Source organism: Triticum aestivum, chromosome 4A (genome assembly GCF_018294505.1).
Source record: "Triticum aestivum cultivar Chinese Spring chromosome 4A, IWGSC CS RefSeq v2.1, whole genome shotgun sequence".
Taxonomy (NCBI): Eukaryota; Viridiplantae; Streptophyta; class Magnoliopsida; order Poales; family Poaceae; genus Triticum; species Triticum aestivum.
Genome location: NC_057803.1, coordinates 478,491,578 through 478,562,411, shown reverse-complemented (window position 1 = coordinate 478,562,411; position 70,834 = coordinate 478,491,578). Strand labels below are relative to the sequence as shown.

Genomic DNA, 70,834 nt, shown 5'->3' with positions numbered 1-70,834 from the left:
TTCAGGACATTTCAGATATTTATTAGAGAACTAAGGGGTTACCGGAACCCCCCGGGGAAGTAATTGGCCTTCATGGGCCACACGGGAGAAAGAGGGGAGCCCGCAAGGGGTGGCGCCCCCCCCCCCAAGGGAGTCTGAATTGGACAAGGGGCGCGGCCCCCTTTCCTCTTTCCCTCTCCTTCCCTTTTCCCCTCTGATAGAAAGGAAAGGGGGGCCGACTAGGATCGGGAGTCCTAGTCGGTTTCCCCCTATGGCGCGCCCCTTGTGGCCGGCCTCCTCCCCTCCTCCTTTATATACGGGGGCGGGGGGCACCCATAGCACAACAGTTATTCTCTTAGCCGTGTGCGGTGCCCTCCTCCACAGTTTACTCCCCCGGTCATACTGTCATAGTGCTTAGGCGAAGCCCTGCGCGGATCACATCACCATCACCGTCACCATGCTGTTTGCTGACGAAACTCTCTGAGGGAGTCTGGGATTACAGGTCTCCGGACGGCCGGACTATATCCTTTGGCCGGACAGTTGGACTATGAAGATACAAGATTGAAGACTTCGCCTCGTGTCCGAATGGGACTCTACTTGGCGTGGAAGGCAATCTAGGCAGTACGGATATGGATATCTCCTCCTTTGTAACTGACCTTGTGTAACCCTAACTGTCGGTGTCAAAACCGGCGGATCTCGGGTAGGGGGTCCCGAACTGTGCATGTAGGCCGGATGGTAACATGAGGCAAGGGACACGAAGTTTTACCCAGGTTCGGGCCCTCTTGATGGAGGTAAAACCCTACGTCCTGCTTGATTAATATTGATGATATGGGTAGTACAAGAGTAGATCTACCACGAGATCGGAGAGGCTAAACCCTAGAAACTAGCCTATGGTATGATTGTTGTTCTGTATGTTGGCCTACGGACTAAAACCCTCCAGCTTATATAGACACCGGATAGGGTTAGGGTTACATAAAGTCGGTTACAATGGTAGGAGATCTACATATCCGTATCGCCAAGCTTGCATTCCACGCCAAGAAAAGTCCCTTCCGGACACAGGACAAAGTCTTCAATCTTGTATCTTCATAGTCCAGGAGTCCGGCTGAAGGTATAGTCCGGCCATCCGGACACCCCCTAACCCAGGACTCCCTTAGTAGCCCCCGAACCAGGCTTCAATGATGATAAGTCCAGCGCGCAGATTGTCTTCGGCATTGCAAGGCGGGTTCTTCTTCAAATTCCGTGTACCTGTCGAATAAAGTCCGGTTTCTTGTAAATGTTGCGCTCCTCGGCTTCCACACCCAATAATGGCCGTCTCCCACGTGTCAAACGAATATGAAAAGTCTGAGTGTTTTTACATCCACACCCCTAGCCGCGTAAATGAGCCGCCCATTTAAGGGGACGAGGATTTAGATCCATACCACACCTTCTCCCCTTCGCGAGTGTTCATCAGAGCGCATCCGACAAAGGTCCATTCCACCATGGCCAGCCGTCGCAATTCCTCCCTTCGCCCTTCCATCCCTAAGCCTGGATTTTGGGAGAGATGCTCCATCCTGCATAGCAAGCTAGTGACGCTCCAGACCAAGGGATTTCTCCCCCCGGCCTATATGGTCCCGGTTTGAGCCAGTCTTGCCATCTATAATGGCGGAGAGCAAGCGGAGAGTGCCCCTAATCCCTCCAAAGGAGAGCGGCTATGCCTTGTCCCTTATTTAATAAGAGGGCTCGGATTTCCAATCCATCCGTTTCTCCGGGGCCTCCTGGAGTTCTATGGCCTCCAGCTACACAATCTTACACCTGCCTCCGTATTGCATATCGCGGGCTTCGTAGCCCTCTACGAGCTATTTTTGGGTGTTGAGGCTCATTTCGGGCTGTGGAAAGAGCTATTCTGCCTCGTGCCTCGTTCTAAGAAGGGGTCAATATATCAAGTGGGCGGAGCCGAAGTGTGGCGCATCGCCGGGACCGGATATCTATCCGGAACCCCAAAGAAGGCGTCCGAGGACTGTCCTTCGGAATGGTTTTACATAGAGGATGTCCCGCTGCCGGATCCTATCTGGATCGGCCTCCCTGAGTTCGACAGTGCCCCACTAAAGAAGCGTGTAAGTTGGCGTCCACGGAGCCCTCAGAGGGAAAGTGACAAGGACATTATTTACCTGATGGGCCGGATAAGATTGTTAGCTCATTCCGGACTGACCATGATCGGGGTCATGGCCGCATGCATCATGCGAGGGGTGCAGCCGCTACAGTATGGAGGCCACCCCATGTGGGACTTCAACGGGGAGGACGACGCCACCCGCTATGGCCGAAAGGGACCGGATTCGGCTGCATCTCTAACAAAGACCTTGTCCGCTTTGTACAAGGGAGAAGAGGAGGATTTTCTCCGCTTTGATCCGAAGGGTGGATTTTCTATGTACAATCCTCCAAGCTGGGTAAGTGGGCGCGTCTTGCCCATCCGTTTTATATCCCCATCGTTAAATATTCAGTCTAGCAACTTCAACGCAGGAACTGCGCCAGGCTGTTAAAGAAATAATCAGCCCTCCTCCACAACCCGAGGACCCAGGACGGTCCCTCAACCCGGCCTCTCAAGAGGATCCGGACGTATCCGTGGAGCTGATTGATGGAGTGTTTCATCAATTGAGCAAGGACAACGCCTTGGTGGCCATCACGGTCAATTACCCAGGGATAATCCCGGCCTCCCAGGTAACTGAGATCGAAGTCCCAGTACCCTGAATAGGGGTCCGCCCTCTCGTGTTTTCAGTTTCCTGATTACAACCGAGTTTTGCAGGGGAGGTTTTTGAGACGGGAGGCCGAACCTGCGGCGACAAGCCAACGAGGGGCCGCAGGGCCCCGTGGGCAGAAAAGAGGTGCAGTCCGGATCGATACGTCAGCGCAAAGGTACGGCGTGCCCCCTTATCCCAGGTGTTATACCTTCAAGGCATGTTAACATTCATGCTCTCTTCAGGACAAAGAGACCTCGCCGGACTATATCCGGAGAGGCTGCCAATCGCACCTCCACCAGCCAGGCTCCAAAGCCTGGTCGGAGGCGGAGGTGAACACAAGGCGCGCACCGGACGCTCCTTCGACGGAGGACGTGGACAGGTTGTCTGCCACCAACTCTGAGGTGGAGAGTGCCATGAACCACAGGCGTCGCTGGACAATTCTTCGCGACGCTTGTTTCTCCCGAGAGGCATTAGATGCCTTCAATTTGGGAGATGCGTACCTCCGTGCCGCTCAAAATGGTCTAGCCAGAGCCACGGAGCAATATGTAAAAGACATACGGGTAAGAAAATTTTGGTAATTATATATATATATATATACCAGTAGCCCCCAAGACTTGAAACAGTTAGAACAACTGATTCAAGGATCATATGTTATGCAGGTTCTTACAGAAAAGAATTCCCTACTGTCCCAGGAGCTGGAAGAGTGCAAAGCCCAACTTGAGGCCGCACTAGCCGCGGCAGGGGAGCCCAAGGAGACCCCCTCTGGTAATATACACTTCGAAAGATAAGTATTTTGCGAAGCACGGCATGGGTGCGAATCTGACAAATGAAATTGCAGATGGCACCGGATTGAATCCGGAAAGGCAACACCTCCTACGCCAGCTGAAGGCTGGTGAGAAGGTGCTGACAAAGGTGAGGCGGGAGAAGAACGATCTCCAAGATGCCAACACCAAGCTGGGCGTCAAACTGAAAGATGTTCGTGCCCAGTTGTCAGACTCCGTTAAGGAGAATCAGCGGCTTCGGCGCAGCATATTTAGTAAGTGCTTGAACGAACCTTTGGGAAAAAAAGTTCGGCGGGGAAGTCGACTAACAGAGTAATGTCTGTAGGTGTGCTAACAGGTCGTCCTGCAGAGGAGATGCCCGGTTCTACGGGTGACCTTCTTCCCGAGCTCTCGCAACTGCTCGAGCGAGTTCGGAAGGCGATGCGAGGCGTCGCCCAGGCCCTGTGGCCATCCATCTCCGTGCCCGAAGGTCTTGGAGAGCTTGTAGAGAAGCTAACGGGAGCATGGCGGCGCTTCCGATTGTGGAAGATATCGGCTTGCCGTCAAGGCGCTAGGGAGGCCTGGGCCATGGTGAAGACGCGGTACACAAAGGCTGACCCCAACCACATGGCCGAGGTCGGTCCTGTGGGGCCCGATGGGAAGGAGATCCGTGTAAGCTTAGTATACGGCCAAGTAGAATTGGCCGCAAAGTATTCCCGGCGGGACTGTAAATTAGACAGCCTGTTAGATGGTATTGAAGAGGAATACAATCAGTCAGAATGACTATGTAATTTAATTGACATTTATAATGCCTTCTAGCCGGATTGTAGATCGTTTGTCATGGCCGACCTTTTCGCTTCAGCCTCGGGACCTGGCGGTCCGGAGTGTGTCCGAATTCCCATGCGGTTATATAAGAACCGGGGAATGCATGGAGACCAGGCGTAGGGGTCATTAGTGCGTGAACAGACAAGTGCCCGACTAGTTATGTTATATTACATGGTTAGTAAGAAACATCTTCCAGGGAGAATAGTTCCGTTAGGGGTTCCTTTCCCTGGGAGGCATGCCCTAAAGTGCATGCCCATTCTGCGAAAAAGATGCAGGAAAAAGCATCTGGGGGCGCATAAATAAATAAGTAAAAAGATCATCTTTTAGGTCACCGACCGAATATTCCCTTAAGAACGCTAGCTTTTGGCTTCACCCAATCTGAGGTACACATCCGGCTGATCCGGCAGTAACAATCGCAGAGGTGCTCCCTTTACCGCCTAGCCAAATAATCGGGAACGTAGGGGTAAGCACAGGAGCCAGGCAACCCAGCTTGGCCAAAACTTAAGTCATATCAATGCATATAATGGTGAAATAAAAGGTACATGCAGAAGTGTCACACATGTGTTGGGCATGAAGCCCGTATAAATAAGCTTCTGGTAAAAGAAGCCCCCAGGTTCAATGAGTGCGAATAGCACGTCATTTGATGAGCCTTTAAAGGATATAAGAGAAAGGAAGGGGAGAAGGAGAGAAATCTAAGACAGAAAGGATATATAAAAAATGGACAGAGGAAGGAGACGAACACAGAGTCCGGCGCTAGGCATAGAATCTTCGGAGATGGGCTGCGTTCCATGGGTTCGGCTCGAGTCGGTTATCCGATGCATCTCGCAGGTGGTACGCTCCACCAGTCAGGACTTGGTCAATTATGAAGGGACCTTCCCACTTTGGCTTGAGTTTGTCCTTTTTCTTGTCCGGCAGGCGTAGAACTAATTCGCCAACATTGTAATTTTTGGCCCGTACTTCTCTGCTTTGGTATCTTCGAGCCTGCTGTTGATAGAATGCGGAACGGGCTTTTGCCACGTCACGCTCCTCCTCCAATGCGTCCAAACTGTCCTGCCGATCGAGCTCGGCTTCTCTTTCTTCGTACATGTGCACTCGAGGTGAGTCATGAATTATGTCGCAAGGCAAAACTGCCTCTGCGCCGTACACCATAAAGAATGGTGTGTATCCGGTGGTGCAATTCGGCGTGGTCCGCAGCCCCCAGAGTACGGAGTCGAGCTCCTCTACCCAGTGTGTGTTAGATTCCTTGAGGGACCGCACTAATCTGGGTTTGATGCCGCTCATGATAAGACCATTTGCACGTTCGACCTGGCCGTTAGTTTGTGGGTGATAGACGAAAGCATAATCAAGCTTGATGCCCATGTTTTTGCACCAGAGTTTTACCTCGTCGGCCGTAAAGTTCGTGCCATTATCAGTGATGATGCTGTGGGGGACGCCGTAATGGTGTACAAGCCCGGATATAAAGTCTATCACCGGTCCGGATTCGGCCGTCTTAACAGGCTTGGCTTCTATCCATTTGGTGAACTTATCCACCATGACCAGTAAGTATTTTTGCTTGTGGGTTCCGCCTTTAAGGGGTCCAACCATGTCAAGCCCCCAAACCACGAAGGGCCAAGTGATGGGGATAGTTTGGAGGGCGGTGGGTGGCATATGGCTTTGGTTTGCAAAGAGCTGGCAACCGATGTATCGCTGGACTAAGTTCTGGGCGTCTGCCCGGGCCGTCGGCCAATAAAAGCCTGTACGGAAGGCCTTGCTTACAAGGGACCGGGCTGCAGCGTGATGACCGCCGAGTCCGGCATGAATTTTAGCCAGGAGGTTCCGCCCTTCCTCTTCGGAGATGCACCTTTGAAGGACTCCGGTGGTGCTTTTCTTATAAAGCTCTCCCTCGTGGACTTTGTAGGCTTTGGATTGCCGCACTATGCAGCATGCCTCATTTTGGTCCTCGGGGAGTTCCTGCCTAGTAAGGTAGGCGAGGAATGGTTCTGTCCACGGGGCGATGACGACCATTATTACGTGGGCTGAAGGTGTTATTTCATTGGCAGAGCCTCCGATTGTGTCAGAATGTTCGGTGTCGGGCAGTGCGGTTGGGTCCGGGCTGTTATTGTTTGGCTCCCCTTCCCATACTACGGATGGCTTGAACAGCCTTTCCAAGAAGATGTTGGGGGGGGACTACATCGCGTTTTGCGCCGATGCGTGCCAGGACATCTGCCGCCTGATTATTTTCCCGGGCTATATGGTGAAATTCAAGCCCTTCGAACCGAGGTGACATTTTTAGGATGGCATTGCGGTAAGCTGCCATTTTTGGATCCTTGGCATCAAAGTCTCCATTTATTTGGGATATTGCGAGGTTCGAGTCCCCGCGCACCTCTAGGCGTTGAATGACCATGGATACTGCCATCCGGAGACCATGTAAAAGGGCCTCATATTCGGCTGCATTGTTGGAGTCTGTGTACATAATCTGGAGTATGTATTGAACAGTGTCTCCTATGGGGGACGTTAAAACGATGCTAGCCCCTAGTCCGGCCAACATCTTGGAGCCGTCGAAATGCATGATCCAATTTGAATATGTGTCATACTCTTTAGGGAGTTCGGCCTCCGTCCATTCTGCGACGAAGTCGGCCAAAACTTGCGACTTGATGGCTCGCCGTGGCTTATAAGTTATGTCGGACGGGAGGAGCTCAATGGCCCATTTTGCAATCCGACCCATTGCGTCGCGGTTGTTTATAATATCGTTAAGTGGTACTTCCGAGGCTACTGTTATTGAACACTCTTGAAAGTAGTGTCGTAGCTTCCAGGATGCCATGAATACCGCGTAAGCGATCTTTTGATAATGCGGGTACGTGATTTGCATGGAGTGAGGACAATGGACACATAATAGACCGGTTTTTGAAGGGGGGATTTGTGTTCGTCCGTTTCTCGTTCGACAACGAGCACTGCGCTTACAACCTGATGTGTTGCTGCAATGTACAATAGCATTGGTTCGCCAATGTTTGGCGCGGCCAGGACTGGGTTTGTTGCCAATATGGCTTTTATTTCGTCGAGTCCGGCCGTGGATGCATCCGTCCATTCGAAGTGTTCGGTGCGCCGAAGGAGGCGGTAAAGGGGTAGGGCCTTTTCTCCCAAGTGGGAGATAAAGCGGCTTAGAGCCGCCACGCATCCGGTTAACTTTTGTATTTGTTTGAGGTCCTTTGGGATATCTAATTGTGACAGAGCTTGGATCTTGGCTGGATTTGCTTCAAATCCTCTACCGGATACAATGAAGCCCAAGAGCTTTCCGGACCTGTAATTATCCGGCGTGCCGAACACCACATCTAGTGTGATTTTTCCTATACAGCGCGCTTCTCGACTGGGGATTATTCCTCTAAAGGTTGTGCTGCTTCGCTCAATGCGGTTCCAGTCTATTTCCATTTTTTGAAGGGTTTCCTCATAAATGAGGTTCAATCCGCTGCCGCCGTCCATGAGTACCTTGGTAAGATGAAAGTCGTCCACTATTGGACTGAGGACCAATGCGGCTGGTGCTCGGGCTGTTCGGAATTTAGGTTCATCACTGGCGTTAAAGGTAATAGCCATGTCACTCCATGGGTTTATTGTTGCTACTTGGTAGACTTCGGCAAGGCTGCGGAGTGTCCTTTTTCGCATATTATTTTATGCGAAAGTCTCGAAGACTGTTAATACCGTATTGGTGTCTCTGGGGTGGCTTTCTGTGGCCTTCGGAATTAGGAGAGCTTCGCCAATTTTGGCCACCTGCCAGAGTATCCAACATGCTCTAAGGCTGTGAGTTGGTGTGGCATCCTATGTACTGTGAATTTTACAGGGTCCATTAAGCCATCCTTCCAGTATGGTTCCATGCCCTGTAGAGGGTTTTTGCTTTTTGGTGTTTGACCTGGGTGTCTGGCGATGATGCACCCTTTTATTTCGGACTGGGTTTGTATTCAGGGTCGGATCGTCCCAAAATTTTATTTTGGTTTTCCAGGCGCTTTCCATCGCACAGTATTTTCGTACAATGGACGCCAAGTCAGCGAAGCGTGTAATATCACGGCGACTTATGGCATTGAGGATTCCATTGTCCGTGCAATTATTGCAGAAGATTGAGATTGCGTCTTCCTCGCGGCAGTCCCTTATCATGTTCCTAACCAGGAGGAATCTGGCCTAGTAATGATGTACTATTTCTTCGGGCTCTTGCCTAATTTGGGATATATCGCTTATGTTCGGGTGGGTGGGTGGAATTAAATCCGAAGCCTCACCCCATCTGAGGCTCAGAGACCGAGGAATTTCCGAACTCAGAAATTTGGATTCCTGGATGTTGTCCAATGAATCCAACCCGTCGCCTGACTCTGAGTTCAGGTCTTGAGTGATATCCTCCCCTCCACGGGTATCCGGCTTGGAGGGATCAGGAATCTGGACGTAGCTAGTCCTTAAGATAGATGAAGGGTCGCCGCACTGTCCCTCTACCACAGCAACGTGATGGGTGACTTGGGGAGAGTTAATCTCTCTCAGATCGGGCTTAGGCCCAATTTGGTCGTAATCCGTAGCGACTCCCAGGGCGGCGATGCGATCCAAGAGCTCGTTTATGGAGGAGAGCTCCATTGGATCTAACTGCTCGGCGAGTTCCGAGCTGACATGAAGATTGTTTCTGATGGCTCGAGAGGTCATCGTCGGCGCAGAAGCCGAACAGGCGGTCATGAGAAAACCACCTAGCCGGAGGGTTTGGCCGACAGCCAGAGCTCCCTTAGGAACGGTGCCGTCTTTAAAGACGGGGCGAGGCATCCTTCCTGATGGCGACGACACAAAGGAACTCTCAATGAAAGCACCAATGTCGGTGGCAAAACCGGCTGATCTCGGGTAGGGGGTCTCGAACTATGCGTCTAGGCCGGATGGTAACAGGAGGCAAGGGACACAAAGTTTTACCCAGGTTCGGGCCCTCTTGATGGAGGTAAAACCCTACGTCCTGCTTGATTAATATTGATGATATGGGTAGTACAAGAGTAGATCTACCACGAGATCGGAGAGGCTAAACCCTAGAAGCTAGCCTATGGTATGATTGTTGTTCTGTATGTTGGCCTATGGACTAAAACCCTCCGGTTTATATAGACACCGGATAGGTTTAGGGTTACACAAAGTCGGTTACAATGGTAGGAGATCTACATATCCGTATCGCCAAGCTTGCCTTCCACGCCAAGGAAAGTCCCTTCCGGATACGGGACGAAGTCTTCAATCTTGTATCTTCATAATCCAGGAGTCCGGCTGAAGGTATAGTCCGGCCATCCGGACACCCCCTAACCCAAGACTCCCTCACTAACCCTCTCCGGTGTCTATATAAACCGGAGGGTTTTAGTCCTTAGGACAATATACAATCATACCATAGGCTAGCTTCTAGGGTTTAGCCTCTCCGATCTCGTGGTAGATCAACTCTTGTAATACTCATATCATCAAGAATAAATCAAGCAGGACGTAGGGTTTTACCTCCATCAAGAGGGCCCGAACCTGGGTAAAACATCGTGTCCCCTGCCTCCTATTACCATCCGCCTTGGACGCACAGTTCGGGACCCCCTACCCGAGATCTGCCGGTTTTGACACCGACATTGGTGCTTTCATTGAGAGTTCCTCTATGTTGTCACCGTTAGGCTTGATGGCTCCTTCTATCATCGATAGCGATGCAGTCTAGGGTGAGACTTTTCTCCCCGGACAGATCTTTGTGTTCGGCGGCTTCGCACTGCGGGCCAACTCGCTTGGCCATCTGGAGCAGATCGAAAGCTACGCCTCTGGCCATCAGGTCAGGTTTGGAAGCTTAAATTACATGGCCGATATCCGCGGAGACTTGATCTTCGACGGATTCGAGCCCCTGCCTTGTGCACCACGCGGTCACGATGAGTATGATTTAGCTCTACCATCGGACTGTATTCAGGAGATCGCACCGGCAGCCGCTCTGAGCCTCAACTCGGAGCCAGTTGCGCCATCCATGGACGGGTGGATAGTCCCCGTCATGGAGGCCGTATCCTCAGCGGCGATCGAGCCGAATATCGACCTTACCCTTCACGAGAGCCGTGTTGCCAAACTGCTGGATCCTTCCCCGGCCACGTACTCCGAACCGCATGCGCCCGTGCCTATCAAATCCGACTGGGCGCCAATCATGGAGTTCACCTCCGTGGATATCTTTCAGCACTCGCCCTTCAGCGACATACTGAATTCATTAAAGTCTCTCTCCTTGTCAGGAGAGTCCTGGCCGAACTATGTCCGGCAGGATTGGGATGCGGATGACGAAGAAATTCGCCGCCCACCCACCACCCACTTAGTAGCCACTATCGATGACTTAACCGACATGCTCGACTTCGACTCCGAAGACATCGACGGTATGGAAGACGATGCAGGAGACGAAGAGGAACCACTGCCCACAGGGCACTCGACGCCCACTTCATCACATGACGTATACATGGTGGACACACCAAAAGAAAACGACGACGAGGAACGGAAGGACACAACGAAGGGTTGTCCCCTCGAGAAGCAGTCAAAGCGGCGGCGTAAGCGCCGCTCCAAATCCTGCCTCGGCAGAAACAACGATCATATAGACCCAGCATTAGAGCAGGGTGAACCATCACCGGACCACAGCAACACGGAGAATTAAACCGAACAACCCGACTCTGTCAAAGATAATAGTCCGGATGACATCACACCGGACAGACACCCGGAGCAACAGAATGCCCGTCAAAGGCTTGTTGCCACCGCGAGGAGTCTAAAAAAGCAGAAGCAAAGGCTCAAGGCTGCGCAAGACACACTCAGAATCAGATGGAGTAAAGTACTCAACACAGCAGCGAAGTACGGCAGTAATTGCCCCACCAAGAGCTACCCGAAGCAGAAGTTGCTACCTGAATTTGATGAGGAGGCCTTAGATCCCCCGCAACCAAAAATTAAAACGGGCATCTGGCCGGATAGACGACCTCACGGCCAACATAGAGCGGCAAACAACACTGCACATAAACCAATACACGATCCACGTGAGGGCTCGCATCAAAAGGACGGCGCAACCAGATCCATCTATGGACCACGCAAGCGCGCTCCAGCATATGGTGCAACACAACAAACATCCGAACAACGCGGTACACCCAGATACAGGGGTGCCGCACACCCCCTATGTTTCACCGACGAGGTGCTGGACCATGAATTTCCAGAGGGATTCAAACCCGTAAACATAGGGGCATACGACGGAACAACAGACCCTGGGGTCTGGATTGAGGACTATATCCTCCATATCCATATGGCTCGAGGAGATGATCTCCATGCCATCAAGTACTTACCCCTCAAGCTCAAAGGGCCAGCTCGGCACTGGCTTAAAAGCCTCCCCGAAAGCTCCATTGGAAGCTGGGAAGAGCTCGAAGACGCTTTTCGGGCAAATTTTCAAGGGACTTATGTCCGACCTCCGGATGCGGACGATTTGAGTCATATAACTCAACAGCCCGGAGAGTCAGCCCGAAAGCTTTGGAACAGGTTTCTTACTAAAAAACCAAATAGTCGACTGTCTGGACACCGAAGCCTTGGCAGCTTTTAAACACAACGTCCGAGACGAATGGCTTGCCAGACACCTCAGCCAAGAAAATCCAAGAACAATGGCAGCATTATCAAGCCTCATGACCCGCTTTTGCGCGGGCGAGGACAGCTGGCTAGCTCGATTCAGCACCAGCGACCCAAGTACATCCAAAGTTAGAGATGGAAACGGGAAATCACGACGCGGCAAAAAAAATAAGTGCCGGAATAAAGAAGACAGCTCGAAGAGCGCGGCAGTAAACGCCGGATTCAGAAGCTCTCGGCCAGGTCAGCAAAAGCCGCCCTCTAAAGGCGCCAGAGATGAACTGTCCAGCCTAAACAAAATTCTGGACCAAATATGTCAGATCCATAGCACCCCCGATAAACCTGGAAATCATACCCACAGAGAATGTTGGGTCTTCAAGCAGTCCGGCAAGCTCAACGCCGAACATAAGGGGCAGGATACACCAAGCGAAGACGAGGATGAGCCTCGCAAGCAAAGCACTGGGGAACAGAAGAAATTTCCACCAGAAGTCAAAACAGTAAATGTGTTACACGTGATAAAGGGGAGAAACAAAGCGGCACTCCCAGATAAATATGCCCAAGGGCCTATCACCGCGGAGTTCTGCCACTGGCCGTCTCAACCGATCACCTTCGACCATCAGGATTACTCGGCAAGTATCCGGCGCGCAGGATGGGCTGCCTTAGTATTAGATCCAATAATTGACGGATACCACTTCACACGAGTCCTGATGGACGGTGGCAGCAGTCTAAACCTGATATATCAGGACACAATCCGCAAAATGGGGATAGATCCAACGAAAATTTGCCACAACAATACTAATGAGGGAGTCCTGGATTAGGGGGTGTCCGGAGGGCCGGACTATACCTTCAGCCGGACTCCTGGACTATGAAGATACAAGATTGAAGACTTCATCCCGTGTCCGGAAGGGACTTCCCTTGGCGTGGAAGGCAAGCTTGGCGATACGGATATGTAGATCTCCTACCATTGTAACCGACTCTGTGTAACCCTAGCCCTCTCCGGTGTCTATAAAACCGGAGGGTTTTAGTCCGTAGGACGAACAACAATCATACCATAGGCTAGCTTCTAGGGTTTAGCCTCCTTGATCTCGTGGTAGATCTACTCTTGTACTACCCATATCATCAATATTAATCAAGCAGGACATAGGGTTTTACCTCCATCAAGAGGGCCCGAACCTGGGTAAAACATCGTGTCCCCTGCCTCCTGTTACCATCCGGCCTAGATGCACAGTTCGGGACCCCCTACCCGAGATCCGCCGGTTTTGACACCGACATTGGTGCTTTCATTGAGAGTTCCTCTGTGTCGTCACTTTTAGGCCCGATGGCTTCTCCGATCATCAACAGCGATGCGATCCAGGGTGAGACTTTTCTCCCCGGACAGATCTTCGTATTCGGCGGCTTTGCACTGTGGGCCAATTTGCTTGGTCATCTAGAGCAGATCGAAAGCTACGCCCCTGGCCATCAGGTCAGATTTGGAAGTTTGAACTACACGGCCAACATCCACGGAGACTTAATCTTCGACGGATTCGAGCCACAGCCGGGCGCGCCGCATTGTCACGATGGGCATGATTTAGCTCAGTCGCCGAACAGTGCCCTGGAGGCCGCACCTATGTCCGCTCTGACCCCTAGCTCGGAGCCGATCACACCAATCGAGGATGGGTGGTTAGACACCGCCTTGTGGGTTGCAATCTCTACGGCGATCGAGCCGAACACCAGCCCTATTCTCTGTGAAGCCTGTGACTCCAAGGAGCCAGACTCCTCTCCAGACTCCGAGCCCTCCGCGCCCCGACCGATCAACCCCGATTGGGCACCGATCATGGAGTTAACCGCCGCAGACATCTTTCAGCACTCGCCCTTCGGCGATATTCTGAATTCACTAAAGTCTCTCTCTTTATCAGGAGTGCCCTGGCCGGACTATGGTCAACAAGGTTGGGATGTGGATGATGAAGAAATTCAAAGCCCACCCACCACCCACTTCGTAGCCACTGTCGATAATTTAAACGACGTGCTCGACTTTGACTCTGAAGACATCGATGGTATGGACGACGATGTAGGAGATGAACATGAACCAACGCCTATAAGGCACTGGACAGCCACCTCATCTCATGATGTATACATGGTGGACACACCCAAAGGAAGCGACGACGAGGAACACAGGGATGCAACGAGGGATCGTTCACTCGAAAAGCAATCAAAGCAGCGACGTAAGCGCCGCTCCGAGCCCCGCCTCGATAGAGACAGCAGCCATACAGACCCAGCCATAGAGCAGGACGAGCCGGCGGACGACGAACATGCCTTCGAGCAAGCATCCGAACAGGGCAACTTGGATAAACAAATCGAACACCCCGTCCCCGGCGAAAACAACAGTCCGGACGACCTTACGCCGGATAAACTCATGGAGCAAAAGAACCTCCACAAAAGGCTCGTCACCACTGCGCATAGCCTGAAAAAGCAGAAGCGGAAGCTCAAAACTACGGAAGATGCACTCGGAATCAGATGGAGCAAAGTACGCAACACCGCAGACAAATATGTCGGCAGTCGCCGCACAAAAAGCTATCCAAAGCGAAAGCTACTGCCTGAATTTGACGAGGAAGCCTTAGAGCCCCCGCAGTCAAAAAATAGGAAAGCCATCCGGTCGGATGGATGACCGCATGGCCAGCATGGAGTGGCAAGCGGCGCCGCACACAAGCCGGCATGCGATCCACCAAAGGATCCGCACCAAAAAGACGGCCCAGCCACATCTATATACGGGCCAAGAAAGCAAGCTCTAGTAAGCAATGCAACACAACAAATATCCGAACATCACGGCACACCCAAATACAGGGGTGCCGCACACCCCCTATGTTTCACCGATGAGGTGCTGGACCATGAATTTCCAGCGGGATTCAAGCCCGTAAACATAGAGGCGTACGACGGAACAATAGACCCTGGGGTCTGGATCGAGGATTATATCCTCCACATACACATGGCCAGAGGAGATGACCTCCACGCCATAAAATACTTACCCCTCAAGCTTAAAGGACCAGCCCGGCATTGGCTCAAAAGTCTTCCCGAAAACACCATTGGAAGTTGGGAAGAGCTTGAGGATGCTTTCCGGGCAAATTTTCAAGGGACCTATGTCCGCCCTCCGGATGCAGACGATCTCAGTCACATACCTCAACAGCCCGGAGAGTCAGCCGGGAAATTCTGGAACAGATTTCTTACTAAAATGAATCAGATAGTCGACTATCCGGGTGCCGAAGCCCTAGCAGCTTTTAAGCACAACATTCGAGACGAATGGCTCGCCAGACACCTCGGCCAAGAAAAGCCAAGAACAATGGCCGCATTAACAAGCCTCATGACCCGCTTTTGCGCAGGAGAGGACAGCTGATTGGCAAGATGTAGCACCAGCGACCCAAGTACATCCGAAGTTAGGGATGGAAACGGAAAACCCCGACGCAGCAAGGACCAGCGCCGGAATAAGGGAAACAGCCCAAAGAGCACAGCGGTCAACGCCGGATTCAAAAGCTCACGGCAGAATCAGAGAAAGCCGCCCCTCAAGGATAACAGGGACGAGCTATCCAACTTAAACAAAATCTTGGACAAGATATGTCAAATACACAGTACTCCCGGGAAGCCTGCGAACCATACCCACAGAGATTGTTGGGTTTTCAAGCAAGCCGACAAACTCAACGCCGAACACAAGGGGCTCGACACACCAAGTGAGGACGACGACGAACCCCACAAGCAGAGCACCAGGAAATAAAAGGATTTCCCACAAGAAGTCAAAACAGTACACTTACTTCACGTGACGAACAGAATGGCGCCACCAGAGATACGCGCCATATGGCCTATCCCAAAGGAGTCTCGCCAATGGTTGTTAAAACCAATCACCTTCGACCATCAGGATTACTCTAGAAGTATCCGGAACGCAGGCTGGACTGCCCCCCTCCACAGTTTACTCCTCCGGTCATAGCGTCGTAGTGCTTAGGCAAAGCCCTGCGCGGATCACATCACCATCACCGTCACCACGCCGTCTGCTGACGAAACTCTCCCTCGACCCTTTGCTGGATAAAGAGTTCGAGGGACGTCATCGAGTTGAATGTGTGCTGAACTCGGAGGTGCCGTACGTTCGGTACTAGATCGGTTGGATTGTGAAGACGTTCGACTACATCAACCGCGTTAACCTAACGCTTCCGCTTTCGGTCTACGAGGGTACGTGGAGACACTCTCCCCTCTCGTTGCTATGCATCTCGTAGATAGATTTTGCGTGATCGTAGGAATTTTTTTGAAATTGCATGCTATGTTCCCCAACAGTCGAAGTATCTCGAGGAGGAAAAAGCAGGATACCGAGTCGAATGCGCAGGGATGTCAAGCCTCAGAAGCATCCTATTAGCTTTAAGATAATGAAGAAGGCGTGCCATTTGTTGCACGAGTAGAAAGTTATCATGAATGCTTCTGCTAGCGATGAACGCGCTTCGGTTGGTGGAAACCATACTGCTGAGATGCGAGGCGAGCCGGAGAGAGAGAGGCTTCACAAAAAGCTTGACTATGAGGTGGATCAAACTGATTAGCCGGTAGTTGAAGAGTGACACAGCGTCCGCCTTCTTGGAAAGTAGAGTAATGAGTGCCTCATTAAGCTTGCGAAAGCCTCGAAAATTGAGCGAATGTAGCTCGCCGAACACGCCGCAAATGTCCTCCTTGATCACCTCTCAAGCACTCTGCATAAACTCAATGGCGAAACCATCCAGGCCCGGTGTTTGACCCATTGGAAAGTGCTTGGTGGCCATCCATATCTCGTCCTCGGAAAAAAGGAGCTTCTAGAAGTGAGAGTTCAAAGGGACCAACGTGCATCGCCGTGAGGTCGATGGTGAACGGTTATGGCTTGGCGGAGTCAAGAATGGGCGTGAAATAGGAGAACACTGCTTTAGTCGTGGTAACATGAAAGGCAAATCTAACGATCACAGAGGCAGTGAACGAAGCGAGATAATCGGTCGGTTGAGTGGAAGCGTTTCTGGAGTTTGTCAGACAGAAAAAAAAATCTACTGAACGGCGCACTCCAATACGATTAAAATGAATCGGTCGCTGGCTCGGAAGTTCTAATAAAAAGAAAAAGGAGAAGGAATCGTTCGCTCGCGCGCAAGTTTTCAAATAAAAAAGAAAATGAAAAAGGAATCGTTCGCTCGCGCGGAGCACACAGTGCTCGGTCGCATAACTGACGGCCTCTCCGCTCACCTCTGCAAAGGCAACCTGCCCCCACAACGCCGCCGCCTGCGACGAAGACGTCGGAGCCAAGCACCTTCTCGCCGCTACCTTCCACTGCTAATCTCACCACCCCTCCTGCATCCCATTTACCGCCGCCGACGAAGCCCAAGCTCGCCGGCGCTACCTTCTGCCTTCTCGCGGATCCTGGGACGGCCGAGCCGTCGGGCTACACTGCGGCGGGCAATCAGTTGGTTTTCCTCTCCCATCGTTGGGGAGCCCTTGCGGTAATTGCTCGGATTCGAATTCCAGATCTTTTCGGAGTTTCTACGGCAACAATCCTCGCTGGATCCGGACTCCCTTCTTCTAATCGGATCACAGGTGAGGCCTCGGCTCGACTGGATATAAAGTGCAGCCAGCCCTCGGTGTGCTTCTTCTCATCAGATTAGATACAAGCCAAGTCCAATTGGTTTGCCGCTGAAGCAACTCTTCTCCAACAAGACCTGCTTTTGCAATTGCTCCAATGGAGGTCTGTAGCGTAGCCAGGATAACGAGCTTTGCTCATTTTGGCCTGAAAGTTTTGCCTAAGCTCCTGGCTCTTTCTCCCTGTTCATTGGGGAAATTCAGAAAGGTCTCACCAGCGATGGAAACTGAAACTGTGTTGAGAAAACTGCCGGAGCTGCTGCAGGATGTATTGAGAAAGGTCTCACCACCCATGGAAACTGAAACTGTGGTGAGAAATTTGCCGGAGCTGCCGCAGGATGTATTGATGGACATATTTTCACTCCTGGAGATACCTGACCTCATGCGTGCGGCCTCTGTCAGCTCCTCCTGGCGCTCCACGTATACCAGCCTCTGCAGCCAGCTTAAGCTGTACAAACGGCCTCAAACGCCTTGCCTCCTCTACACCTCTGAATCTGCTGGTGAGAATGTAGCTTGTCTCTACAGCCTCGCAGAGAAGAGGGTCTACATTTTAACTCTCCCGGATCCACCCATCCGCAGCAGGTATCTTATTGGGTCATCGCATGGTTGGCTAGTTACTGCGGATGACAAGTCTGAGCTACACCTTATCAATCCGGTCACTGGCCAACAGATTGCTCTCCCGTCGGTGGTCACCATTGGTTATGTAGAGCCAATCTTTGACAATGCAGGCACAGTTATTATGTATGAATTGTGGGAGCAACTGTACGATCCGGACTTAGACCCTGAAATGGTTGGTCCCGAAATGATAACCCATGCTCCTGACAAGCTTCGTGACCATGTCTACATCAGGGTATTTATCTTTCCGGATCCGTCCACAGGAAGCTACATTGTGGTTCTCATCCATGGTCCAGGATGTCAGCTTTCGTTTGCAAGGGTAGGAGATTGTAAGTGGACCTTGCTGACGCCGGATTGGGACTATGATCAATGCATCTACATGGATGGTCTATTGTATGCATCCACAAGAGCCGGAAAAATGGATGCTTTTGACCTCACTGGTCCTACCGCCACGAGGAATATAATTGCGGATGAGATTGCCATTCACAGTTCTGAGTACAAGGGGGAATTCTTCCTTCTTCAGGCTCCATGGGGTGATCTGCTGCAAGTTTGCAGGAAGGCTGAACTCATAGATGCGGGCTATGAGGAGCCCATAGTTAAAACAAATAAAATCTTTTTACACAAAGTCGATATGGAAGCACAAGAGCTTGTGGAAATAAATAGCTTGCAGCATAACGTGTTGTTTCTTGGGCGTAACCAGTCTATATGCCTTAGTGCTGAAGAATATCCACAACTGAAGGCAAATTGTGTCTATTTCGCAGATGCTGAGCAATATAATTGGATGTATAAGACGAATCCCCGGGATATAGGTGTTCTCAACCTTGAAGATGGCAGTAGGGAGGAAATTGTGTCCCCACTTTGGTCCAGCTGGCCAAGTCCCATATGGTTAACACCGAGTCTTACAGTGTTGAATCTGTCATTGTACGAATAGGTAGCTTTTCTTAATTATGTACCTTGATTATGGGGTCTGTCGACCAAGTTTGCCATTCTTTTGCGGGCAGATGCTATGACAACGGAAGCATGTTCAGTCTATCTCTTTTTTCGTATATTGTTTGCTGTATCTGATGAAACTATGGCCGAAAAATAAATATTAGGAATGGAAATGGTGCTCTACAACTATTCCGTTTTCTGTTCTTGTTTGTTTGATACCCCCCCCCCCCCCCTAACAAGCCATGTGATAACCATCTGTTAGAATGGTCTATTATTCTCTTCTGTATGAGATATTATGTACTCCCTCTGTAACTTAATATAAGGCGTTTTTTGACACTGTCATAGACTATAAAAACGTTTTATAAAAAGTTACAGAGGTAGTCTTTCTGATGCTTTCATTGTCCTTGAATCATTTATTTAATTGGGATGTTCTGCATTAACTAGCTATTGGACATGACATCATTTTCTAAATATTATCGGCACATGTTGTCAGTGCAATTGCTAATCCCTGACCATGTTTGAAGATAACTTTGAAGATTTTATTTGAACGCTATATGTAATTACACTTTTTGCTCCTGGGCTACTTCATATGGTTCTTTCATGCTTTGGCAAGCATTACGGCGAGTTACATTGAAAAGGAGGAAGATTGTCACTCAAAACAGCTTAGAATCTTTAATTTACACCGAACGCTACTGTGGCCGTCATATTTGTTGGGATGCTCATGCAAACATGTAGTGTTAGCGTTTTTTCTGAGACAGCAATCAAGCCATCTCATGCTCATTGGGGATCCAATACTCCACTACAATTTCAAGTTAGCGCAGTCTGCCAAAAAAATAGGAAACAAAATGTTGGCGACAGATTCCAAGGCGCATAGGCAGCGATGAATCGGATCTCATGTTGAGGTTGAACAAGGGGCCACGACAGTCAAACATGCAGTATCTTGCCCGCCGCATTTTGTCAACCCATGCCTCGCAGTGTAGGTAATCTTCATCTTAAAATTGAAATCTACAGGATCACAACTAATGATTTGAATGATCATTTTCTCGTGAACGGTGGTTTGGTTCGACCTGACTTTTGTATGGGACATCTGAATGTCATAATGTAGGCTAGCGAAAAAAGTTCCCTTGCTTATGAAACATCGTGGTTGCTTTGACGTGGGTTTACACAATTCATATCTTCCGCCATCTTGTAAAACAGCCTCCTTATACTTGGGCTAACAAGAGATTTTCATCACTTACAAAAGATTGGATAGATGTCCAGTAAATATTTGAATGCTGTGCTGTTCATCGAAATAGTTTTCTTTTATCGATTCCCACTTACACACGCTATGGGAGCATTGTGCAAGTTCAAGCCACATATGCGAAGATGGATGAAAACTATGATGGAAACACTCGTCAGCGGGAATTTGCTCTACCAAAACACTTATGCCTTGGTGATACGGGTGCATGAAAGAAGTTGAATTATACAGAGACACGCATACCAACCATCAGCAGAATAACAACCTCTTAGATCTTGATGATGCTGTTGGCGAAATCAAGAGAATACACTCGCATGGCGTGTCGATACCACTACCAGTAATGGCATGTCTTTTCTAACTGCAAGCGTAGTCAGTTGCATGTGCCCAATGCTGTTCGATCGAAGGCTGGCAAGAAGAGGGATTTTATTTGAAGACGGATGCTTTTTAGTTCTTATGATAGGTCAAGTCTAGTTGAGAGACATTATGTAAGGGCCAGATCATTCTGGCTGGTTCTGAATTTACATTCGAACCCTGCATCTGTATTTTGTTTGTCTTGAAAACAGACCAAGTACAATGAAGTTTTTACTAACGCAGATTTTCATCAGTACTTCATCGCACGAACCAGGAAACCATCACAATGACAATGTCCGTAATCTCTTTACGATATTGCGTTGTTGCAGAGGCTGGGTGTTATTTCTATTTCTATTTCTGTTTGTATACCAGCAGCCACTCATTTTCTTTTTGTCTGCGGCTGCTGCATAATATCATTTGTATGATTTGCCACTATTGTTCGTATTCTGAATGTAAAGGATTCAATAGAAGTGGAAACATCAGTACTAAATTCTGCTGTATAAACAGTCTTCGTTAGAATCTAAGACACCAAAGCCTTTCCATCCATCACAAAAGACCATTCACAAGATTTTTGTACAAAATTCTCCAATGAGCACACTAGACCCTAGTGCACACATCTCATGTGAAAGAAACAGAGTAAAAACTAATGCTAGCACTCGCTGCAGAAGCCTCTTGTGAAACAAAGTAAAAACTAATGCTATCAATTGCTACAGAAGAACCAAACAGTGGGCTCATTTGCTCAAACTATGGAGCTAGATGTTCCTCTCCTTTTCTATAACAAGGAAGCCCTTCTTCTTGCAACTTTCAATCCCAACTCCCTTGCGCGCCCTGCTGATATGATGAACAATCTGAAAGGAAAATCGATGGCATTTAGTCTTAAAATTTATTATGAGAGAGTGTTCGCAATATTTGTACAAAATTCTCAAAAGAGATTCCTGCAAATTCTAAAGGCTATAATAAGGGCAGCCCTTCATGCTAAGCAGAGCATAGTCTTCATGAAGTGCAGAGGATATACCGTTTTACTTGCTCATGCCATGACAATAGTAGTGGTGCTTCCCTAGCTGGCTCTTGTCCTTGGCAATCACAAAGCAACCCGCCTTCTTGCAGTGTTCCACTCCCGCTTTGTGACGATTTCCGATACGGCGATCCTTCTGAAAAGAAACAAACAAACAAAAACCAAGATTAGTCCCTGAATTTAGTTTACCACACTCAATTAGGAAGTCGAGAGAAAAACGCTACCTGCTTGTCAGTACATCCATACTTATAGTCCTCTTTTTCAAAGTAGCAGATCATACAGACGGTCATTCCATTATCCTTGAGGCTGCTAAGATTCTTATCCCTGAAGCTCCTATGAGCATCTCTCTCAATCTACAACAGTCAAACAGTTTTCAGAATCAGTCAGTCAATTTCATGCTTATGAGCAACAAAAATGCAGCAAACTAGTAAAACATAATGGGCAATTGGTCTTCGGAAAGGCTCAAACAAAAGGATGATCTCCAGTCACGTGACATACCATTGGAAATTTCTACATCGTCAAATATGATCAAACACTAAGGAAAGATACACATTCTTCACCAAAACAGCTATCTGATAAATCCCCAACTTCAAATGACCAAATGTTTCCAGGTAGGCTTAGCGATGGCTGTAGTCTTGACAACAAAGGGGAAAGGAGCAACCTGACTAGATATAGAGATCGGGGTGGTGATTTATCCTTAGAACGGTCACTTCATCAAGATCGAACACTAGCTAAAATTCCATACAAAGAATCAACACGCTCTGCATCATCCATAAGCAGAGGTGGGCATTTTTCAGGCATTTCTTCAGTAGAAACTAAAACATGGCAAGGGATTGGGGTTTTAAATTGTAATGTAGCAGAATTGTGATCAACTATTCTACATCTACCATTATAGTGACAGCAAACATCAGTTTTTTTTTTAGAGATCTAAACCTGCCTAAACGCTGATGATCGGTCAAAACACGCTGATGAACAGAAAGTAACGCTGATGATCCTCATTTTGCCAATTCAGTCAGGAGCAGAAAGGAACAGGAAAACTGAACTCATAGCAAAAGGAGCGAGCAAGCGCATGATCGATCGTACCTCATACTCATTCTTGTTCTTGTCCGCCTGCTTCCTCCTCTGGGCCTCCTCCCGCCTCCTTTGCCTGTCCTCCTCCTCCATCTGGGCCTCCTCCTTCCTCCGCGCGGCGTCCTCCCGCTGCCTTCTCTTGGCCTCCTCCAGGTCAGCCTTTTTCTTGTCCTCGGCAAGCTTCTGCCTGGCCTTCTCCTTGGCTGCCTTCTGCTCTTCTTCCCTGATCCTGGCCTCCTCCTTGGCCGCCTCCTCCTCTTCTTTCCTCTGCATGTCCTCCTCCTCCTGCTTCTTCTTCTTGTCCTCCGCCTTGGCCTCCTTCTTGGTCTTCTTGGCCTTCGCCTGGGCCTCCTTTCTGGCCGCTTTCTTGGCCTTCTTCCTTGCTCGTTTCCTGGCGGCAATCTCCGTCATCTTCTGGCGATCCTCATCGTCTCGGTCGCCTGTCTTGTTCTTGTTCTTGGCATCATTGCGCTCCTCCTCGTCTTGGCCCGCCGGTAAGCGGCATGCGCGCCACAGTAGCCTCATGAGAGAGCGGATAGATAAGCCCAGTGAATAGGCCACCGAGCGCAGGATCCTGATCAAGCTCCCCGGCGGCGGCGGTGGTGGCCGCTGGCCAACTTGATTCATCGCAGAGGATGCGGGCTTGCGGAGGGAGCACGAGGTGGTTTGGGGTGGAGGGGGAGGAGGGTACGGTGCAGTGGATGGCTTCCGGTGGGGGGAGTCGCAGTGCGGCGCGGTGGCGTTGGGAGTTGGGACGGAGGTGGGAGGAGGAAGAAGGTTTCGAGCGACGAGTACGCGGGGAGGGCGGGGACGAACTGAATTTAACGGCCACCTCCTCGTCTCTCTGGCCTTTTTTTTCCCTCTCTCTCGCTCTGGTTGGGCACGCACGAGGAGCCCTTTTTTCTCTTGGGCCGGGCTAATTGAGCCCAACCATTTTCTTCTCTTCTATTTTGTTTTTTAATCCTGTCCGGTTGCCTCTCCGAGCTCCGGCGGCCGGCGACCATGGAGTGCTCCCAAACCCCCGCGTGCCAATAGGGCAACCGACCGGCACGTTTCGGTTCCGACCGAACCGACCGAGCCGTAACCCCTAAGTTGCTCAAGGTCTGCTCACTGCCTCACCGCATCGCATCCTCGCTTCTCGCCGCTCAACCACCAGCACCGGCGACGGCGAGTAACCTCAAGGGCGCGGCGCTGGCTCTTCTCCGTCTCCTCGCTGCCACGGACGTCCACGACCTCCTCCCCCTCATACCCACCCACCCCTCCCAACTCCAATGGCAGCATGCCCGCCAGCTGCTCGACGAAACGAAACGGCCGACCAACTGACCAGCATCCATGCCCAATCTACTCCATGGTACGTGTCTCAGATCCCATCTTTCCATTCTTCAGTTTGATGACCAATCCAAGACTCATTTCAAGGTCTGTGGATGAGATGCTATCCAGTGAATGTAAGATTTCTGCCTATGAGAGTACTGGTACTGAGGGAGGCAGATGCTGGACCTCTCAGCGGGGAGCAAAGTTTTCTGAGGATGACCCTTTTGCACCAGTTGAAATCCTCTAATGTAGATGGTTAGTATCATTCTCCAGCATCTACATGTACTGCACTGCTTTAGAATTGTTCTGCATATGTTATCTGAACATTGTGTAGTTCCCAGATTATACTAGAATGATTAGCTTGAATAGCTGAAGTAACTAGTGGTACAATATATGTGACCATCTGGCAGCATAATTTTTATTGGTTGCTGGTTGCATATTGCCTGTCATCATGATTGATCATGAGTCACGGCCATCTAGCAGTGCATTTTACTCTCCTGGTGTTTGAAATTTGAAGCTCTATGTGCACCTATGGAAACTAGGTTTATTGATTTAGCATGAATTTTGGGGATGTTATATCTTTCAAGTTGCAACTGCATGACCACCAAACATAGTCGACCAGCTGTGAGGCTTGACATGTTTCTCAGTTTTAAGTTTGCACATATCTACTATACATTTCATTGATTGATTGCTTTGCTTCTTGTATGTTGATATTTTCTGCGGATATACTGTTTTTTTCGTAGTGTTCAAGCACCCTGTTATATCTAGTTATGCACCTTGTGGCTGCTCTGCCAGGTTGCTTTATGTTTTTATTTTGAGAAAAAGTCACGCTTCATGTTCTATCTACTGATATAAGATCCCACACCATTGTTTATTTAAGACTTCCAGAAGTTAACTTCTAGTGAGGCTGTTAGCGTACTATGGCATTTAAGTCCACTACAATAGCTGAATAATTTACCTTACTAAGCGAACCCACTAAGTCATCATATATACTTTTACATAATGTGGTTCTGAAAATTGGGTAGTTCTCATATTCTAGTAGGATGATTAGCTTGAATTGTTGTGGTAACTAGTGGTGTTGTACAACATGACCATATGGCAGCATGTTTTATTGCTTGCTGGTTGCGTAATGCTTGTCATCATGATTTGTCATGACCATCTAGCAGTGTATTTCACTCCGTGGTTTTCCCGAGTTCTTCGATTATGATATATGAAGCTTTATGTGCAGGTATGGAAACTACTAACTTCTAGTTGATTGAGTAGCGTAATTAAGTTCACCGTAGGAGACAAGACCAACAGGGCTGATTGATTGTACTCTCCTCTCCCTCCCGCGCCGCCCCCGCGTGGCGGCGGGGAGGGAACCCTAGGCGGCCGCTGCCGAGCTCCCCACCCTCCCTCCTCCTCTCCTAGGGCTGGAATTCGAGCCGAGTCGAGCCAGCTCGGCTTGACTCGCTAGAGCTCGTTTCGTTAACGAGCTAGCTCGACTCGACTCGTTATCATTAACGAGCTCAAATCCAAGATTGGCTCGACTCGTATAACTCGCGAGCTGGCTCGTTTAGCTTGTTAAGCTCGTTAAAGATATGAACATAAAACCATTATAAAAATTATTATGTATATATTAAACATATATATCACTAAACAATAGTAATTTCCTTGTAACACATGAGTCTCCTAGGCGGTTGGGCCTTCAACGGCTAGGCCTTGTGTTGTGCGCCTGGGACATAGGGTGCTGAGTGGCTGTTCTTTTTTTATATTGGAAGTAGCTGATCTTTTGTACCAAGCCTAACGAGTTACACGAGTACTCGTGAGATTGGCTCGTTTAACTTGGTCTATAAACGATCTTAAACTAAAGCTCGGCTCGACTCGTTATTCTTCGAGTTCGAGTCGATTCGAGCCGAGTCACGAGCTACTCATTTAGCTCACGAGCTTCGAGCTTTTTTTCCAGCCCTATCCTCTCCCGTCGCCGCCAAAGGGTTTGGCCGGGCAAAGCTCGTCCGGGCCGGCGGCGGCGGGGCCCTCTCGATCCCCCATAGGCAGAGGTGCGGCACGGGCACCGCGACGCGACGCCGCGCGGGTGCGCTGGAGGCTGCTGGCGTGGTGGCGGCATGGACGGTGGAGGATCGTGTCGGGCGAGCTCTGGCGGTGTGGATCTAGCGTGTGAGGGGCTGATGCGATGAGGGCTGTGGGCGGCGCGGCCTGGCGCTTCCTGGGCGTCGGACGGCGGCTGTTGGCAGCAAGGTAGCCGGCGGCTCTTCTCACGGGCGGGTGGAGGCTGGTCAGCGGGTGGACGGTGGACGCCTTGGCCTCGGGCGGCGGTGGCAGGACGATGCGTGGAGAGCCGAGGGGGCGCGGGGCTGGCACCGTGGATGCGGCTGCTCGGCGGCCGGACTGCCGGCTGCCTTGGCGGCCTCTCATCTGGATCCGGTATGCCCAGATCCCCGGATGCGTTGGCTGGTAGTTGGCCGGCAACGCGGACTGGCATCCGGTGCGAGAGTTTGACGCGGTCCTCCTACCCGGGGCTCGTCGCTCCTTGCGCGGCGTCCAACGTTCGGTCGCCCTGGAGTCGGTGCACGGCTCTGGGCCGCCTCCGTTCCGGTCAAGATGGGAGCTTGTGGTTCAATTGGGGGGCGTCTTCTCGTTATGGCGTTGATGAAGGACCGTGGTGGTGGTGGTCAGGACAGTGTTGTGCCAGCAGTCAGATCTATGTCGTAGGCCACGGATTTGGCATCCTCTGAGTTGATGGCTCGACGATGGCCGTCGGTAGCCACTGGGCCATGTCCCCCCCCCCCCCCCCCCCGCCGGTCCACCTGGATAGGAGGGGACTTCAGGCGTGGGTGCCCCTATGGTGGTGGCGCTGACCCTGCCCTGGGGGCTGATGCCGGGCTTCTCTAACCACGGTTTGTGCACGGTGAAGCGGACGGTTGGCTTTGTCGCGTGGCATGGATGCCGGGGCGGCGGCCCTGGAAGGTGGTCCGCATGGTTGGCTCTCCGGCAGGCATCATGGCGGCGGTGGTGGCATTGTCTCTTGGTCGTGTGGGCGGCGAGAGGCTTGGCGCAAGGTAGCTCGGGCGCGCTCTCGGTCTCCGTGGGGGCGTCTCGATCCGGATCTGGGGACTTGAGCTTGTCATGCTTCTTCTGAAGACCTTGTGGTGACACGCGAGAACTACCGGCCGAAAGCTCTGCGCTCTGGCGCCGACGATGGTGACGCTCAAGGGTGCCGCTCTCTTCTTGAAGACGTCGTCGTGGTGTTCCCATCCGTGTCCGGGTTCCAGGTGAAAACCTTTGTCCATTGTGGACTCGACAGCGGCGACGCTTGGCGCCGGCATCCCTCTGAGGGCGTTGTCGTGGAGCTTAGGTGTATAGGGCGTAGCATGGCGTTGTACTCGGTCCTCCTGTGCTTTTTCGTCGGTACCATTGGTGATCCGTTTATTCTGGGATCGGCTTTGTAAGAGGACTACCTCTCCACCTTGTATCATTCGGCCGTGTACTTTGTTCGGTTGTTGCTTTATATATAAAAGCGGGGGTGAAAGCCTGTTTCGAGAGAGTTGATTGAGTTATTAGCATGAATTCTGGAGATGCTATATCTTCAAAGTTTCAACTGCATGACAACTAGATATGGTTGACCAACTGTGAGCCTTGACATTCAGAATACTAGGGGTTGCATGTTTCTCAGTTTTCACTTTGCACAAAGCTACTACACATTTTGTTGAATGATTGCTCTGCTTCTTGTATGTTCATATTTTCTGCGCATTACTCTGTTTTGTCACAGTTTTCAAGCACCCTGTTATGTCTAGTTATGTTCCTTGTGGCTGCTGCTGTACCAAGTTGCTACATGTTGTGTACACACCTTGTCTATCTACTAATATAAGATCCCACACCATTGTTTATTTCAGGCTTCTACAAGTTAACTTCTAGTGATGCTGTTAGCGTACCCACTACAGTAGCTGAATAATATACCTTGCTTAGTGAACCCACTAACTCATCATATATATTGTTACATAATCTGGCCCACTTGTTACCAAACTTTATGCATCGCTGCTTTTCTGCTTTATTACTTTTTAGCTACTTTCCCTTGCTATTTAAGCACCATTCGGGGTCGGTGAGATCCATCTCTTGGCTGGCTAAGAACCCTAGCTACAGTACTTCTAGATCGAGCAATCCATCGTCTTAAAGTGGCCTACTTTCTGTGTTTTGCGTTTCATTTCTGAAGATCATTGACAGATCCTTAGTTAGCGCCTGCCAATACCATACTTGCTGGTATTGATGAATCTAGCCTCGTATTAGATGGCTTCTGTAACCAGCTTGCTTCATGTCGTGTGCACACCTTCTGTTAATTGATATAAGAAGATCCCGCACAGGCGTTTAGTTCAGGCTACCGGGAGTCAACTCCTGGTGAGGCTATTAGCACACTATGTATGGCATTTCAGTCCGACAACACTAGCTGAATAATCTACCTTGCTTAGTGAATCCAGTAAGCCATCTTATATACTGTTATGTAGTGTGGCTCAGCTTTAAGAACTTAATCGCTTGAATGAAATGTACAGCCTGATTTTATTACTACACTCTGACTGTTGCTATGTGTTACTATTGGACTACATCTTCACTTGTTCTAATCAGGCTGTATTTTGTTGTTACATCAATTATAGGCGCTCGCAACTGAGGTCTTCAACAGTCAACACACACGCGCGGCGCATGAATGCAGGCAGGCACACGTTTTTGGAGAGCTAACCTGAATATCTCTGATGGTTCTGTAGTGAGTGCTGTAATGTTTACCTCAAGTTGCTACTCTGTGTTTGCATGAGGATGAGGTGTGCTTGATGTGAGTGTGGCTTGTTCCAACCGTGGATGTACCTAGTTGCTCTGTGACGAGAGATAATTCAAGGAATCCTTGCCTTCGGTGGTGGGTTATAAAACATGATCAAGCGGTGACCTGCTTCGACTTGGGCGCGCAGTCATCGCGGAAATCTGGGCATGAACGATCAGGCGCCAATCTAGACAACAGCACATTGCGGAAAACTGTAGTTGTAGCGCCGACACATCGCTGAAAGTTTCTCGTGCTATATAACTAACTAATACTCACTTCGGATTTAACTGTCGCTGAAATCAGTGACAGTTACTTCATAGCTTGGTACAGAATACATTATCCTAACAGGACAGTTCACAATCTCCAATTACCAGCATTCATGTCAATGCTATACCAACCAGGGCCAGGGTCAAGGCTGAATGATCCACAGCTAAACCAATCACCAACATTCACGAGTTCATTACAATATAAGATCAATACACTTCTACTTCACTACTTCACTGCTTCAGGAACCTAGGTACTTGGGCTCAGCGCTTCCGCTTCTGTGTGCGCCACTGCCTCAGCACGTACTGGACCACTTCTTTCAGGGTTGCCTTCCTATTCTCTTTGTAGTTCCACAGCTCCGGCACGGAATAGCGGCCGCTAGGGTTGTACTCATTCACTTCAAGCAAAGCCTTTGTCACCAACCCATAGACTTCCTCACCATGCTCTTCTTTCAGTTCCTGCAGCTTCTCGTCATCCTCACGGAGAATTTCCTAACATCAACGCACACACCATTAGATAAACATACTACTCCATTTTAAACATGTAAGATAAAACAGGCACCAAAAGCTTCAAAACTTCGTGCGCTCCACAAATATGCCTAAGACAGACAGTGATCAACGATCTTGTGCTGTGAATTTAGCAAAGTATTCATATAGGAGCTATGTAGTGTCTAAATGCTGCCACAGTATAACAAAACATGGATGAACAAAAATAATTTATGTGTGTGAAATAATGTAAGACACGCCTGCTTCATTACATAGTAATGCATGACTGCATTAATAAACCAGTATATCAAATATACATACACAATGACCTTTCCATGCATGTGGAACAAGCATGCTACAAAAAGTTCAGGGGGCAAACATTGTTTGCAGATGACAGGAGGGCTTTGAGCTCCATGTATCAAGTATCATGTCAAATTCCAACAGCCAAGACATGTTGTGTCCAGCTTAACCAAGCTAGGAACTGAGAACCAACTTTTAATTGACTAAGGAATATCATAAAAGCGTCCCTATCATAAACTTCTAGGAGAGGGGGAGTTATTAGCATCCGGCAATGTGGATACTGAGTGGCAAGCTTTTTATCAGTAAGAAGTTTGGTTACTCCATGAGCAAATGCTAGATGTACTATCTTTCCAAAAAGCTTGCGAATTAAATATAACTTAACTGGTATAGAACTGACCATCAGCTTCAAAGAAAAACAATAAATGGAAGAAAGAGAGTCTTGAATAGATACAAGTCACCATTTATTTAATTAGATGCTATATATCTCAATCAAGAGCAGCTAACATCAACATAAGGTTTTGCACACAGGAACTCAAAAATCTAGCTTCCTAGCATTGAAGTTGCACAAATATATGCATATGACCAAGCTCTCCACAAGCTGCTAAATCAAGTAAATGAAACTTATCTAACATTCACAACAAGCATAGATACATATGGCTAATTTTTCAGATTCCTTCATCAAGAATCCAATATTTGCTATTGCACAAAAGAAAATTATTTATGGCATAGCCTAATTGACTTTCTAATTGGTTAGCTGTAAAAGATATCGTGCGGTAGCTTACATCCACAGTTGACACTATGCCATGAAAAACAAGATATTTATAACTCCCATGAAAAAACTAGATTAAAAATTACACAAGAATATAGCCCCTTGGCTGGTTACAATTGGTGGCTGACGTTTTCTTGTTTCCTCCACTCTTATTTGCATGTAATGAAGGACCAAGGAAGTAACAGATGGAGGAAACAGAAAGGACCTGATTAGTAATGTAACAAATGTTTCTGGGTCAGGCTCAAACACAGCAAGATTCAGAAATGATAACACTATCCGGAGCCCTTAACTCAGTAAGTCCAATGTTTGTATTATGGAATGTTCTTTCTCTCGCTATCTATGGTTGATAATACTTTTGATCAACAGATTAAGTATTTTCCCTTTCCATTATTAATGTGAGAATTTCTGCTACTTTTGTCCCTTTAGATTAATGTAAGAATATGCAGGGCAGTAAATTAAACTTTGTGTCTCCAATTTTCAGCTCTCACCACAATTTACTTATGAATAGATGAACCGAGTTAATGTTTGCAGAACAGGAAATTCAATGTGAAATTGATAACTCGAGTTACAAGCTATTAGAGAACATCAAGTGTATAAAAGCAAGAGCGAAGATATTACTACCTTCTCTCTGCCCTCGACCATGATAACTTTAAAAGGGTGCCATTCTGGATTTTTAATCTCCTCTTCCCACTTTGAACAAAGAATGGAAGCAGTTACTTCTGCATCTTCTTCTGACATTTTACCTTTGCAAGCCTTAGCAAATGATTTCAGGTCAAGATCACCCATTCTTTTAACGCCTATAGTTGCTCGGGCAGTTGTAACATCCCGCAGACCCTGCAGCATATGCAATAGATAGCTTTGAAATGTAATTCAAACATAATACTAGACAAATCCAAGTACTCAATCGATGAGATAACTTACATCTATTAGCTTCTTCCGAGCATCTTGCAACTCATCGTTGCTTATCCTTTCCTTCATAAGCAGAGTGTGGTGGAGTGCTTCCACTGCATCCATTTCATCATACTTGTCCTGAAGCTCGGCACTAAGTTCATCTATTTTCCTCTTTGATTCAGAGTCTTCTTCACCTGGCATATGCTTCATCACTTCCAATTTTCCCTGCAACTGTTTTATTTCTAGCTCAAGCTTCTGTTTGGCATCCAGTTTCTGCTCTAACTTGATAATCTCATCTAGAGCAGCCTTTTTCTCCCTCTGCAGTTTGCCATTTTCAGCACAGGAAGACAGTCATAGATATTAGTATCTCAAAACCTCAAGTAAAACAATATATAGTAAGGCACAAACCTTGTGTTTTGCCACAAGCTTCAGCACATTTTCATCTGCCCTCTGTTGCTCCGACGTTGCCATCTTAAGATACTTTGCTTTGATCTCATTCTGTATTCACCACAACAGCCTGACATGAGTTTTATGCGGAGATACTGGGGGGGGGGGGGGGTACCAAATGGCATCTACATTTCACGCCTACTGTCATGCCCTCTCTAGAAGTAAAAAAACAAATTACGTGCATTTTGTTGAAATTGTCCTACTGTTAAACCTCTCTGCAATCTATTGCCGTCCAAGAGTGGAATTTCGAGTGACGACAAAAATAAGAAAAATGCAATTATAGGAATCTATTTATTATATTGTTAAACCAACATGAAATGAAAGGTGAAGATTCACCAATTTAAGGTTAGAAAAATTGGACAGTAGAGATTCATCAAGATCAACTTAACAACAAAAACTAAGACGTTCAGATGGACGCACGCGCACAAAACCATAGACCAATTTCAACTGACAATAGTGCTTGGTATAGAACTGTAAGATAAAACTAGGAAAGAACTTATGTACATCTGAATCAGAATCCCATACGCGTGCTCCTCTCAAAATAAGAGCATGTACGCTTAAATCAGCTTAGGAATCGAATAGGGAAAGTCACCAATGCATCTCAATTAAGGCATACTCCTCGTGAAAAATCAGAGCCCGCACACTTGAATCAGCTTAGGAGTCAAATTACGAAACGTCATGCATCCCAATTTGTACTACACGTCAACTTCAGAGTTCAGGCTACTACTCTTAGAAATTTGAGCAAAGTGCAAATGAATAGTAATGTCGAACTGATCAAGTTCTGGAAAATATAAAAACCCACGCATCTCAAAACTACATGTCAAACGCAAGAAAAGTCTAACAAAAACTGTCAGTAGATCTCGACTGAACAATATAGAAATACTTTCTGCAGATTCAATAGCGATACTAGTACGCACAGCGTTAAGAAAGAAAGGTTCACAGCATTACGTCCAAGAGTGGCATCTACATTTCACGCCTACCGTCATGCCCTCTCTAGAAGTAAAAAACAAATTACGTGCATTTTGCTGAAATTGTCCTACTGTTAAACCTCTCTGCAATCTATTGCCGTCCAAGAGTGGAATTTCGAGTGACGACAAAAATAAGAAAAATGCAATGATATGAATCTATTTATTATATTGTTAAACCAACATGAAATGAAAGGTGAAGATTCACCAATTTAAGGTTAGAAAAATCGGACAGTAGAGATTCATCAAGATCAACTTAACAACAAAAACTAAGACGTTCAGATGGACGCACGCGCACAAAACCATAGACCAATTTCAACTGACAATAGTGCTTGGTATAGAACTGTAAGATAAAACTAGGAAAGAATTTATGTACATCTGAATCAGAATCCCATACGTGTGCTCCTCTCAAAATAAGAGCATGTACGCTTAAATCAGCTTAGGAATCGAATAGGGAAAGTCACCAATGCATCTCAATTAAGGCATACTCCTCGTGAAAAATCAGAGCCCGCACACTTGAATCAGCTTAGGAGTCAAATTACGAAACGTCATGCATCCCAATTTGTACTACGCGTCAACTTCAGAGTTCAGGCTACTACTCTTAGAAATTTGAGCAAAGTGCAAATGAATAGTAATGTCGAACTGATCAAGTTCTGGAAAATATAAAAACCCGCGCATCTCAAAACTACATGTCAAACGCAAGAAAAGTGCAACAAAAACTGTCAGTAGATCTCGACTGAACAATATAGAAATACTTTCTGCAGATTCAATAGCGATACTAGTACGCAAAGCGTTAAGAAAGAAAGGTTCACAGCATTTACTTCTAATGGCCAACATGATAACATCTTTGATTGCTTCTATAAAAAAATAGAATATCTACATCACATATTTTGATGTATTTCAGAGTAATAGGAAACGCTACGAAGGTTATTTTGATGAATGTACTATAACGGTGTTTATGCACTAGAAGAAAGTATCTACTTAAAGCATTTATTTTGGTAATATCAGATCGCAACGGTGTAGATTACTATGAAATTGTGTAAAATAAGGCCAGCAATTTTAGTGTAACATGCCATGGATCTAAGTACATGCATCGGGTGCATAGTTCTATAACCATGCATGCACATATGGATTGGCGGTCAAAAGTTTACAGCAACTAAAAAAGACAGAGAGAAGTGGTAGATTGGAAAGGATCATAAGTCTAAGCATGCATAAGGACCACATACAGAGCATGCATGCCATCAGGTAAGAATGGTCGATGGTAATGCATTGTGTGTAAGCGAAAATACATAGTATATAAAATGCAAAATGGTGTCATTGTTGTCAAAGTAAATATGGGACGCAACAAATCACGTGAGTATCTAGTATGTAGTTTCAGCCGTGCTGAAAAATATAAGCCTATGCAATACAGCATGTGTACAACAGGAGAAGAAACTACCACAAGAGAAAATATTGTAGCAATTTTGAATAAATATGCCCAGATAATGACATGCCTTAGATGGGTAGATGACAGAAACAACTAGAGCAATAGAGGATGCATGGAAGCATCAGAAGGCATGATATTTGCATTAGATAAAAGGACAACTAAAAAACCAGAACACGATGTTTAAGTACTGGTGCCCCACGTTTGAATTTAATTCATGCTGGAGAATACGGAAAAAATATATTCTCAGTAAGATAGGGAACATGAGATAAACAAGAGTGGATGAGGTAAAATTAGAGGTTAGTAAGAAAGTCTATTGTTCTGTATATAGTGGGCCACGGATCTCAATGCTAACAGTCTTCCTTTGTTAAATAAAATACACTCGCTAGTGGCTACCGTTATTTTCTATATTAGAAAGACATACAAATATTAATGAATGTGGCATGAATTAAATCGTGGATCATTCATTTACAAATAGGAAGGAGAAGAAAATTCCAATATTAATGCCATGTAGTAATTCTAGCCGCGCATATGCACAGGTCATCCAGCTAGTTACTAGTAAACAGAAAGATGCTATTTAAAAGAAGCACAGAAACAATCAACCATACTTGAAAACAAACAAAAGGAGAGGACACAAAAAACTAACTTCCATAATTCTTTATCGGTGACAATGGACACGCACCTTCTCCTTCTCTTTCTCAAGGTTCCTTCTATCCGAGTCACTTCGCACAGCAAGCTCATCAAGCTGCCTGGATTTGAATTCAAGATCCTGCATCTTCGCCTCCAGTTCCGAACGAAGCTTCTGATTCTCATTAAGGATCATCTGAGAATGCCTACGAGCAAGTTGCTGCATCTTGCGGATTTCTGGTGATAATGCAAGTTCAAAATGCATAATTAGATAACTGAAAGGGAAAGGCCCCAATGCTCAAAGGAGATAAATGCACATATGCTGTTCTACCATAACAGAACATATAAACAGCAAAAGATTGCAGACCAACCATCATTGTATCTCTGGAGGACCAGCTCCTTTTCTTCCATCACCTTGTCAAGTGAGGTGGTTGTCTCATTGTACTTGCATTCAAGTTCTTGGGCATGCTTGGTCTTTACCTCAATTGCGCTGGCTAAATTAGCTACCAGCTTGTCGGTTTTGCGCGTTCCTTCATTCTCAAGTTCTGCAACGGTTTTCAGATCACCATTTTTCTGCAGATGCTCCCCGATCGGTCCCGGGGCTCTCTGATCATCAGCCCTTGCAACCCATCCAAACATCTCGCGCCCTTGATACTTGCGCTGCTCCCAGTCCCGCTTGCCATGTCCTTCTGCCTCAAAGTGGTTCTCAAACTTGAAGGCATTGCAGAAAGAAGCATAGTCTTTTCCAAACTCAACGATGGCGTTCCCGGTGTGGCCTCTATAGTTCCACAAAGGAATGACCTTGTGCGGGCAAAAGGCCAAGAGCTGCTCCTTCAGGCGGTTCCCACTTTCCCCGACCTGGCGCCCTCCTTTCCACTCAGTAGGCACATTGACCAACACTCCCATCCAGGGCCAGACGAACTGCTCGTCTCTGTTCTGAGCGGAGTGGGGCTCCAGCTCCACAGCCTTCTTCAGCCGTGACGGCGGTGGCTCCGATGTGTCAGGCGATTCATCCTTCAGGCACTTGGTAAGGACGAACTGCTCGTCTCTGTTCTGAACGGGGTGAGGCTCCAGCTCCACAGCCTTCTTCAGCCGTGACGGCGGTGGCTCCGATGTGTCAGGCGATTCATCCTTCAGGCGCTTGGTAAGGACGCGGTCTCCCCCATGGCGATTAGCATCTGGACCTGCTCCAGTCGCGTCACGCTGAGGCAGGCCGTCTCTGCTCCTAGAACCCGTTTCCTCGCGAATCCTGCCAAAATCGGAAAAGAAAGGCGCTAAATTGCAGGCAGCTGGCGCGTTCCTTGATTTCGCAGGGCGTAGAGCGAGATCTCAACAGACGGAAAGAGGAGGGGTTGGGCATCACGTACCGTTCAGGCGCATCGCCGGAATCCATGGATGGCCGCCGCTGGCAGACGCCGCCACAACCAACCTAGGTTTTAAGGCCCCGAGAGGATCAGTCCAATGTCGCTCAAAGGAAGGGGCGGGGAGGAGACGGACCACGAACGATGGGCGAGGGAGGGTCCGGGCTCACCTTGCGGTCCGCGGCGGCGCTGGGTGAGGCGAGCCGCCGCCTTGCTGTGTAGTGTACGGCGCTGTGGCCGGGCGGGGGGCAGAGCAGAGGAGATGATCACGTGATCGAGGAGGCGAAAGGCCGAAATGTCCAAATGGGGGAGACGGGGAGGGGGCGCTGAGCAAGTGAGCAAGTGAGTAGTAGTATATTTTTTTATGGGATGTCCTAGAAGAAGGGACAGCGATGCATAAATTTTGAGTACCTCAATTCATTTTCTAGGTACATGAGTGAAGATTTGGGTAGGCAAAAAGATTCTGCTTTTACAACATATATACCTAAAATTGATACCCACATTTCCAGAACCACATGGAACATAAAGATGTCGGTGGGAGGCCTGAATCGGGCGGAATCGTCGCGCGTCGGCCGAAGCGGGAGGTGGCGACAGCGGAACTCAGGGAACGATTATGTCGGGCTATCGGGATGCGGACCCGATGGCGAGGATGCGGGCTCTGACCGGCACGGCGCCATAGCTCGGAAAACCGGAGGGGGGAAGGGGGGAGGAGGGTGCGTGAAGGGAGGAGATCAGCGTGACCAAGTGGCGACGGCTGTCTTGGAGGTTGCAGTAGATGGCCCCGAGCGGCGGGGCTCAGGATGGCCGACCAGCCGGCGGCCAAAATCAACCAGCGGGGAATGGGAGGGTGCGGGGCAGGGTGACGATTTTTTGTCAAAAAAGACCTCCTTCTCAACAGAATTGCCAAAAAAGACCTCCTCTGAATAAAATTGGCAAAAAAGACCCCTGAACCGTGGCGGCAGGCGCGGCGGCCGGCACGCGGCACCTGCCGCCACCGGGAAAGACGGCAGCCCCTGCCGCCAGCCAGCCAGGCGGCAGGCTGCCCATAACAGCGAGCGGCTAATCGCTACGGAACGGAGGCCGGTGGTGGGCACTGCCGCCTCGTCCGGTGGCGGCAGGACTGCTGCTAGCTGCAGCAAGACCTGATGCATGCATGTGCTAGTACGTCGTGGCCTCTGGACAGCTAGCTTTGCCATGCATGCATCGCACTAGTGTATGCACAATACAAGCCCTTGTATTTTTAAAATACGTGCGGGTATAACCTGCACTTAAAACCATCGAAGATCCAAAATATGCAATGTGAGGTGAATAAATAAATAAATGAGAGCATCGAAACAGATCGATCCAGACGATTGCGGGAGGTTTGAGTTCTGTGAGATGCCCTAAGTTTTTTTTAAGGGGAAAGAGATGCCCTAAGTTGAGAAGGGTAGATATCCAATTGTCCGTGGATCAGATAATTAAGAGAGTGACGGGATGAAAATACCCTAAAAGAATATGAGAAAAGCTTACCTTCTGCCGGCTGATCGCGCGCGCCTGTCCGCCGGCTTTGTGGCCGTCTGATCTGTGTTTTATCAGACGGCCGAGAGCACTCCCGCGTCCGCTGGAGGCACGTCCGTTTCCTGCAACTCACCTCTTGTTTCAAGACAACTGAATAATAGAAGAGTGTTTCATCCCACAGCAGCGTGGGCTTGTGTGGCTGGGAGTGTGAGCGGCTGGATTTGCGAGGGCGGGACGCGGCGGCGCAAGGAGTTGGGCGATTGGGGCTTATCCAACGCGGTGGCATCAACGACGGGCTCGGGATCGGCGGTGGCCGGCGACGACTCAAGCAGGTACGGATCAGAGATCCGTTCCCCGATTTTCTGGCCGATGTGACGATGGTGATGCTCCCTACTATTTCTCCTCTGCGCCTTCCAGCCTCTACACCGGTGTGTACATGGCGTTTTTTTGCATGGCGCTCCCTATTTGCGGTGATGATTCGGCAGTATCATATGAGAGAGGAAGTTTTGTTTTAGAGAAGTAGTAGAGCTTATTTTGGATCTTCATTGATTTTAAATGCAGGTTATACGCGCACGTGTTTTAGAAATACAAAGGCTCATTCAATAAAAGAAGAGAAATACACAGGCTCATATTGTGCGTACACAAGTTGATCGGTTAGTTGACTTTTCATTTTCAGGGGTAGCAAGCTAACTGCCACGATGTACTAGCACATGCAACGATCATTAGCCCTGCTACCACATGCATGCATGCGTTTTGGTTCCGTAGCCCGTGAGCAGCAGAAACAGTCCACCACCGGACGAGGTGGCAGGGCCAACCACCAGCCTCCGTTCCGTAGCGATTTGCCGCTCACTGTTATGGGCAGCCTGCCGCCTGACCGGCTGGCGGCAGGGGCTGCCGCCTCGCGCCGTGGCGGCAGGTGCCACGTGTCAGCTGGCGCACCTGCCGCCACGGCTCAGGGGGTCTTTTCTGTCAATTTTATTCAAAAGGGGTCTTTTTTGTCTATTCCATCGAGAAGGTGATCCTTTTCGACAAAAAATCCAGGGTGACAACGGTGAAAGTTTGCTGGGTTGTAGCTCGACTTGGTGCCACGCCTGTTTTTGTATCTTCATGCAGATTTATGTTGCTGAAGCCGGTTTTTGAAGACCCCCCCCCCCCCCCCCCCCTAAATTCCAGTTTTTAGATATTTGAGTGTTGTACATGGTCCGGAAACAGAAGAGTCCAGCCGTCACCAAGTTTCTACTCCTGCAACGTGTCGACACATTACTGGCTTACTACTTGGAGCAGGCCCCAAGAGCTTTGTGTTACAAAAGCCTCGGGAAAATGTAACTTTTAACATCTAAAGGACGCGAACACACTACTTCGTCTTGTGTTAACCAGTCAAAATATGCTTCAATAATTACGCCCTTCAACTAGTGTTAAAGACACTTCTATATTATGGAATGAAAGAAAGAATAAGGGCAGACCAAAGAAAGTGGCTCACCTTTCAGCAAAATTGACGCATTTTTAAGACCTCAAGTGTTCGGTGGAACGTACATCAGAACTTATAACACTCTTTATTGAGGGCATCTTTAGTGGTAACCCGCAAAAAATCTCCCGCATTCATCCGCAGACTGGGAAGGACCAGTCCGCAGACACGGATGCACAGGGCAGTCATCCAACGCTAGCCACATACATTTTCACAACAACTCAAGAACCTGACGAAATTCGTGCAAACACGGCCGGCTTTCACGCAAACATGATGGATTTCATATAAAAAGCCGGATTTTCATATAAATATGCCGGATTTCAGTACATTAACAGTGCTAGTCCAGTGTAACACTCCGGATGTAACTTTCCCAATTTGTACTCCAACTCTTGCCGTTTCCGGCGTTAAGTTAATTTATTTCCTCGGGTTCGGGTCTTTGTCTCCGTGTGTTGTTGTCATTGTCATGCATCTCATATCATGGCATCATGTGCATTGCATTTGCATACGTGTTCATCTCTTGCATTCGAGCATTTTCACCGTTGTTCGTTTTGCATTCCGGCGCTTCGTTCTCCTCCGGTGGTCTTTTCTAGCTTTCTTTCGTGTGTAGGGATTAAACATTTCTGGATTGTACTGAGACTTGACAAGCGGCCTTGGTTTACTACCGGTAGACCGCCTGTCAAGTTTCGTATCATTTGGACTTCGTTTGATACTCCAACGGTTAACCGAGGGACCGAAAAGGCCTCGTGTGTGTTGCAGCCCAACACCCCTCCAATTTGGCCCAAAACCCACCTAACTCTGTTCCATCATCTAGAGCATTCGATCACGATCGCGTGGCCTAAAACCGCACCTCATTTGGACTCTCCTAGCTCCTCCTATGCCTATTTATATCCCCTCCCCGAAAAATCTGGATCCCCTCGTCCAAAAACCCTAGATCCGCTCCTCGCGCCGCCGGACAATGTCCACGCCGGACCGGACATGTCCGACCTGCGCGCCGCCCGCCCGCAGCCACTCCGGGCGTGCCACGTGGCGCCGCCGTTCGCCTCCGCCGCCAGGCCCGGGAGCCCGTGGCCGGCCCCCGAGGCCCGCATCGCCAGCCCCACCGCCCGGGTTGCGCCGCCGCCCGCGCCTCCGTCTCCCCCGGCCGCGACAGCCCGGCGCCACCTAGCCTCCTTCTCCGGTCGGCGCCGCTACCGCCCGGCCGTCGCCGCCCAGCCGTCCGCCGCCGTCGTCCCGACCCCGCCGCCTCGCCGCCCCGAGCCGCCGGAGCTCGCCGGCGTCGCCCCCAAGCTCCGGCCCGGCCCCTCCCTCTTCTCCGGCGACGAACTCCGGCGAGGGACCCGGCCGACCTCGTTTTGCGTGCAGATCTGAGATCCGTGAACAGTAACGCTAGAGGTTGTTTTTTTCTTCTAAGTCCCGAAATTGCAGATCCATATGCCCTTGTTCGTAACTCCGTAACTTCGCATCCGTAGCTCCGACTCATGCATATAGCATATCAAAATGTTCATCTCAGAGAGTACATCATTTCATTCCATTGCATTATTTTCATTTGAGTTCATCTTGATGCCCGAAATGCTGTTAGAAGAGGGCTACTTGAGATAATTGTCAGGTCTGCTAATCCGTTTAGGTTTTTGTCATTTTTGCCATGACTAATGTGTGCATGATATGCCCTGATGCTCTACATATGTTTTGTTAAGGGTTTTGTCATCTTTCCAGAGGTGCAACCCATGTATTTTTGTGATGTATGTGATGACTAGTGCAAGCTTGTAAAGTGGTGCACTTGTTAATTCTGTTTTCAGGGACTTAGCATTTCCACTAATTCCTTGAGCTGTTTATCTCATGTTGCCATATGTTCATGTTGTTTCCTAGTGATCCGTGCCTCTTTTGAGGATGATCAGTAAGGATGTTTTGTTAATATTGTAGTGCTCTATCCATTCATGTCTTTGTTTGCAATTATGGAGCACCCTAGCTTGAGTCAATCGAGCTCTACTTTTGCTACTTTGTGAATCTGGGCAGATTGTCAATTTGTTTGCAATTTTGCCGATGATGTTGTAGTTGATCCGTGCATGCTATGCTATTGTTCTTGCCATGTCTAGCTTGCATTTTGTGCCTTCTTGATGGGTGTATACTTGTCTTGCCATGACTTGCACTGTGGTGAGTGCATCGAGCTCGTAAACATGCCTACTTGAGTTATGTTTTCAGCATGTGCCAGTTTTTCACTAAGCCTGAAAACTGATTATGTTTTTGCTATGTTCACATGCTTGCAATTGTATTTTCTGATCCCTTTTAGCTCAAGGTCACTAAGGGACTTTTGTTAAGCTCTTTGAGTAGCTCCATGCCATGCTTTACTTTGCCATGTTCAGGTCCTGTAGCATGTAGTTTTGTTGCTCCGAAGAGTGCAACCTGATCTGAAATTCCAGACAAGTGATAATTTCACTAAGTCTGAGATCTGTTTGCCATATGCATTTTTGCCATGCTTGTTTGAACCTGTTAATGGATGATTAGGCCGTAACTCAGTGCTAGACTTTTGTTAAGCATCTTGTAGGCATCCCTGCCATGTATTTTGTTGTCATGTTTGGGTGTTGTAGCATGTTTATTTCGTTGCATTTAGTTGGCTACTTGCTGTAAATCGCAGACCAGTGTCATATTTGAATCGCTTGCCATTTCCAAACCGTAACTCCGATTCTGACGTTCTTTATATCGTTTTCAAGCGATTTCATCTCATCTTTCCAGTGGCATACTTTTATTTCCAAGTTGAGGCCAGGTTCATGCATTTCCTGTCATATCTTGCATTTTGCATCCCGCATTGCATCCCGCATAGAATATCATCATTGCATCATATTGCTTGATCCTTGCACGTGGTTGATTGTATCCTTGTTGCTTGTTTGTCTTGTTTGGGTAGAGCCGGGAGACGAGTTCGCTAACGAGGAGCCCGTTGAGTTTGCTTTCGAGGATCCAGTCAACTCTGACAACTGTGCAGGCAAGATGATCATACCCTCGAAATCACTACTATCTTTGCTATGCTAGTTTGCTCGCTCTTTTGCTATGCCAATGCTACGATGCCTACCACTTGCTTTCAAGCCTCCCAAATTGCCATGTCAAACATCTAACCCACCATGTCCTAGCAAACCGTTGATTGGCTATGTTACCGCTTTGCTCAGCCCCTCTTATAGCGTTGCTAGTTGCAGGTGAAGATTGGAGGCCGTTCCTTGTTGGAACATTTATTTACTTGTTGGGATATCATTATATTGCTATGTTATCTTAATGCATCTATATACTTGGTAAAGGGTGGAAGGCTCGGCCTCTCACCTAGTGTTTTGTTCCACTCTTGCCGCCCTAGTTTCCGTCATATCGGTGTTATGTTCCCGGATTTTGCGTTCCTTACGCGGTTGGGTTATAATGGGAACCCCTTGATAGTTCGCCTTGATTAAAGCTTTTCCAGCAATGCCCAACATTGGTTTTACCATTTGCCACGTAGCCTCTTTTTCCCTTGGGTTTCCGGAGCCCGAGGGTCATCTTATTTTGAACCCCCCCCCGGGCCAGTGCTCCCTCTGAGTGTTGGTCCGAACCGGGCAGCCTGCGGGGCCACCTCGGGGAAACTTGAGGGTTGGTTTTACTCGTAGCTTGACCTATCTGAGTGTGCCCTGAGAACGAGATATGTGCAGCTCCTATCGGGATTTGTCGACACATTCGGGCGGTGATGCTGGTCTTGTTTTAACCTGTCGAAGTGTCTTGAATTACCGAGATACCGAGTCTGATCGGAACGTATTGGGAGGAGGTCTATTCCTTCGTTGACCGTGAGAGCTTGTCATGGGCTAAGTTGGGACTCCCCTGCAGGGATTTGAACTTTCGAAAGCCGTGCCCGCGGTTATGGGCAGATGGGAATTTGTTAATGTCCGGTTGTAGATAACTTGAACCTTAACTTAATTAAAATGAATCAACTGAGTGTGTTAAAGTGATGGCCTCTTCTCGGCGGAGTCCGAGAAGTGGACACGGTGTTGGAGTAATGCTTGCGCAGGTTGTTCTCTAGTTTCTCGCTCGCGCTTTGCCTCCTCTTCTCGCTCTCTTTTGCGAATAAGATTAGCCACCATACTTGCTAGTCGCTTGCTGCAGCTCCACATATTTTTACCTTGCCTTACCTATAAGCTTAAATAGTCTTGATCGCGAGGGTGCGAGATTGTTGAGTCCTTGTGGCTCACAGATTACTATTACATCAGATGTAGGGCCTGATGATTCCGCTCCAGGAGACGCACTTGAGCTCAAGTGGGAGTTCGACGAGGACTCTCAACGTTACTATGTTTCCTTTCCCGATGATCAGTAGTGGTGCCCAGTTGGGGGTGATTGGGACCGTGTCGCATGTTGGGTTCTCTTTTGTTTTGGCGCCGTAGTCGGGCCATGAGTGTTTGGATGATGTAATGTTATTTATGTACTTGATTGACATGGCGAGTGTAAGCCAACTATGTTATCTCCCCCTTATGATTTATATTACATGGGATGTTGTGAAGATTTCCTAACTTGCGACATATGCCTTCAATGCGATTATGCCTCTAAGTCGTGTCTCGACGCGTGGGAGATATAGTCGCATCGAGGGTGTTATATCCAGCTCTGAAGGTATAATTAATACCTAATCTAAATCACCGTCCGCGGATCCATTTGTCTTCCTAATGTCCGGCAGCCCGATCACCGGATTGTCGGGACCCCTGGAGGTATATGCTTTAGCGCAAAGGACGGCTCGCTTCCCCACCAGCCATCGGAGTGGAACCCCCGGCTGATGCTTCAGCGGGAGGGGAAGGCGGTGCATGTGCTTCCGTGAAGCCCATGTGGGATCGACGAAGGTCCTCGAAAGAGAAGAACCGGGCAAGACATTGGCTGTGTACGCCGGTGTCCTTCGTGGGACCCAAGCGGCGGCAGACTCCCGTGTTCTACTTCTCCTCGATGATAGCGACGGACGTGGAGGCGTTGGCCTCCCATTCGTCGCTCTCCGTGCACCCGGCTTCTGCCTCTACCTGCATGGCGCGGTCGCAGGCACGGGAGGCGCGGCCGCAGATGTGGGAGGCGCGGTCGTCGACGGCAGCGATGATGCTCGTGCCGCTGTGCTCCCCGCTGTGACGGCGTCGAGCAACTAGCCACTCCTCATCGAGTGGGCCTAGAGCGGCGAGTTGCTGAACCACGCGGCGGCTTGGGGCGACAACTTGCTCCGTCAAGTGAGGCTCGGGAGGTGGAGTAGCGAGCTGCCTCGCTCGTATCCGGTCGGCTCGGCGGGCCACCCAGCTGGCTTGTGCGTCGAAGAACTGATCTTCCAAAGTCATCAGAAGAGTGGTGGAGGAGATTGGGAGGAGGCGGAGGGGTATGGTTCTTGCCCGACGTCTACCCTCATTTAAATAGACAGCAGACGGTAGGAGCTCGACCGGCGTTGCATTTAATGCCGACCCGCCCATGAACGGACGTGTGGAACGAAGTATGTTTCTCGACTTCCACGCGGGATTAATGAGGGTGTATGAATGCGACGAGGAGGCGTGTTCAGCCGGGCGTGCAGCCAGCACTCCGCTTCAATGGCACAGGCAATGAGAGGTCGCACCGGCCCTCCTCTATCCGGAGCGGCACGCTCTACAGCAGCATGAATGCAGACAGGTGGCGCCGGGTGGGAGCACACGGAGAGGAGGGAGGGTTTTTTTGATGGGTCAGGGTAGTCAGAAGCAGACTTGGGAACAGTTCGAGAAATCGCTTCCGGACCGCTCCACGAACCGATACAGATCGTCGTTGAATGGCTTCCGCAGTCCGGACCGACATCGCAGTCCGGAAGGTTACGGAAGGTTTGCGGGTCCACCTTGAAGATGCCCTTATCATACCACATCTTCACTAACCTGAGTAGTCATCGTGAGATGGCTGAAGCTATTTTGCAACTTTTAAAGGTAACTGCTGGATAACTCCATTCATTACATCATTTTAGCTCAATGTACATACATTGGGGAAACAAACTTGCAAGGACATGGCTCCTTCCACACACAGAAAAACTTGCAAGGACATGTCCCAACACAACCATATCCTACTAGACATCAATACAACAACTACAAACACGCGAAACTGAGCATCAGTGATCACTAAAGCACACCACCTATGTTACAAGGACTGTCTGTTCCTACTTCATAACTCGCAGTTGTCCTATAAAAGTAACCCGCGCGAGTACATTTCTGTACAGCTGTATCGTACATGATCAACGGATAAGGCTTGATTTTCGATGCAGGTCAGTCAGTTTCTGAGGCCTCTTCCTCCGGCAGTTCAAAGGCGTCGATCTCCTGGAAGTATGCTCTCTGCTTCTCGACGAAATCATCTGGTAACTTGGGTCTGCCAGAAGATGAGTTCTCCACCCCCAACTGCCTCTTCTTCTGTTCAGAAATTCAAGCAATCAGCAAGGTGAAATCACTGTTGCTAGGGTCCCAACATTTTTACTTTTGTTCCTAAGGTTGATTCTGTGGAAGGCTGTTTATACAGTAGGCTTAAGCACTGATGTTTCGACTAGCGCATGTACTACTTAAGTCCTTCACATTCAGAATAAAAACAATATCAGCGGATATTTAGATGGACCAAACATACATAATCCTTGAGCTGCTTTCTTAAGTTTGTGTGATACCGACACTATGGTGCCGGTACTTGCTCTACAGCATACAAGTGAGGTGTCAACATTTACTCAAATAAGCATGTCTTCATATACAGTGTTGAATAAATGCCGCATAGGAGATACACATGAAAAGGAGCATGAAGCAGAAAATCAATATGTGCCTTATTACCATTTACTTGTCACATATTACTGAATGACAAAGTTTGGGCAAAATCATGAGCTACAAACAGCAAGCATAATTAATATTCGTATCATAAAGATCAGTCAAAGAGAGCATGGCGGTCAAGGAAAAATTCTTGGAAAATGGCTCAAAGTTTACTGCTGCTTACCTTTTTAGCTTGATGACAAGGAGCTGAGGATGAAATAGGACAAGGATCCTGAGCTGCTGGGGCTTTCTTAGTTGAGTGACTGAAAGGGAGGTGCAATTGAGTTAACTAAATACGCTCACATTGCAAGCATTAGCTATGCCAATATTCAGACTTTGCATTCGGAACTTGCAGATATCTGGACATCTGGGAACATTTACTTATCCAGTTACCCCTATTACTAATGACATAGTATATGATTTGATAACTTCATTCTCTTGAAAACCCAAAAGACACATATTGATTGTGCTTTTCTTGTTGTACTTGGTCTGGTTTGAAGACAAACTAAATACAGCAATCGAAATGAACTATCTCACGGCAGAAGCTTATCATAAGTAAATCACACAATGGATAGCACAAAAGCAGGTGTAGAGCTGCAGGGTCTGAACTCTGAACCGAAGTAATGAAATGCAAGTCAGTTCTGAACGAAAGGGGACTAAATTGCCCGAGGCACATATCAACTTGCTCACCTGCCGGCCCTTGTAGCTTTCCCAAGAGGGGGGCAACTTGCTGCTGCTCCAGTAGGAAAAGGCGCCTTGACACTGGTGGGATTTCTCCTCCCCCGGGTCCCTCGACTCGTGTAAATCGTCGAGATGGGCGATTTCACCAAACCCGGCTCCTCAACAGCTGCAAAGATCCAGAGTCAGAAACTCAAATTGGTGCCACGCAAGGAGAAGCAAATAATCCACAGCACCTCAGCAATCGAACGGAGAAGGCGTTGCGGTGTGACAATGGTGAAGGAAATCGGCGCGCCTAGCTAAGATGCTGCTGCTAGTTAACTAAGGACTGAGCCGAGATTGGGGCAGTGAGCTCACCGGCGGCGGAAGAGGCCTTGGAGACGGGCGTGGCCGACGCGGAGGAGATGCACGCGGAGGCGTCGGAGCGCGGCGGCCGGAGGGGCCGCTTGGCGCTAGGGTTTCTCGGGACGGGGGTGCTCGGGAGGAGGTTGGTCAGATCCCCTAGGGGCAGCGCCGCGTTCCGCCTCCGCTTGCTGGCGGCTGCCGCCGGTGGCGTGGTCGTGTTGGTGGTAGAGGATTCCATCGCATTCGCGCGGGATTGGGTTGGATTTGGGGGTGGGGTTTGTAGCTGAGCGGCGGAGCAGCAGAGCGGGAAGAAGAAGAGACGAGAGCCTTGCTACGGAAGATTGGAGAACAACCCGCTGAACCCACGAATATTCAAGAGAAGAAGAAAAAAAATCATGTACAGTCTTTTTAAATATCTACCCCTTCCAATTCAAAATTAGCTATCAGTAGTTTTTAACAGGGTTTTATTATGAATAAATAGAGGTAATACTACTTCCTCCAAAAAAAATAGAGGTAATACTACAATAAACAGACCATGAATATGAATTATTGTCTCACTTTGCTCATCCAAAACAATAAGGTGTGCATCAAAGGGGCTTACTCGTGCATGCCACGTGGGGCAGAGGCGCACTGTGTGGCGCAACCAATGGCATGAGGGGTACACTGTATATCGAAGGAAGAAAAGAAACAAAACTCAATCTCCTCGATCGCTCGTTCTCCGTTCGCACCCAACGTCTCCTCCCAGTTAGGGTTACCGCCGCCGCCCTCCCCCACGCTCATGCCCTCCATCTCCTGCCCCGAGCTCCATCTCCTCCACCCGCGGCCTGCGCTCCGTCCTTCCCTCCTTGTTGGCGCTCAATTCGGCGAGCGTGAACCGCCGCAAACCGCAGCAGAGGGAGACGTGGAGAGGACATCAAGCCGAGGTGAGTTCCCAATCATCTCTCTGTATTTCTTGATGTGCAGGACCGGCCCCTCCTCTGCTTTCTATTCTCCGCTTGTCATCGTCGTCAAGGAGCGTTTCGTGGTCTGCTCATGCATATCCATGGATGTTTGTGTGTTGATTTTTGATTCCTGCCTGAAAGATCGTGGATGTCGCCTAGAGGGGGGTGAATAGGCGTTTTAAAATAATTACGGTTTAGGCTTGAACAAATGCGGAATAAACTTAGCGGTTAATTTGCCAAGCACAAAACTTAAAACAATTAGGCTCACCTATGTGCACCAACAACTTATGCTAAGAAAGATAAGCAACTATGTGATAGCAAGATATATGACAAGAAACAATATGGCTATCACAAAGTAAAGTGCATAAGTAAAGGGCTCGGGTAAGAGATAACCGAGGCACGAGGAGACGATGATGTATCCCGAAGTTTACACCCTTGCGGATGCTAATCTTCGTTTGGAGCGGTGTGGAGGCACAATACTCCCCAAGAAGCCACTAGGGCCACCGTAATCTTCTCACGCTCTCGCACAATGCAAGATGCCGTGATTCCACTAAGGGACCCTTGAGGGCGGTCACCGAACCCGTACAAATGGCAACCCTTGGGGGCGGTCACCGAACCCGTACACTTTGGCAACCCTTGAGGGCGGTCACCGGTACCCATCAAATTGCTCGGGGCGATCTCCACAACCTAATTGGAGACCCCGACGCTTGCCCGGAGCTTTGCACCACAATGATTGAGCTCCGAACACCAACAACCGTCTAGGGCACCCAAGCACCCAAGAGGAACAAGCTCAAGGGTACCAAGCACCCAAGAGTAATAAGCTTCTCAACTTGTAACTTCCACGTATCACCGTGGAGAACTCAAACCGATGCACCAAATGCAATGGCAAGGGCACACTGAGTGCCCAAGTCCTTCTCTCTCAAATCCCACTGAAGCAACTAATGCTAGGGAGGAAAATGAGAGGAAGAACAAGAAAGAAAACACAAAGAACTCCAAGATCTAGATCCAAGGGGTTCCCCTCACATAGAGGAGAAAGTGATTGGTGAAAATGTGGATCTAGATCTCCTCTCTCTTTTTCCTCAAAAACTAGCAAGAAACCATGGAGGAATTGAGAGTTAGCAAGCTCGAAGAAGGTCAACAATGGGGGAAGAACACGAGCTCGAAGGATAGGTTCAATGGGAAGAAGACCCCCTTTTATAGGAGGGGGGAAATCCAACCGTTATGTGCTCAGCCCGCACACGAGCGGTACTACCGCTCCATGAGCGGTACTACCGCTCAGGCGGAAGAAACAGGGAAAAGGAGCAACAAAACATGAACCTTGGGACGGTAGTATCGCAGGAGATAGCGGTACTACCGCTGGGTTAAGTGGTACTACCGCTCCCTTCGGTGGTACTGCCGCGCAGAACGAAGGGGAAAGGGAAAGAGGGAACCGGGCGGTACTACCGCGGAGGAAGGGCGGTACTGCCGCTAAGGAGCGGTACTGCCGCACTACTGCCGCAGCGAGGTACTGCACAATCCGACACAGAAAAAGACCCCTCGAATCGACGCGGTAGGGACCTGGTAAGCCAACGGTAGTACTGCTGCGGAGTCACCGCCGGTACTACCGCTGCGGAGCGGTACTGCCGCTTGTTACCGCTGGGTACCACGGTACTACCGCTGGGACCCTGACAAAAACCACACTCAAGAAAACCAGAACTGCCATAACTTCTGCATATGAGCTCCGAATTGAGCAAACTCAAGCTTGTTGGAAACAAGACGACGAGTAGCATCAAAACAGCGACTGATTATAATAAGAAGAGGCAGGGGAGGTATGCCTAACAAAAAGAGGAGTGAAACCTCCAACCGAGAAGAACCGGCAAAACCTCCAACATCAAAAACATCATAGAAGATGCAAGCGAACACCGTTTTCGATGAACTCAAGCTTGTCAACAAGATGACCGTAAGCTCTAAGACTCACAAAGAGAACCAAACAAGAACCAAGAAAGATGATGCAAGGATGCAATGGTTTGACCTCTCAACGAACGATACGATCAAGCTACTCATTGAGAGCCCCCCTTGATAGTATGGCAATCGATCCTATAACCCGGTCTCCCAACTACCATCATGAGACCGGTAAAATAGAAAACCTATCAAGGGCAAACCTTTACCTTGCACATGGTCTACTTGAGCTAGATGATGATGATCTTGACTCCCTCAAGTTGGACCACCCTTCTTGATTGTGTTGGCTCGATGAAGACTAGTTGATTGCTCCCCCATACTCCACTATGGGTGAGCCTTTCTTCCGCACATCTTCTCAAGTCCATTGTCACCACAATGGACGGCAAGCTTCAAGCATTTGATCTCTTCATGATGCTACACTTGAACTTGCACACCGCAACCTTTCTTGATTGTGTTGACTTGATGAAGACTAGTTGATTGCTCCCCCATACTCCACTATGGGTGAGCCACTCTTCCGCACATCTTCACAAGTTCATTGTCACCACAAAGGACGGCAAGCTTCAAGCATTTGATCTCTTCGTGATGCTCCACTTGAACTTGCACACCGCAATCTAACCCCACAAAGAACCCTCACGAAGACTATGGGTTAGTACACAAAGCGTAATTGACAATGCTTACCATACCATGGGATCACTTGATCCCTCTCGATACATCTTCTACGCTTTGTGGGTTGATCAACTTGATTCACTCTTTGACTTAGTCTTGATCAACCTCTCACAAAACCAATCTTTACATAATTCTTTGAATAGCACCTTGGTCGACACAAACTCTCCTTGAAACCAACACATGTACTCCAAGAAAAGCCTATGGACAAAACTTTCAAATATAACTCAAGGCAACCATTAGTCCATAAAGATTGTCATCAATTACCAAAACCAAACATGGGGCACCGCATGTTCTTTCACTGCCTGTGTCAGTTTGTTCACGCTCATGAGGTGTTTGATCTTATGTCTCCTCACTGTGATACGTTCAATTTTCTTTACCTTTTTTAGAAAAATCGCGCTGATCGGTTTATCGTCAGATTTGGTTTGCTATTTCATCTGCTCAGTGGGTTGTCTTTGTCTTTAGGTACAATTTGCAACGCTTTTTGTTGCCGCTTCAGTTCATTGTGCTTTTTCTTGTATGAGGTTTCAAGCAAGATTTTTCGGTTGGTTCCTTTTTCCTCTTACAGATTTTGAGCAAGATTGTTATATGTGGAAGTATGAAGATGGATTTGAAATAAATTCTGCTGTGCTGTGCACTTTGAAACGAGATGAACTTAACTGAAGTTGTTAATGCCATTTAAAATACAGTGATCTATAAAGTTGGGCCGTATGGCTTCAGAGCTGCGCCAAGCGATGGAAGAGCTTCTGCATCCCTCGCCAACGCAGACATGCGTCACATCACATGCCCTTCGGAGTCGCTGCCGGCTGAGCCAGTGCCTGCGCAAGCCATGTCTCCCACGGGCCTGGCTACGATTCCGGCATCGAGCAAGGCGATCCAGTTTTCCCTCTTGCTGGGCAATGGCAGCTTCGGCACCAAGCACCTTGAACTACAGGTTTCGATCACTACAAATGTCACATCGCTCGTCATCAGCCGAGCAGTGATTAACAAGCTGGTGAACCTGCACAGGGCGTCTTATCTTCATGGGAAGTCAAGAAACCAATTTGGTTCCATTTATTGGACATTTCTTGAGAGTCAACTGCACTGCAGGGATCAATGAGCAATCAGATATTCTGAAAAACAACAACGGATTTGACAGATCGGTACTCTTTGTGACATAAAGATGCCAAATCTCTAAGAAAACACTGGTGTTGCAGGCTATGTACACGGGCAAACAATGGCTAAGATCTATAGCTTCTGGAACTGTTTTTCATCATCATGCTCGGCAGACACTGCAACACTTCAGAGATAGTTGAACTGCACTATTGCCTGGTGAGTGCTTCATTTTCCCCCTTTCAAGTTACCTTCCTGATTTCGGTGGTCTGATATTGATTCCCATAGGTGTATGGAGGCTATCCTGAAAACACGAAGAAAAAAGCCCGACTCCTGTTTTCCATCATTTCCCGAGAAATTCTTGCGAACTGCTACATATTTCTGTACGTCAGAGATATAATGAGGCTGCACATGCATGGTTTTGAAGATATAATCCGATCTTTTATCATACTACACCTGCCTGTGACCGGATGCTAATACATTGCATTGACATTCAGGTACTGAGGGGCTGTTTGGTTTGTGACTAACTTAGCCAAAGATTGCCACAGCTAAGATTAGGCAAGTTTGACCAACTTAGGTGAGTGTTTGGTTCATGCCACACCTTAGGCAAGCCACACTTGGACCCCACATGGCATACACACAAAAAGTATGGCAAGATTTCTTTAGGCTTGCCAACTTGTGGCTTTCATTTTGATGAACTAACCTTAGACAAGCTTGGCAAAAATGTGTGGCAAGGTGTGGCAATGCTAGTCCTAGAACCAAACAGCCCCTGAGTGTATGACCGACTGATCATTCTCAACCAACCAGCAGCTCAACACAGCCCTAGAGCAGCAAACATACTACGGTGTACAGGGAGAACAGTTTCTAACACATATTGGACTATAGGAAGAGCTTGTACACGGCAGGCCCGTTGCTTTTCGCTTCCAAAGAGTTAGATCACTCTGCTAGACGATGATGATTGCTCTGGCTCCCAGATCAGGTCAGCCATTTCACAATTAATATTTATTTTGCCGGTTTGTCCCCGGCTGATTTGTATGTGTTCGGCTTATTTGTATGTGTTCAGTTTTCTGAATGTATTTTTCTTTTTCTTTTGATTCAGGTGAGAAAGCAATTTTAAGGTGGTGATTAAGTTCACCAAAATTGATAATTCACACTTGTTCTTTTGGTTATCACGCTGGATGCAATTGAGTTTAATTTATCACAAATGATACGAGTTTCTATTAGCGGTGGCTCGAGCGATGAAGGACAGTGGTGAGCGCCGGTGAGTACAGCGGCCTCTACATGTGGCGGGAGCGGCGGTCAATATCATGGGCATGGCTTGGGGAGCGGTGCTTGCATCGACCGGCGGGGAGCACATCTTCTGCCAACAAGCCAAGGTAAGCTTCGCTCAACCCTTCCATCTCTCCCTCTCTGTTCCCATCTATGCTTACTCCATGCCACATCCTTCCCCATGCATGATTGACTCCATTTGGTGATGTATGTCACATCCCCGGATTGATTTAAGCTCCTGTAATTTTCAATCAATCGAGGTGGACATTCATGCTACCCGGATCTTATCTCCTAAGTTTGTAGAAATTATTCTTGTGCACTTGCTACACGGTCTGGCAAATATAAATGTAAGCAACAAAAAGAACATAATTTGTTTATTTCGTCTTGCTTTACCTTACTGGAGTACTGTATTGATCCACACCATGGGCAGACACATATTAAACAATTAGCAAAAAGGGCATTTAAGGCTTCGCTTCCATGATCGTAATTACTGACCGTGGAGGTCTTCAATAGCTTCCCCAACTATATAAAAAAACTCCTTGAGTTTCTGTCTCATTATCTGGTTATATTCAGTTCACGTTTTGAAGTTCTGTACTGCCTGGATGCCAAGAGGAGTTTTGTAGTCGTATTTATTTTGAGCTCTTTTACGGTACCCTGGTACTCCCTTAAGAAGGGATGGAGTGCCACTAAAATCTGGCCATCCACCTGAAAGGGTAGTTTAGTCATTTTTCTCATATTCTTAAGCGATATCTTTCACATCAGATCTGGTATAAATTGTTTGGTAACGCGTCTGTTTATCCATGTCAAAAAAAAGCGAGTACCCTAAAAAAATCGGGTGTTTATCGGCCTATAGGCGTGCCGCCATCATCTCATGAGCTGTTACGCACGCAGCTGCCAATGCTATCCCTTGGCCAGATCAACCCCACACATGAACGTCCACCACTTGGTCAACGCAAGCATGATGGAGCTCCAGCCGACCTAGTGATCCCGCCTCGCCCTGGTCCTATCGCTTCAGCGTTGCCCTGGTTGGTGACCATACCCAGCTGACGCCGCTTGACAAGTACTTGAGCAGCCATGCCTTCATGGCCGTCTCTCCCTGAGACTCTGATGCGGGGATGGCATGGCCGCCGCCGGCGTCTATCCCAGTGAAGAATTAGGGTTCTAAAAATAATTAATCATGTCAAGTTGAAACGTTATTATGTAGCAGCCGTACTGACATGATAAATTAATTGCATCTAGATTACATTTTTACCCCTAAGATCGGGGTACTCCCTAGCTTTTTCAGTTGGTACTCTCTTGTACACTTGTTGGAGTACCGATTAAGATCATCCATCGGATTAACAGAAATGGAGGGCTCATAATCATTTAGGGGTACTGTAAAGGAGAACTGCAGAAAATTGGTAACACTGCACTCTGTTAGGATCATGAGATATTGGCTGCATGTATTATTTATCAATACTACCCCATTTTCTTCCTACCGTATTTGTATGTATCTCATGCTCTTACTAATGTTTTAGCCTTCTATATTTTGTTTTGGAGTGAGCTCAGGACAATGGCTATGAGGAGGATGGAGGCACAACTTCTACTTATTTATTGTCACAAAAAGAAACACATTATGCAGGAGAGGATTAATGAAACTGACGTGTTTTATGGTCCGTGATGTTCACCTCTTCTGTTGCGGGGGAAGCTAGAAATGCTAGAGAGGCAGTGATGCAGAAGAGCTCACAGTGGTATGTTCTTGCTCACTTGCTCTCACAAGCCCTCGTGTTGATTAATTTTTCTCCTATGTAACCAAATTCATGTACTGAATCTTTGCTTATCTAAGGGTTTCAATACTTACCCAACTCCGCTATGCACTGATGGTTACTCAATGATTGATCGTCGGATGGTACTCTGTCTTCTATTCTGATTGTTCCTGATTAGTAAAATGGAGCTCGTAAAGAACCATGGAGGTAGAATCGCTCCTCCCTTAAGCCAGCCTGTTGTTCTCTTTTTGATAGGTGTTGCTCTCTTCTTACTGCTCCTCTATGGTGTTCTTTTACCAGGTTTGTGTTAAGTGACTGCCAGATCTCTTGCTGTTCATCGATTGCTCTTCCTGGTCCTCCCTCTTCGCTGCGCCTTTCATCACCGCCAAGGTACGTTTCATGCTCTATTCATCTCTATTGATGCATGTTCATGTGTTCATTTTCAGTTCCTGGCTGTATCGCTTCGTTCACGCTCATACGTGTTTGTTGTTATGTCTCCTTCGTGTGACACCTTGAATTTTCTTTCCTTTCTTCAGAAATTGCCCTACAAAGTGTACTTCTCTTGAACACTGCCCAACAAAGCATCCGGTGTATCAATATATGAGTCATAAATTTGTATGCTGTCTTTGTATGCAATGCCATCTGCTATGTACTTTACATCTCTATTATTTACAGAAACTTGAAAAGTTTGGATTTTAAAATGTTTAAAACAAAAATTAGTGATTAAATATTTATTTTTCACCCATACCTTCTATTCACTATTTCTTGACTATATTGACCACACATTGCCACCTCAAATCAATCTTATTGCATGTTATTGCTCGTTCTTACTTGGTACCATATTTTATCCCTGTAGCTCCTAGAGTGCTTGTGTGTAAAACTGACGACTTTGGCTGTGATGGTCTTGGACGAACTTGTCAAGCAAGGTTCATCTGGCTCTGCTTCATCCACCAACAAAAAATTGTCTCCTCCTACAAAGGTTAGCCCAAACTTATCAATATGCTTTATATCTCGCAGCTCATTTAAAATTGATATATTCTCCTATGCTTGGACATCCCTTTGCTACTCATTTATCAGTTACATATTTTTTTCGTGTCTGAACCATTTACAAACATCCAGGTTGACCATACCACTTTGACAATTTCTGCAAGAATGATTCTTGATATTATGTTGGAGTATCTTGGGATTCCTAAAGCTATTTATCAGAGAAGGATCTACTCGCAGAACACAATATCTGTCACTATACTTTTCTATACCTCTACTCACAGCGCTGGTGCTTCTCCATCACAAATGATTATTACAGGGGTTCGATCTGCCAACGAAGAGATAGCAGAGGATCCCGCTGCGGTGGAGGCTTTAGATACATGGAACGCGCTACAGGTGTTGTTGTGAAGGACCTAAGTTATGGACGACTAGAGAAAATGCAACAAGAGAATGGTTTTCTAAAGCTTCAACTTGATGAAGCTGTTGACATGATCAACAAGCTAGTCAGGCTTTGTATGCTTGCTGTTAGATACATGCCCTCCTTCTCAAACCAGCTCCAGAATGTCATGGAAATTGGCTTTCCTCCCACACGTCTTGGAAATTGGCATTTCTACACACTTCCAACCAGAGCCCTCTAGGGTTTCCTTTCGCCGCCATGCGCGGCTGCGAGCGATGCAGGCTGTACGAGAAGCATCTCCTGGAGGTACACGGTCACACAAAGACCACGACCTCGGCAGCCACCTCGGCGAAACTCGGCCGCCACCAGATCCGCAAGAAACGAACACACCGACGCCAGCAACATGCTCCGGTCGCACTCAACGACGCCGTCAACCATAAGGTACGGTCATTCATCTATCTAATCATTCAACTTTACATCCAAAAGTACATATTCGCTGCTCATACATCACATGAATCGGTTGGCGTTTTGAATCTGCTGTATGCACATTAAGATTCTGTTCGCACACGAACACGTCATCATGTACCTTCGACGTCGGGGGTGATGCACCGCAGCTCGCGTCGAAGGAGATCTGACCGGCAGCGCGATACGCAAGACAGCCGGCAGATGCTTTTGTAGACCCGAAGCCCCGTTTGCCCGGGAGGGACCCCGTCAGGGCTCGCGGCGGCTATGGGCTGCTCCAGGTCGATTCGCTCGCCCCTAGAGCCTCGTGGATCCGCAGCCCTCTAGCATGAAGAACTAGCGAAGAACGAGAAGAAAGATACAAAGAAGAGATAAAAAGTAGATGAACACAAAAAAGTAGTAGATGTGTTTGTTCGATTGTGTGTTGTTCAATCGGCCGTCAACCCTTAGGTATATAAGAGGCGGCTGGACTTCCCGTGCAAGGAAAAGGCTTGGATTCACGTCCAAAATACTAGTCAAATTCGGATTGGTTTTGTCCGAACTTTCCAAAACTGTTCGGTTTAAACTGGCTGCACCTTGCGGGTAATTTTTGAGGTGGTAAACGACCTTGAATGAAAATGAGCCTAAAAGCAATCTTGACCGTTTTAACAAGACGAACAACTTTCATGTTGAACGTTTTTTGATCAGAGGTCATCTTGAGGGTCAAATCGCTCGCGCAAAACACCTGTTCCCTCACGCTACCCATCAGACATGCGTCTGGTAGTAGGGCGCGCCACATCTCGCCTCATGACTGGGCTGCACTCCGATTGTTTTAACTTTTGCATACGGACTCGGATTTGGATGATTTTTATATCTAAATCGATCGTTTCGACGAGACGAAGACAAATCATGTAGATCATTTTTCAATATGGGGCAGTCTTAGAGGTGTAATCAGCCGAAAAGTGTTCTGGATACAAAATCTCAGTACTTCAAACACAACTTCGGCCTTAGAGATGAGATCGGATGGCTATGACCCAAATATCAAAGTTTATCCTTTTGATGATACGAAACTTTCTCACTTTGAGAACTTCTTCATTTGGGGCCATATTCATTGCGTTTTGTATCGTGCCAAAATCGGGTGTCAACACATGCCCCCCCTGTTTTCTGGCAGAGCTTGCGTGCCAGAAAATACTTTGCCTCGGGTATTGTTTAAGCACGATGTCAACACTCCGTCAGCTGTGTATGCTGAGGACGATAATTGTTATCGGCCATATGCTCGGGCTTGTTGCTGCTTGAGTAGAACTTCTTCGGATGATAGTCGTCTGAGAACAACCATTGGATGTCACAAAGGCCTCCACACAAATTTCTCATGTCAATTCTAACCTTACTTTGTCCAGGTACCCTTGGAAATATTAGAACCGCTCGACGATACATTGCCAAGCCGTCTTGCCGAGCAATTATAACCATGCACCTCAAAGGAATACCGACAACTGTTCGGTGACTCAACTCATTGTTGACCAAAGTACACCATCAAGCCCCCGCCGAACATCGTCTGTCTCCTAACATGGATCCTGCAGATAACTATCATCATGAGTCAGAGCTTTTATGCACTAAACTCTTGATCAGTGGCCGAATAAATAATTAAGTCGGCCTCGCTGGTATTGGCAAACACCGAGCATCGGCTATAGGAGTACAAGATAAACATGATGAACACCGTTAACCAGATGCCCTATTTTGCCAATACAATGAACTCTCAGGGCGATATGAAAATATAGGCCATGCATTCTCATCTCAAAGGAGCTTGAAAATTCATCCACCAAAGTGTGAATAGCCGAAATAAATCAGATATTTCAGCTGGGGATATATTGTTGGGCACAAACTCTGATGTGACGGTTGCAGAACATGGATGATGCGCCGTTTGGAGTCTCGTATAGTGACATGAAAATCGTTGTTTTCGCCTACTGGCTTCACGCTTGTCCTCCCTTACTCCTGCTGGCTTCACAACAGGAGCTGGCACATCATTCTCGCCTTGACGGCTTCCCTTGGGGACCCATGCCATATTCCTCTTCTCCAACTCTTTGGCCCTGAGCCGCTTCAGCTTTCTTTCTTGCCAATGTGAGAAGCCGAGTGAGCATCCCGGCTGTGATTTTGTTTTGTGCACTAGCAACTCTTTCCTGACCATTGGCACTTCTGGCTTGGCCTGTCCAGACTCGATGATTGGGTCCTTGAAAGTTACCCGCTTCACTTCCTTTCCCTTAGTAGCCAACGTAGACCCGGCTGGCTTTTTGTCGTCCGGAGTCGGATCTGAAACAGCACACTTGCGGCCATCCTTTTTTACTCGGTACACTTGCTTGACCACGTCCATCTTCTTTGCTGGCCCCCAGACCGATTCTTTTTGGTTGAGTCGGTCTTTCACATATGGTTGTTGAACAAATGATGATCCTCTCGGAGCTGCATAATTTTGGTGATGTGGTTTAGAATATGATGGACGGTGTGCCCTTGATTTATACTTGTTCCATGATTGATCTGAATAATAGACAACATGGGGAGGTATCCATGACATCGGCATTGGTGGCCCAAAAGGAGGATATGGAGTCTGTTTGCTCAACTTCTTCCTTCGCCAATCCCGGTCCTCAAATTTATGCCTTAGGGGTGACTTCGATGCTTTTGTTTCACTCGGCCGATAAGCACTCTTTGCCTCACTTATCTTCTGATATTTTTCTAATAACTGCACGAAAGTGACTTTCGGCTTTTTACCTTTGTGCTTACCATTGCCTTTGCTTTCTTTAACTGTGCATGCATCGGTCTTTGAATTTTCTTGTTGCCCCCCAGTGCTAGATGTCGCCATTGTAGCTTTGATGGAATTCCCATCTTCAAGATTGTTGTTGATGCACTTTTTAACCATATCCTTGCTCGAAGACTTGACCCCATCATCATTGGTGTGTACCTGTTGACCTTTAGGTGAATCGGCTTGAGATAGCCGAGTCAACATTTGATCGCCATCAAAACCAATCTGATCCGACTGGTCATATGATCGTGCCTCAACAAACTTCAATCGTCTCGATTGTGCGGCTTGATGAATCACGTTGTTGTCTTCGATATTCTCTTCAAACAAACATTGCATTTGTTCTTGTCCTGATGGCTCGACATCATGATCAATTATAATAGGATTAGTCGACGATGCACCAACGATGTGATCAACTATGCCCGGACTGAAGGTACACTTCTCGTCCATTAACTGATATTGTGATACTAGCTCTGAAACAAAACAACCGAGCAGTGCTGGCTTAGCGTCATCCGACTCAGCTATGCATTGATTTTCATCCTCTTTTCCTGATGCTTTTGAATCGGCTTCGAAGGACTTTGGACCTGGCTTTATGTTTCTGCAACCAAAATAATTACAGAATATACGTCTCATCCGAGACCAAATGTTAGCCAGGCATGAAACAAACAAAGTTGTCCATATGAATACAAAGTTCAGTTGGCATGACAAGAACAACTTTGGTTTTGATAAGTTGTCACTATTAGCCTCTATGAATGATACCATGTGTTGACTATCATGATTAGTGACAAGATCATTCCTAACAAATAGATTACTCATTTCAATTGGTCTTTCAAAATTAATTAGAATCTTACTAACAGGTGCATCAACAATATGATTTTGACCGAATCGAAAATTGAGTAAACTATCTGCTAGGTGTACCTTTGTGAAGACGTTGGAAGGAGAAGATGGTTGCACCACTGGAACAATACATTGATCCACTTCTGAATAATTCTCCAATGTCTCTTCCTCTTTTTCTAGATCTGGTGCCTCATCACTCGGATTGTCCGAGTATATTTCACTCGAATTGCCCGAGTATATTTTAGTCGGATTGCCCGAGTGGATTTCACTCGGACGCTCTTTGTCCGTTGAACTTTGCTCGACCGCATTTTCTTGGTCTTGGTGTTCATCGTTAACTGAACCGTGTTCAGCCATATTACTTTGTTCTTGATGCTCATCAATATCTTTAGCGCGAAACTCATAGGGTAGCATGTAAGCTCCCTTACATCCAGAAAAATCAAGCACATCCAATTTGTTGCGTTTGTCGTTCCTTTGCTCAGCCAAGCTTGCATCTTCTATTTTGGTACACGGGATAATAGTTGGCTTGATGCACTCGGCTTTAGCCGGTGATGCACTCATCTGGAACGATGCAACGCACTCGGCCTTAAACATCCCGTTGCTCAATCCGGTTTCAACCGAATCCACCATATTAGCCGAGTGAATCCTTTTTTGCTAGTTTACTTGCAAAGCTTCTTTTTTTATCTTGCCTCAATAGTGTAGAAGGGCCAACATGGTTGCTACATGGAGGAAGGCACTTGACGTATTCTTGCAAATATCCCTCTCCACGCTTCTTCTTGAGTGCTTCGTAGGCCTGTCGATATTCTGCTGGTAATTCCTCAAGGGTAGGTGTAGTAAATTCGTTGACTCTATTCCCTGTGAGCTTTGGCTTGATCTTGTCCACTTGGGCCAGATATTTTTCTTTAAACTCAACCCTGCTTGGATCGGCTTGCCCCCCAATACTTTTAGGATCTTTCGGCAATGAATTGATGTTGCCGAAATTTTGCGCTTGTATAGGGGGTGTATAACATGCTGCAATGATAGGTGAAGGCATGTACATCATTGTTGAATATTTTCTCTCGACAATTTGATCAATCAGCAACACTTCATCGTCTTTCAAAACCCTAGCTCTTATTGCCTCATAATCAGGAATCAATCCCTTGTCGTGTTGCTCAAGACAAATAGCACTAATCTTCTTATTTTGGGTTAAAAATTTTAATGCAGCCAGAGCCACCTCATCTCCTGCAATATTAGGCACATATGCTCCTATAGAATCTCCATTCACTCGGCCATGACCGTGAAGGTGAGCCGAGTCATGAATATTTTTAGTTTCATACGCCACTGAACAATTAATCTAATGAGGTGTAGTATATGATGTTTGAGGATAACCGGCCAAATATCTAACATAAGCATGGCCGATTCCCCCATTCATCGGCATGTTTGGGGATGAACCCGCATATTGCGAGTCGGCTGCCGATGGATAAAACTTTGAGATGCCCTCCTGTACATGAGGTGTCCTATATTGATCACTCGAACAAATTGTGTTGTTCACCGGCATATTGAAAGATGTTGCCGATGCACGAAAGTTCAGATTCATAAGTTGCATATCACGATTCTGTAAATTCCAAGTTTCTCCAACGGAATAACTAGTCGGCCTTTGCTCATTAGGGCTGGCCGACATCACATGTCCGTTTAAAGGTCTAGCAGCATCAACATAATGGCTATTTGCATCTACACAAGGAGATTGATGATACATGTTACCGTTGTAGATTGCAGCCGCTTGATGACGCTCTCCTCGTAGCAAGAACAGGCTAGAGACTGTTCAAAGCTTCGTTCCCAGCGGAGTCACCAAAAAGTATGTTCGCACACGAACACCGTGTACCCTTGACGCCGGGGGTGATGCACCGCAGCTCACATCGAAGGAGATCTGACCGGCAGCGCGATACGCAGGACAGCCGACAGATGCTTTTGTAGACCCGAAGCCCCGTTTGCCCGGAAGGGACCCCGTCAGGGCTCGCGGCGGTTATGGGCTGCTCCAGGTCGATTCACTCGCCCCTAGAGCCTCGTGGATCCGCAACCCTCCAGCATGAAGAACTAGCGAAGAACGAGAAGAAAGATACAAAGGAGATATAAAAAATAGATGAACACGAAAAAGTAGTAGATGTGTTTGTTCGATTATGTGTTGTTCAATCGGCCGTCACCCCTTAGATATGTAAGAGGCAGCTGGACTTCCCGTGCAAGGAAAAGGCTTGGATTCACGTCCAAAATACTAGTCAAATTCGGATTGGTTTTGTCCGAACTTTCCAAAACTGTTCGGTTTAAACTGGCTGCACCTTGCGGGTAACTTTTGAGGTGGTAAACGACCTCGGATGAAAATGAGCCTAAAAGCAATCTTGACCGTTTCGACAAGACGAACAACTTTCATGTTCAACATTTTTTGATCAGAGGTCATCTTGAGGGTCAAATCGCTTGCGCAAAACACCTGTTCCCTCGCGCTACCCATCAGACATGCGTCTGGTAGGGCGCGCCACATCTCGCCTCATGACAGGGCTGCACTCCGATTGTTCTAACTTTTGCATACGGACTCGGATTTGGACGATTTTTATACCGAAATCGATCGTTTCGACGAGACGAAGACAAATCGTGTAGATCATTTTTCAATATGGGGCAGTCTTAGGGGTGTAATCAGCCGAAAAGTGTTCTGGATACAAAATCTCAGTACTTCAAACACAACTTCGGCCTTAGAGATGAAATCGGATGGCTATGACCCAAATATCAAAGTTTATCCTTTTGATGATACGAAACTTTCTCACTATGAGAACTTTTCATTTGAGGCCATATTCATTGCGTTTTGTATCGTGCCAAAATCGGGTGTCAACACATTCAGTTTCGCCTACTGTTTCAGTTACATGAATATCTTTGTCATCACTGCATCGATTATATATTCTATTTTACTAACTGTTTTACATTTTGCCTTCCCGATTAATCACATACATGCTCACCTGCACACATAATTCTCATCACTGTTTTTCATGATTGTACTCTGCTCTACCACCATGGGTTGTCTCAGTTAGTTCCCAAATATGTCTGTGGATGTACAACAACTATAAGAATAAATGATATATCTATAACCCTATACATTCATCACAGCTATCTCTAAATGGTACCACCAGCTTTCCATATCGCTTTATGTCGCCATTTTATCAATTGCTTCGGCGACATCTATAGCGCCATGGAGTACATATCATACTTGCTTATTTCCTGTCTGTCCCATTGTATGAACATCGCCCACTACACAGACTAATTCCACCTAATTTAGAGAACGTAGCTCACTAGCTTTCTGCGCAATTTTATATGCAACAAAACATGTTTAAGATTCATCACTGCCACTTTCCGTTTTACTCTTCTTTTGAAGTTAATAGTTTCATTCTTATGTTTCACCATCTCCAGTGGCAATAATCACATTTCGTATTTCTAACACTATATTTTATCATACGATGAACAGACTGAAGAGAATGAGCCGCAAGAGTACATCATCCGCGGTGAGCACATGACTTATTTTTTGTTTTTTATATGTGAAACAACAAACTCACAGCTTCATAACCCACCATGTATGAGTGTATTTCTTTATCGACTGCCTTCAGCTATTCACTAAGTCTGCTAGATTAATATTTATTTCCTTTCCTACTGATTGGTCTCACCATACATCTCTTACAAAATTTGCAATCACAATGCTCTGTTCTACTTTTGCTTGCTCAATGTTTGTTTCCTTTTGTAGTCATTACTTTCAGCATGTCATACAATGCTGATCTGAATCTGTATGCAATCGTTTGTGTTTTCTCTATTCTACAAACTGCTTTCACCATCTGTTATATTTTAGAACTTCACCTCTCTCATTTTAAAAATTAATCTTCAATTACTTATATGACCTCATGTCTAAGGGCCTGTTTGGATGGCTACCAAAGGCTACCCTTCCAAAATTCTCGCCGTTCACCATAGCATGGGCAACCGTTTCGATTGCAGCTGAATTTTTCGATGGCTACCAATTTTTTAGCCGGCCTTTGTCACTTTGTAGTACCACAAGAGCAAGTTCCCGGTCGCAGTTTTCTTCGCCAAGATTCTGGCACCCCATCGTTTTGGTACAGCTGCTCTGGGTTCAATCCAAACAGCGCCTAACACCCAGCCTACTCTGTTATATAACTGGAGTTTCCTTTCCCAAACAAACTATGACATTTACGGCCGTTGCAATCAATACTTAACTTACTTCTCGCCTACTTTCAACTGAATGCAGGAATGCAGCAGGAACACCTGGTGGCATCCAGTACTTTGGTGAGCTTGAAGACCACTGATACTGGGGTAATAAGGTGAAGCTCTATGAACACCACGTAGATGCTCTCTTTGCTATGTTCTGGCACAAAGAGCCAGACATCAAGTACTACGTGTGCACAATCAACAGAACATTTGCTAAGCCAGGCCAGCGCATGGTAACCTCAAGAACACGCTCTTATCTTCCATATCACACAACAATTTCCGTCCATGTAAATCACTTGCTTTCGTGTACCAGTATTTTCAGGTACACTATACTGAAGAGAACCTGCTGGACTGCATTGATCCAAATAATGATACACTCATGGTCAGACTTGCAAATGTCGTCTACTTGCCTAATGTCGCATCATGCTAGGAACTGACAAGAGGGCCACTGTAACCACCAACTGTCTGAGTTTTTCATTTTAGAATCACTTCAAAGCGCTGCCTGGTTCTCACTGTGCACCGCCTCTATATGCACCATCAAAGACACCGCAACCCCTGTGTCAATATAATGTAGTAGTAAGTACTCATAATTATGCTCTATCCCGTGATGAATCTGTGGTTTGCTTTTGGGCCCTCTTATCGCATGCTTTTGAATATACTAAACCTATGCCGTTGCTTATGTAAAATGAACTATTCTCAGTCATATGGTTTATGTTCAGATCCATAATGGGGCTTCTTTGTATGTATATATATTTATTTCTGCTTCAGATCTCAGTTTCTTAATTAAAGCAATCATCCCACACACTAATCAGAAAAGGGTGTTAAAGGGTCAACTACTACCAGGCATCGCCCAGCTCCCCCTCAAGAGGCACGCCACGGGCGCGCCCCAACACCTAGTCCAACACATTAAGGTACACGGAAGGAGCATCCGCTCGCATGATCCACATGGCAATAGTTGCTCGGTGGAGAAATAACATTAAAAGGTAGAAAGAAAAGAACGTCTCGTTTTGACCCCCGCAGGCGCCTCCTCCTCTCCTCCCGCCGCCGCATCTCCTACCCTCGATGGCTCGCCTTGTCATCAACAACGATATCACTTCTAGAAGGAGCCTAACTTCAGGACAGTTCCTCCAGCTCAGCGGTTTCGCCGTGGGCACCCACACGGCCATCAAGCCAATGGCGCCCCCCGCGATCGCCAAACATCACCTCTGCATCGGTCTTGAACACTCCGAAAAGATGGATCCGACAGACATCTCGTCCTTGAACGAGCTGCTAGATCACATCGCCGCCCTGGGGCTTTCAACGATTATGATCGGATCGGGCTTAAACCTGACCAGAGGGAAATCAATCTCCTGCCGATCACTCACCTGGTGGTGGTCCTCGAGGAACAAGACAAGAACACCTCTCCCCCGAAGTTAAAAACCAGCTATGTTCGGATCTCCGAATCCATTGAACCGGATACTCTTCCTTCGGAGGAGACCCCGCGTCCCCCAAACTCAGGGTTGGACTTAGGGTCGGGGGAGCACTTGGATCTTCCCGGACCCGAACCGATGACCTCGGAGATTTTACCAGCTCCGAACACAATTCTGGGCAGGGATTTAAGTTTTAGCCCACCCGCCCACCACAATCAATACTCTCCAAGTAATTCAGGCCCTCCAGACATATACGACCTAATGTATGTACGTCAGCAACCTCAGGAAACGGTCCATCACTTCTGGGCCAGGTTTCTACTTGTCAAAAACAAGATTAAAGATTGTTGCGACGATGATGCAGTCTCGGTTTTTCATCACAATTGCACCGATGAGGGAATTCAGAATGCCCCCGACCGCCGCCGCATACAGAGTTTCACGGAACTATTGCACGTGGTACGGAAGTACTACACAATGGAAAGCACATGGAAGGCCCAAAAACCCAATTGGAACCTTCTGCCTTTAAGCAGTGTACTCCCCGGGCAAAATGGGTACACCCTCACAAGGCATGTGATCATAAGCCCGTCGGCAAGAAAAACAAACCCTTTATGGGATACAGATCAGTTCTTCATGAACTCCTCGACAAACCCTGTCAGATACATGCGACGCCGAGCACCGAACCAACCCACAGCCTTCGGGCATGTTGGGTACTCCGGCAAGTGGCTAAAAGTGGAGATGCTATCCTCATCACCGCTACTCCAAAGAAGCATTCTCTGGAGGATGACGATCTCAATGTCTTCACGGTCTTCGAGACCTTCTCATCAAATAATCAGCGCAAAAGGGCACTCCGTGACATTGCCGAAATTAACCAAGTAACCGCAATGAGCCCATGGAACGACGCGGCAATAACTTTCACCGTGGACGATGAACCAAGGAATCGATCAGTCCGAGCACCCGCCGCCTTGGTCTTAAACCCAATTGTGGATGGCTTTCGACTCACCAAAGTGTTCATTGACGGTGATAGTGGACTTAACCTCATCTACGAAGACACGCTCAAAAAAATGCATATTGACAGAGCACGCATCGAGCAAAGCAGTACCACCTTTCGAGGCATCATCCCCAGTCGAGAAGCACAATGTTCGGGGGAAATCAAATTTGATGTAGTATTTGGCGCGCCTGAGAATTACAGGTCCGACGAGTTTCTCTTCCATGTGCCCCCCTTCAATAGTGGATATCGCGCCCTTTTGGGGCGGGACGCCTTCTCACGCTTCCAAGCCATGCCCGATTACGGGTACATGAAGCTTAAAATGCCGGGGCCCAATGGAATAATCATAGTTACAAGTGATCCGGATAAAGCATTCCGCGCCGAAAACAAAACCGCATCCTTGGCCCTTGAGGCTCTATCCGAAGCCCTTGCGGCCGAAGAACTAACCACCCTGCGATCCACAGTGGACAAGGATGATGTGATTCTTGATAAGAGACCCAAGTCCATCTCTTTCAAACCAGCAGATGAAATGGTAAAATTCCAAGTGCACCCGACGGACCCTAACAAAACAACGTCCATTGGAGCACAGCTGGATCCGATGGTCGATGCCACCGTACGAGCATTCATGCGTGAAAATTGGGACATCTTTGCCCGACACCCTTCGGACATGCCTGTGATCCCACGCAGACTGGCCGAACACATCCTTAACATAATCAAGGGGTTCAAACCAGTCAAACAAATGCTGCAGCGATTTACCGAACCCAAGCGACAAGCTATGGGGGAGGAGCTAGCCAAACAACTCGAAGCTGGGTTCATTAGAGAAATCAAACACCAGATTGGCTAGCCAACTTGGTCATGGTGCCGAAGAAGGATAAGTCTTGGCGCCTTTGTGTCGACTTTAAAGACCCCAAAGACCCTTTCCCATTGCCCCGCATTGGCCAAATTATTGACGGGACCGCGGGACACGACTCATTATGTTTCCTCGACGCTTACTCCGCATACCATCAGATTAAAATGAAGGAGTCCGACCAGGCCGCAACGACATTTATTACCCCGTACGGGCCTTTCTGTTTCAACACTATGCCTTTCGGGCTTAAAAATGATGGTGCCACTTACCAACGCATGATTCAAACATGTTTGGAAAAACAAATCAGCAAGATAGTGGAAGCATATGTGGATGGCATGGTCATCAAGACTAAACACGTCGAATCATTGGTGGACGATCTCCACCTCACATTTGACAATCTCCGAACATATGACATACGGCTCAATCCGAAAAATGTGTTTTCGGCATTCTAGTCGGGAAGCTGCTAGCGTTCATTGTCTCCAATAGAGGAATTGAAGCAAACCCATCCAAAATCCGAGCCTTGTCATAATTGGCCATACCAGCAGACTTAAAGCAGGTCCAGAAACTAGCAGGGTGCGTGGCAGCGTTAAGCCGCTTCATCTCCAGATTAAAAGAAAAAAAGCATTACCAGTTTATAGACTACTTAGACACACTGACAACTTCAAGTCGACGGATGCTGCTACAGCTGGATTGGAAGAAACAAAAACATTATTAGCAGGCAACCCAATCCTAGCCGCCCCAAGTGTTGGTGAGCCTATGTTGCTTTATATATCCGCAACTCACTAGGTAGTGAGCGTCGTACTCGTCGAGCGAGGGGAGGAGGGACATAAATTCCTCATCTAGAAACCAGTGTATTACCTATCGGAGGTCCTTACACCATGCAAATCCCGATACCCTCACTACGAAAAAATAGCTTACGCGGTCTTTATGGCATCCCGAAAACTCCGACACTATTTTCAAGAGTGTTTGATCATGGTGGCATCCGAAGTACCTCTCAATGACATTATAAACAACAGGGATGCCACCGGCCGCATAGCTAAATTGGCCATTGAGCTCTTACCATTTGAAATAACATACAAGTCGCACCGAGCTATTAAATCTCAGGTGCTGGCCGATTTCATCGCTGAGTGGACGGAAGCCGAGCTCCCTAAAGAGTACAGTTCATACTCCAACTGGATCATGTACTTCGACGGCTCTAAAATGCTAGCCGGACTGGGGCTGGTGTCATCTTGACATCCCCTATGGGGGACACAGTCCGCTATGGGCTGCAAATCATGTATACGGACTCCAATAAAGCAGCCGAATACGAGGCACTTCTACATGGTCTCCGAATGGCTGTCTCCATGGGCAGACAACGCCTAGAGGTGCGCGGTGATTCAAACCTCGCAATATCCTAGATAAATGGAGAGTTCGATGCAAAAGATCCAAAAATGGCGGTATATCAAAACATTGTATTAAAAATATCGGCTCGATTCGAGGGGCTTGAGTTTCATCACATTGCTCGAGACAATAACCAGGCAGCGGACATCCTTGCTCAAATGGGCGCCAAGCGCGATCCCGTCCCGCCCAATACCTTTGTGGAAAGGCTCTTCAAGCCACCCTGGTGTGGAAGGATGAGAGAGGAAACACTAGTCTGGACCTGATCATGCCCCCAGCACGCGAACACAATACAGATATCATTGGGGGTTCGGGTACCGAAATAACACCCTCTGCCTGTTGGGTAATGCAGTAATTTCAAAAAAAATCCTATGCACACACAAGATCCATCTAGGTGATGCATAGCAACGAGAGGGGAGAGTGTTGTCCATGTACCCTCGTAGTCCGTAAGGGAAGCGTTATGACAACGCGGTTGATGTAGTCATACGTCTTCACGATCCGACCGATCCTAGTACCGAAGAAATGACACCTCCGCGATCTGCACACCTTCAGGTCGGTGATGTCCCAAGAACTCTAGATCCAGCTGAGTGTCGAGGGAGAGCTTCGTCAGCACGACGGCGTGATGACAGTGATGATGAAGTTATCGACGCAAGGCTTCGCCTAAGCACTACAACAATATGACCGAGGTGGAAATCTGTGGAGGGGGCACCGCACACAGCTAAACAATCAACTTGTGTGTCTATGGGGTGCCCCCATCCCCCGTATATAAAGGAGTGGAGGAGGGGGAGGGCCGACCCTCTATGGCGCTCCCTAAGGGGGGAGTCCTACTCCCGGTGGGAGTAGGATTCCCCCTTTCCCTTGTTGGAGTAGGAGAGAAGGAAGGGGGGAGAGGGAGAAGGAAAGGGGGGCCGCCCCCACCCCAATTCGGATTGGGCTTGGGGGGGGGGCACCTAGGCCGCCTCCTCCTCTCTCCCACTAAGGCCCATTAAGGCCCATACACTCCCCGGGGGGTTCCGGTAACCCCCCGGTACTCTAATAAATGCTTGAACTCACCCGAAACCATTCCGATGTCGAAACATAGCCTTCCAATATAACAATCTTTATGTCTCGACCATTTCGAGACTCCTCGTCATGCCCGTGATCATATCTGGGACTCCGAACTACCTTCGGTACATCAAAACACATAAACTCATAATACCGATCATCACCGAACGTTAAGCGTGCGAACCCTACGGGTTCGAGAACTATGTAGACATGACCGAGACTCATCTCCAGTCAATAACCAATAGCAGAACCTGGATGCTCATATTGGTTCCTACATATTCTATGAAGATCTTTGTCGGTCAAACCGCATAACAACAGACGTTGTTCCCTTTGTCATCGGTATGTTACTTGCTCGAGATTCGATCGTAGGTATCTCAATACCTAGTTCAGTCTTGTTACTGGCAAGTATCTTTACTCATTCCATAATGCAACATCCCGTAACTAACTCATTAGTCACATTGCTTGCAAGGCTTAAAGTGATGTGCATTACCGAGAGGGCACGGAGATACCTCTCCGATACACGGAGGGACAAGTCCTAATCTTGATCTATGCCAACTCAACAAACACCATCGGAGACACCTATAGAGCATCTTTATAGTCACCCAGTTACGTTGTGACGTTTGATAGCACACTAAGTGTTCCTTCGGTATTTGGGAGTTGCATAATCTCATAGTCATAGGAACATGTATAAGTTATGGAGAAAGCAATAGCAGTAAACTAAACGATCAAAGTGCCAAGCTAACAGATGGATCAAGTCAATCACATCATTCTCTAGTGATGTGATCCCGTTTATCAAATTACAAC

At 47.7% G+C, this 70,834-nt stretch overlaps 4 protein-coding genes and 2 long non-coding RNA genes across 7 annotated transcripts; 3 read left to right on the top strand and 3 right to left on the bottom strand.

Moving 5' to 3' along the window:
- Positions 1-16,898: 16,898 nt before the first annotated feature.
- On the top strand, positions 16,899-19,181 carry LOC123082103 (uncharacterized). The gene has a single exon (XM_044504518.1). The coding sequence runs from the start codon at positions 17,541-17,543 to the stop codon at positions 18,984-18,986; it is 1,446 nt and encodes a 481-aa protein (XP_044360453.1). The 5' UTR covers positions 16,899-17,540; the 3' UTR covers positions 18,987-19,181.
- A 2,538-nt stretch (positions 19,182-21,719) lies between these two features.
- LOC123086490 (vicilin-like seed storage protein At2g18540) lies at positions 21,720-23,429 on the bottom strand. Its single transcript, XM_044508258.1, has 2 exons — positions 22,672-23,429; positions 21,720-21,941 (listed from the first exon to the last, which is right to left on the bottom strand). The coding sequence occupies exons 1-2, from the start codon at positions 23,284-23,286 to the stop codon at positions 21,783-21,785; spliced, it is 774 nt and encodes a 257-aa protein (XP_044364193.1). The 5' UTR covers positions 23,287-23,429; the 3' UTR covers positions 21,720-21,782.
- Positions 23,430-23,613: 184 nt separating this feature from the next.
- Positions 23,614-28,899, top strand: LOC123086491 (uncharacterized). The gene is made up of 3 exons (XR_006440906.1): positions 23,614-24,010; positions 24,100-24,225; positions 28,617-28,899. It is a non-coding gene; the product is annotated as an uncharacterized lncRNA (long non-coding RNA).
- Positions 28,900-29,054: 155 nt separating this feature from the next.
- On the bottom strand, positions 29,055-36,643 carry LOC123086489 (factor of DNA methylation 1). Its single transcript, XM_044508257.1, has 8 exons — positions 36,477-36,643; positions 36,313-36,374; positions 35,317-36,194; positions 35,001-35,182; positions 31,892-31,981; positions 31,514-31,801; positions 31,214-31,426; positions 29,055-29,529 (listed from the first exon to the last, which is right to left on the bottom strand). Exons 2-8 carry the CDS (start codon positions 36,336-36,338, stop codon positions 29,302-29,304), a joined length of 1,905 nt encoding a protein of 634 aa, XP_044364192.1. The 5' UTR covers positions 36,339-36,374; positions 36,477-36,643; the 3' UTR covers positions 29,055-29,301.
- An 8,526-nt stretch (positions 36,644-45,169) lies between these two features.
- LOC123082101 (mediator of DNA damage checkpoint protein 1) lies at positions 45,170-47,409 on the bottom strand. Of its 2 annotated transcripts, none has more exons than XM_044504517.1 (4): positions 47,065-47,409; positions 46,720-46,876; positions 46,214-46,292; positions 45,170-45,648 (listed from the first exon to the last, which is right to left on the bottom strand). In XM_044504517.1, the coding sequence occupies exons 1-4, from the start codon at positions 47,288-47,290 to the stop codon at positions 45,511-45,513; spliced, it is 600 nt and encodes a 199-aa protein (XP_044360452.1). In that variant the 5' UTR covers positions 47,291-47,409; the 3' UTR covers positions 45,170-45,510. The 2 variants fall into 2 exon arrangements, with proteins under 2 accessions (XP_044360452.1, XP_044360451.1); XM_044504516.1 differs by having other exon boundaries at positions 45,170-45,651; positions 47,065-47,408.
- Positions 47,410-53,883: 6,474 nt separating this feature from the next.
- On the top strand, positions 53,884-65,063 carry LOC123082100 (uncharacterized). The gene is made up of 8 exons (XR_006438944.1): positions 53,884-54,685; positions 54,781-54,907; positions 55,001-55,090; positions 55,557-55,679; positions 55,820-56,522; positions 63,626-63,662; positions 64,412-64,604; positions 64,685-65,063. It is a non-coding gene; the product is annotated as an uncharacterized lncRNA (long non-coding RNA).
- Positions 65,064-70,834: the final 5,771 nt, after the last annotated feature.

Excerpts from the sequence above, each read along its gene's own strand:
- LOC123082103 (XM_044504518.1), top strand. The coding sequence starts at position 17,541 with ATGGAGGTCTGTAGCGTAGCCAGGATAACGAGCTTTGCTCATTTTGGC.
- LOC123086490 (XM_044508258.1), bottom strand. The coding sequence starts at position 23,286 with ATGAATCAAGTTGGCCAGCGGCCACCACCGCCGCCGCCGGGGAGCTTG. Across the intron at positions 21,942-22,671 it reads AGAACAAGAATGAGTATGAG|ATTGAGAGAGATGCTCATAG; the intron begins GTACGATCGATC and ends TGACTGTTGTAG.
- LOC123086489 (XM_044508257.1), bottom strand. The coding sequence starts at position 36,338 with ATGGATTCCGGCGATGCGCCTGAACG. Across the intron at positions 36,195-36,312 it reads TCCGGCGATGCGCCTGAACG|GATTCGCGAGGAAACGGGTT; the intron begins GTACGTGATGCC and ends CGATTTTGGCAG. Across the intron at positions 31,427-31,513 it reads CTCGGAAGAAGCTAATAGAT|GGTCTGCGGGATGTTACAAC; the intron begins GTAAGTTATCTC and ends CATATGCTGCAG.
- LOC123082101 (XM_044504516.1), bottom strand. The coding sequence starts at position 47,290 with ATGGAATCCTCTACCACCAACACGACCACGCCACCGGCGGCAGCCGCC. Across the intron at positions 46,877-47,064 it reads CAAGGCCTCTTCCGCCGCCG|CTGTTGAGGAGCCGGGTTTG; the intron begins GTGAGCTCACTG and ends GGATCTTTGCAG. Across the intron at positions 46,293-46,719 it reads AAAGCTACAAGGGCCGGCAG|TCACTCAACTAAGAAAGCCC; the intron begins GTGAGCAAGTTG and ends CCTCCCTTTCAG.